This window comes from Erinaceus europaeus, chromosome 7 (assembly GCF_950295315.1).
Source record: "Erinaceus europaeus chromosome 7, mEriEur2.1, whole genome shotgun sequence".
NCBI classification, from domain to species: domain Eukaryota; kingdom Metazoa; phylum Chordata; class Mammalia; order Eulipotyphla; family Erinaceidae; genus Erinaceus; species Erinaceus europaeus.
The window spans coordinates 17,840,312-17,901,835 of NC_080168.1; the positions used below are offsets into that span (position 1 = coordinate 17,840,312).

A 61,524-nucleotide genomic window follows, 5' to 3' on the forward strand; every position below is an offset into this window, starting at 1 on the left:
AATGAATTGCTTTATGGTCCAGCAATCCCACTCTTAGAAATGAACGCTGAAACACTGATGACAAGGTTCACATGCACCCCTACGTTCATAGCTGCGTTATTCACAGTAGCCAGAGTGGAAGCAGCCTAAAGGCCCATCAACAGGTAACTGGCTAAAGAAGTTATGAGATATATACTCCATGGAATACTACTCTGCAATCCGAAAAGATGATACTGTGCCCTTTGGGACAAAAGGGATGGGGATTGTGCTTAGCAAAACAAGAGATTAAAAAAAAAAAACAAAAAAACGGCCAGGTGGTTTCACTCATATGTGGAATCTAGAGATCTGATTTACATGAACTTGCCAAAAAAAAAAAAAAAAAAACCTCCAAACAAATCAGAAGCAAGCAAACTGTCAGACTTGTGAGAACTATGGTGGTTATCTCTGGGAGGATTAAACATTGTAATCTTATAATATTGTAACATTATTAATAACAAATAAAAAATTTAAAAGAACTTTCAACATGAAAAAAAAAATAAGAAAAAGATAAAAAGCTAGGATGGTTTTCCTCTGAAACAATTGTTTTTACACTGAAGTTATATTCTTCAACTATTATACCAACCACCTTCCTGGTCATTTTTTAAGCTCAAGTTTCATTTCATGTCTCTAAATTACTCTATCCAAATTATCTTTCCTTCCATTCCTTATTCCTCTGGTCTCAATTTAAAATCTAGAAGAAACGAGTAAAATAAACATTCAAATGTTAAAATATACATCTCAATGTTTTAAAAGTGGGAATATTTTCACATTATTTGTCATGACCTGATTGAGAAGCATTTTCATTTTTGCTGTTGTGATTGTCACATCAGTCCTGTGAAATCAGTAGGGCTGGCACTGCTTCTCTTCAAAGCTAAGAAGTAACAGAGTAGCAGGCAAGGATGTTGGATGAAGTGTTGAACTCTCAAACACAAGGTCCTGAGTTCCATCCCTGGTGGTGCATATGCTAGAGTTGATGTTCTAATCCTCTTTCTCTCTCTCTCTCTCTCTCCCCCTCCCTCCCTCTCTTTCCCCTCTCCTCTCTCATTAATAAAAAAAAATTAAAGGAAGTGTCAAAGTAATGGAGAAATAAAGATACATGTTTAAATGACATAACTGCTGAGGACCAAAAGTAGAGAAGTGAGTCTCTAGTTTCTGTTTCCCCCCCCTTCTTCTTTTTCTTACTGTTGGAAACATCTGTTATACACCTGTGTTTATATACCATTTACAGATTTTCAGTGTGGGAGTCACATTCATTCACTGAAATAACTCCAGTCTTATATCTGCATGCCAGACTGAGCTTTGGCTTCTACCCTTGTTAAAATATGATTGACAACAAAAAAATTCCATAAGATAAATTTAAGGTATGAATTGCAGTGTTTTAATATATATTATGTTATAATGGACCACAATCAAGCTAATCCGACTACCTATCCCTTCACATAGTTACATCCCTTCATGATTAAAACACTGGGGGAAAAAATGAGAATGGATGAGAAATCCCTTCACCTAATGGAGTCCATATACAGAAACCTACAGCCAATATCATATATAATAGTGAGAAGCTGAAAGCATTCACACTTAGATCAGGCACTAGATATGGCTTCCCAGTATCACCATTACTCTTCAACATAGTGCTAGAAGTTCTTGCCATAGCAATCAGGCAGGGGAAAGAAATTAAAGTGATACAGAATGGCAGAGAAATCAAACTGTCACTGTTTGCAAATGATATGGTAATATACATAGAAAAGCCTAAAGAATCTAGCAGGAAGTTCCTGGAAATTATCAAGTAATTTTGTACCAGGCTACAAAATTAATATAGTTTCTGTAACTTTCAACTACATCCTACCCATGCAATGTGAAAGGACTAGTGTTAATGCAATAACTTAGATACTTAGAGGCATACCTACAGAGAAAACAGAAATTACATTTTCTACCTCACCTATATATTCTGCGTCTAGCCCCATCTTCTCCTTGAAATATGTCTGGTCCATTAACTCCAGCGTTAAGGGTTAACCCTCTTCAATGCTCCCAAGACAATGTGATCAAATTGATTCGCATTTGTTGACCACATGGTGTAGGATGGGCTTAGCACTAAGTTGGGACCAAATCACTCATGCACCCAAAAATATCTGCTTACACAAGAGGCATCAAAGCAGTCAACTCGAGCTGTGGAGAACCTAGAGACACAAAGTCCAAAAATACCACATCTTCCAGATGGAAACAAACAAAATCTGTCTGGAAGAAGAAAAATGAAAAAGAAAAAAGAAAAAAAAAAAAAAAAAAAAAAAGCTTGTCTGAGAACTTACAACAAGCACATCAGAGGCTGGTCCAAGTCTCCAGTTCCATCTCCTACTTTCCCATACTCTCCCTTGAGACCCATCCAGGTGTTTCTACATGTAAGTTGAAAGATTTATGGAGAAGGTCCATTGGTTGGTGGTGCTGTCATCCTGCAAGAGTAAATAAAAGGGAGCCGGGTGGTAGCACAGCAGGTTAAGTGCACATGGCGCACAGTGCAAGGACCTGTGTAAGGATCCTGGTTCGAGCCCCCAACTCCCCACCTGCAGGGGGTTTGCTTCATGAGCAGTGAAGCAGGTCTGCACGTGTCTGCCTCCTCTCCCTTTCTCTGTCTTCTCCTCTTCTCTCAACTTCTCTCTGTCCTATCCAACAACAACAATAATAAGAGCAACAATAATAAACAAGTGCAACAAAAGGGGAAAGATTTAAAAAAAAAAGTAAATAAAAGCAGTGTGGTCCTAGGACTGAGGCCTCTGGTATTCTAATAGGAGAGGTTTGGGAGATGTGAGGAATGGCCAAAAGTTAGAATAGAAACTAGTCAGGATGATGTCTTGGGATGCAAATGAAAAAAAGGAAAAGCAGTCTGAGAGAGAATCATCCACTGTGTCAAATGCTGCAGATAAATTGAATAAGATGAGGACAGCGGACTGTTGAAATCAGCAGAGGTGGTAGCAGATACCATTATAAGGGCCATCGCAACTCAGCTCAAAAGCATCTCTGAGTGATAGCATCTTGGTGCATCCAGCCAGGAGCACCGCCAGAAAGACACAAGAACACCTCCACCTGAGAGCATTACTTTGGAGAGAGTCTCAGAGAAGTTGGGGTTTAGTCATGGGATATAGAAGTCCCTATGGAGACATATCATTCATATCTAGATTATATATTTGCAATGGAAGGAGCCACAGATTACAAGTGGTTGAAGGAAGGCAATGAGATTTGGGCTGTTAACAGTGAAACTCTAGAAAGTCTTACCAGCAAACAGTGGCTGTTCTAAAACACCCAGAAGGGACTGTAAACTTGACTATCATAATGAGCCCCAAGTCCTGGTCACAAGATAGATACGTTGTAGAACATCCACAGGAAGATGAAGTTTTGAGTGATCGTGAAAAGCCACCTCAACTGAAATTCCCCTTCCTTCCTTCTTACTTCTTCTAAGGAGAGATGCCTGAATGGTGCAAACCAACAGCAACTTCACGAGCATTTCCTAGCTCCTGTCTCCTGTCACAGCTGTTACTTACTAAACCTTGAATGAGTCTACTCTACTCTGGACTCTAGCCCTCCACCTTGACCAGCTGAATGCAAGAATCTCTCCTACAATGACTTTAGAAAGATCTCATTCTCAGGGGACTGGCAGTGGCGCACCTGGTTGAGCACACATTATAATATACAAGGACTCAGGTTTGAGCCCCTGGTCCCCACCTGCAGGAAGCAAGCTGCACAAGTGGTGAAGCAGATCTGCAGGTGTCTCTCTGCCTCTCTCCCTCTCAATTTCTGGCTGTCTCTATCCAATAATAAATAAAGATAATTTTTAAAATTTTTATATTTATTTATTTATTCCCTTTTGTTGCCCTCATTTTATTGTTGTAGTTATTGATGTCATCGTTGTTGGATAGGACAGAGAGAAATGGCGAGAGGAGGGGAAGACAGAGAGAGGGAGAGAAAGACAGACACCTGCAGACCTGCTTCACCGCCCGTGAAGCGACTCCCCTGCAGGTGGGGAGCTGGGGGCTCGAACCGGGATCCTTACACCGGTCCTTGTGCTTTGCGCCACATGTGCATAACCCACTGTGCTACCACCTGACTCCCAAAATAAAGATAATTTTAAAAATTAAAAAAAGAAAAAGAACTCGTTCTCTTGTGTACAAAATGAAGTATCCACACAATGAATTTTTTTAAAGATCACTTTATCAGGGAAATGTTGACTTACCAGAATCTTACCAAGTGGACAATCTCATATCTCACCATGACAGGTGTCAGCATATCACACTGTCCACCAACTTGTCATCTTCATCCCCCATAAGGAACTAGGCTCCAACCCCTTTCTGACCCCCAACTCATCTTCCTCCTTTGGAATCCTTGGGTCTCCCTCAATGAACTATAGATCATTAAATTTCTGCCCGGTAGCTTCACTTTTCTTATTTGTTTATTTATTTATTTACTTATTACCACTAGGGTTATCATTGCAACTCAGTGCCTGCACAGCTTCACCACTTTCAGTAGCCTTTTTTTTTTTTTCAGAGAGAAAGAGAGAGGCTCAGACTTGGTTCCTCCATGTGGTAATATGTGTGCTTTTACCAGGTGAGTCACCTGTAACCCTCTTCCATTGTCACTTAAGTCCCACCTATGATCATCCAGTATTCATCCTTCTTTTCCAGGCTGACTTCACTTAACAAATTTATTTCAAGTTACATCCAAGTTGCAGCAAAAGAGAACATTTCATAATTTTTTCCAGCAAAGTAGTATACCATCAAACAATGAATTCAAAAACAGAATTTGAAAGGTAATGTAATGACTTTACAAAAGGCTTTTAGGTATGAAAGAGTCTGGTTACCATATTCAATCCCTGGCATCACCATAAACCAGAGCTGAGCAGTAGTACTGAGTTGTTAAGAAAAGTTTCCAGGGGCTTCTTGAAATGGTGAAGACAAGATAACTAACTACTGCTTGTTTATTTGTTCAGTTGAGTTAGGCAGGCCCTTACACATGAGACATTTCACAGCTTCTGGGCTAACTCTTTCACTCAGATAGAGGATGAAATTCGGGGGTAGATAGCATAATTTTTATGCAAAGAGTCTCTCGTGCCTGAGGCTCCAAAGTCCCAGGTTCAATCCTCCATACCACCATCAGCCAAAACTGAGCAGTGCTCTGGTAAAAAAGAAAGAAAGAAAGAAAGAAAGAAAGAAAGAAAGAAAGAAAGAAAGAAAGAAAGGAAGGAAGGAAGGAAGGAAGAAAGAAGAAAAAGAAAGAAAGAAAAAGGAAAGGAAAAAGAAAGAAAGAAAGAGAAAGGAAAAGAGAAGAAATGAAAAGAAGAGAAAAGAAAGAAAAGAAAAGAAAAGAAAAGAAAAGAAAAGAAAAGAAAAGAAAAGAAAAGAAAAGAAGAGACAGAGAATAAGATACCACAGCACCAGAACTTCCCCCAGAGTCATGGCATTTCACTATGATGCTGGGTTCAAACCTGGGTTGTGGGTATAGCAAGGCCTGTGCCCTGCCTGACAGACTATCTCTCTCCAGTCAAGATACCTGTTCTTCATGCCAATTATAGACAAGATCTAAGAGAATGGTGTTCCCATACATAGGAAGATATTGGAGTCAAGTATGAGGATCAACTTCCTCACTCTACTTGGTCCCAAAATACTTTAAAGAAGGTTCAAGTGCTTTCTTTTCTGGAGAAGTTGAAGAGAGGCAGACACCATTTCTTTGTAGTGTGGCTGGCCTGAAGTGTTCATAGTGGACTGGGGGCAAAAGTCTCATGTTCTTTTGCAGGTCTAGGGCAGATGGCAAGCATAGACAGCTGGTGCTTGGGGCCAGGATTCTGGGATCCATAGCATCCACTTCCCAAAGATTGAACTAGAGCTCTGTCCTGGTCACAGACACCATGTCCCAGGCCACCTCCTGTCCAGGTTTTGCCAGAGGAGAATGGAAGCAGGGTAGGCAGGGATGCAGTTGTGAGCATTAGGGATGTAATTACTCTGGTGCTATCTGAGCTCCTTGGGAGAAAGGTGTGGTATAAATACCAGCTATTATTAATTATTATGAAGCAGAATTTCTTCTTTCTAAATCCCCTTCTTCACTTAAGACTCTTAATGATGAACCATTTCTAGGAAACAGGAATAGGAGACTGAGGTGGTTTTCCAACTGAGTGGAGCATTTTGGATCCTTTCAACCAAACTCTTCAACCTCAACCTTTTTTTTAATCCCTCCTCAAGATCAAATGTCTCTGACTTAACCAGACACCATTCTGTCTAAACAGGAAATTCCCTCTCTCTGACTCTGACCTTCTCCCCCTACTTTACTGAGCCTTTGACCTGAATATAATATAAATATTTAATCTTGTTTATTACCTGAAAATTATCTGTATTTATTCTGTTTACTTAGAGACAGTTACTTAAAAACAAAACAAAAAGTACAGGATTAGGTCAAACAACTAAATTGTCTGATTTTTCCACTGAGGAAATACCTTCATGGTATTTAATTTAGATAATTGACTGGTAGCTCCACAAAGAGACTATGGATTTTTCCAGGTCCTTTTGCTTCTGGCCCTTCCTCAGCTCCCCACAGCCATCCCTAGCCCATTTCTTCTCAAAGTCCTGCTCACCTTTCAAAACCTATGTTAAACATCCCCCTGCCCTGTGAAGATGCCCTGAAAGCCCTCCCACTTGCAGCTGGGTGAGTGCCATCTTCTCAGTTCCCAGAGTGCTCCAGCTATCTCTGCAGCCTTAGTCTTATCACAGCATGACATCCTCTGGGTCCTACCAGGAGGCCATAAAACAGAGACACATTAGTAGGACTCTTGAGTCATTCTACCTGCATATAATTTACCTTCGTGCTACCTGACATCAAATACTCTACAACTTTAATTTAGATGTTATGCAATCCTTGGACAGAAAGGATAAAAGAATAACACAACAGAAGAATAAAATGAGATGAGGAGGGAGGAAGTTAGAAAGAAGAGGGGAGAAGTTAGACATGCACTCTATCTAGGTTTGAGCCTGGCCCCGAATGTACTGAAGGAAACTTTGGTGTTGTGATTTCTTTCCCTCTCCCTCTGTCTTTCTCCTTCCCCATCTAAAAACAAAGTCAGTCTGGGAGTGTAGAAACTGAAGTAGCAACAATGTAATGGAGAGGATAGGAGGAAGGAAGGAAGGAAGGAAGGAAGGAAGGAAGGAAGGAAGGAAGGAAAGAAGGAAGGGAGGGAGGGAGGGAGGGAGGGAGGTGTTGGAAGAAGTGAGAAAGAAAATAAGGAAGGGAGAAAGGGAAGAAGAGAAAAAGAAGGGAGGAAGGAATGGAAGGGAAAGGAGGGGAAGGGAAGGGAGGAGAGAGGGAGGAGAGGGGAGGGGGAGGGGAAGAAAAGGGAAGGGAAGGGAAGGGAAGAAAAGGGAAGGGAGGGGAAGGGAGGGGAGAGGAGGGGAGGGGAAGGGAAGAGAGGGGAGGGGAGGGAGGGGAAGGGGGTAGGGGAGGGGAAGGGAAGGGAAGGGAAGGGAGGGGATGGGAGGGGGGAGGGGAGGGAAAGGGAAGGGAAGGGAGGGGAGGGAAGGGGAGGGGAGGGAGGGGAGGGGAAGGGGGTAGGGGAGGGGAAGGGAAGGGAATGGAGGGGAGGGAGGGGAGGGGAAGGGGGTAGGGGAGGGGAAGGGAAGGGAATGGAGGGGAGGGGTGGGGAAGGAAGGGAATGGAGGGGAGGGGTGAGGGGAAGGGGGTAGGGGAGGGGAGGGGAAGGGAAGGGAGGGGAGGGGAGGGGGAGGGGAGGGGAAGGGAAGGGAGGGTAGGGGAGGGTAGGGAAGGGAAGGGAAGGGAAGGGAGGGGAGGCAAGGGAAGGGGAGGGGAGAGGAAGGGGGTAGGGGAGGGGAAGGGAAGGGAAGGGAGGGGAGGCAAGGGAAGGGGAGGGGTGGGGAAGGGGGTAGGGGAGGGGAAGGGAAGGGAAGGGATGGGAAGGGAAGTCAAGGGGAGGGGAGGGGAGGGGAAGGAGGGGAGGGGAGGGGAGGGGAAGGGGTGTAGGGGAGGGGAAGGGAAGGGAAGGGAGGGGGAGGGGAGGGGAGGGGAGGGGAGGGGAGGGGAGGGGAGGGGAGGGGAGGGGAGGGGAAGGGAAGGGAAGGGTAGGGAAGGGAAGGGAAGGGAAGGGAAGGGAAGGGAAGGGAAGGGAAGGGGTAGGGAAGGGAAGGGAAGAGGTAGGGGAGGGGAAGGGAAGGCACTTAACCCACTGTGCTACTACCCAACTCCCACTTTTACCTCTTTCAATCTGTGTCCCTTTCATTCCTTTCTCTGGCCTAATTGTTATGACAAGGACGTAGAAGGAAAAAGACAGAAGTTGGGAGTAAGAGGATTTTACAGATACCTGACAGAGGGAGATGAGACATTATACCCATGTGTCAACAACTGTACTGTAATCTATTAACCCAGTAAAGAAAAATAAATACATAATCAGTGTTTTCAAGGGCCTAAGCAAGGCTGAGTTACTCTGAAGTCTTCACCAGTGTGCTTTACACTGCCAACGTTTTTTCTCTGTAGTCAGACTAGCTTTCTTGCTAAATATACCCTCACACCATCTTGTTCACTTTATTAAGTTACTTTCTAGAGTTATCAGTCTATTGTCATTGATAATTCTTCAGATATTAGGTCCTCTTTTGCACCATTTATTCAGAATGCATGTAAACATTAGTCATCCAATGAGTCTGCATTAGGCATCAGTTATATGCAAAAATCTAGACTTAAGGAGAGGTATTAAGAGAAGGAAAAAGAAAGTGAGTCTAAAAAAAAAATTAAGTTTGGGATTACAATGCTCTCATTCCTCTGAAGGGCGAAGGCCCAAAGCCTCTTCTTCATGCTGGGTTTATCATCTATGAAATGGAGTAAACTCTCTTAACTCCAACTATCACACTGAGTTGTGAGGCACAATAAAATTTATGATAAGCAAGGGCTTTATAAACTGTAAACTTCCATCAAAATGTGAGTCAGATGTAGCATAGTGAAGTGGAAAAACACTGAACTTATATCCACAGGGTCAGACAGGATCTGACTCCATCAGTACTGATTCTATCACTCACTTCCTCTGAGACTTGGGGAAGGTCATTTGACCATTATTGCCTTATCTATAAAAATGACTTGTGCATGTAGAAGCATTATTGGCTCCTAGTTCCTAGCAGACCTTCTGTCTGCATTTGTGAATTTATTTACAGCAGTTGAAATGAAGTAGTGCAGAAAAGTAGTCCAAGAAGAGATTGTAACAATAGTGAACAACCCAGTTCAAGCAGGCTTGAAGGGTCTGACTGAAGGGCAATGACAAATGAGTGAAGAAAGGCTATGGAATGAGGGAGAGTCAGGATGTCAGGATAAAGGCTTTGGGCTTCAGAGAATAAGGGAGTTACAGATAACAAGTTATTTCTGCTCTTTGTGAAATGTGGTCCAGGCACAGAAAACATTTTATTAGTCTTATACAGCATCATAAAAAAATTGCTTCAGGAAGTAAGACTAAAGCAAAAAAAAAAAAAAAAAAGTGCTTAATATACTATAGTTTCTGTGGATTAGAAATCTGGAATTAATCCTTGTTGGGTAGTTTGAAGTCTAGGCACAGACTTTCAAAATGGAGCCCTGACAGGAACTAGGGAGGTGCTTTCAAAATGGCACCTTGACAGGAAGTAGGGAGGTATGTTATATTTGGGAGCTGGTGGGCATAGTACAGAACTATATCCTGTAATCTTACAACTTTGTGAACCACAATTAATCACAAATTTTAAAATAGCCTATAAAACTAAAAATAGAAAAATTAACAAGTATATAGAGACCCACTGACAGGGGCTGGAGATTCAAAATGGTGCCTTAGGTTGTGTTGGTTATATAGTGGTGAGTATAGCTGCCTTTCAAAATGACACCTACACATAGCAGGTAGGTTGGTGCCAATTGATGACAGGAGGCCTCCATGACTCACCACATAGTGTCTTTCTTGACTCAGTGTCTAGTTCTCCAGAGTACCGTCTTGGGCACACTGGCCTATCCTGAAACAATGTGGGAGGGTCTATATGAAAGACTAGTCAGGGATCACTGGGCTTCACAGGGCTGGCCGCCATGACAGTGACAGTGTGATGTCAAAGAAAATGATCTGGGAACTGAACAGACCTGAGTTCAGTTCTCAGATCCTTCACTTATTCTCTGTGTGATCTTAAGCAAGTCATTTCACACACAGACTTGAGTTTACAATTTGAAAAATGAGAATAAAATTGATAGAATCAGTATCACAAAAAATACCTGTGAGGAGGAAAGAGAAAGGTGCTACAACAGACCACAGGCTCACTCTAAGCAGAGTCCATGTTAAGGAGAAAGAAGAACTAGTAACTGATACAAAACATCTCTGTGGTGTGCTGGGAAATTGTGCAGATACAGTCACATCTGCCATGTTGTCCCCTCAGGCTACTGCTAGTTCCCGCAAGAGTTGGGATAGTCTCAGAGTGCCTGTTCCGCCATGTTGTGCCCTCAGGGCATTGTCTATTTCCCTGCCATAGTTGAAGTGCTTTAGTTACTCCTCCCCTTCCCATTCTCACGAGAGTTATTATCCTATCCTGGAGTGTTATGGTTACTCCTCCCCCTTCCCATTCTCGTGAAAGCTGCTCCTATAAAAGCCCTTCTTCTTCCGCACCTCACTCTCTTGCCAGCACTTCGGTGTTTAGATGCAGGAAAGGTTCCTGCGTGAGGCGGCCATTTTCGCTACCTCCACGTGGCCCAAACCTGTTTCTCTCGCACCCAACTCTGAGGTGCCAGCGCAAATAAAGATTTGTGTTTCCTCTTCGCTCCAGACCTCCTCTCTCCCTTCTCCGCGGCACAGAACGACAGTGGTGGGTTGAATGCTACTCCCTTACATGTCTGAGTCCTAATCTCTGAAACCAATGCATATGTAACTTCATATGGCAAAAAGGAATTTTAATTTTTATTTATGTATTTTAATGAGATACACACACATAGAGAGAGAGAGAGAGAAAGAGATGAAGGGAGACCAAAGCACTGCTCAGCTCTGGCTATGGTGCTCTGAGGACTGAATCTGGGACTCGGGAGCCTCAAGAATGAGTCTTTTACAGAACCAAAATGCTCTCTCCTCAGCCCAGCAAAAGGATTTGTATAGTTGTAAACTAAGCATTTTGAGATGAAGAGATGGCCCTGGATTCCCTTACAGATCCAGTGATACACCACAAGAGTTCTTACATGAAGTAGGCAAGTGAGACGTGAGGGGAGACAGCAAATGTGATGATAGAAACAGAAGCTGCCATGATCAGTCAGGAGCCAGGAGGTCTCACCAAACAAACAGCTTGAAAATTCAAAGAGGCCAGAAAACAGTCAAGCCCATCCACCAGGCACTGTCTTACAAGTGGAGTGACAATGGACATTAGTGTTTCATCAGCTCTTCGTGTGCCAGGAACCATTTTGAACTGAAGAAGATGTATTACCAGTGCACCCATCTGACAGGTGAAGAAACTGAGGCAACAAAAAAATAAGTACCCTTGCTATAGATGGCCCAGTTGATGAGTGGAGAATCGGGACCATATCCTGACTAGAAGGCTCTGGTATCCCCCTCCAGGCCATGCAATCATGGTGCTGACGTGGCAGTTCTGGTATTAAAGCAGTTCCCTGCCTGGGGAACCAACCAGACTGCACTTGCTCCTACTGGAGCCTGATCCCCTCCTTCCTCTTTCAGCACCTTCTGTACTGCTTCCCCAAAGGCTCCCCTGCGATCATTGCTCAGCACTGGTACAAGGAAAAACCGGCTTCAACCAAGTTCTTTTCAGCCTTGGGGGAAAGGCTTCATGATCAGAGTGCTAGAAAGCTTCCAAGCCTCCATTCAGCCCCTCTGGGCAGAGAAGTAAAATTAAAAGGAGAGAGAGAGACAGAGACAGAGAGAGAGAGAGAGAGAAGGCAAGGCGCCCTTTGAAAACCAAGCTTTCCCCTAAACACCCAGCCAGGCTTATTTGCCTGGGGATTGTAGCCCAAGTCACAAGTCAACAGCCAGCCTCCTGCAGCCAAAGCAGCTCATCAGAGAGGCGTGGTTGAAAGGGACATTTCCAGCTTTGGGTGACAGTGAGGTTTTCTCTCTCCTTTTGCTCTCCTCCTTCCCCCCTCTTCCTCATTCTCTCTCTCCTTCTCTTCCTCCTTCGAAGCAATCTGCACTCCAGATAGGTGTCAGCCGGCTGTGTGCTGCTCAGAGCATGGGACTACATTCTCACGTGAGGAGGTCGTGGGATCATACCCCTGCCTCTTCACATAAACCCACCCATCAGTGCTTGAGAAGGAGCTTAGCAGATGACCCACACCCTCTCCAGGCAGCCTTTAACAGTAATGTTTATGTCTCATTGCGTAAAGCTGCGTAGGCGTGTAAAAGGTACCAAGAAGACACTGAGAACCATCCGTTATCCCAGCAGCCAGAGGAAACACACTACCACTATTCTGATATACAGCAAGTTCTTGACATTCCTGAGAATTACATCTTGAGATCTTCGTAAATCACCAAAGTTAAGAAAATGGAAGAAAGAATAAAGGAGGGGGCAGGTGGTAAAGCATGCAGATACCATGAGTGAGAACCAGACCTCAAGCCCCCAGTCCCCACCCACCTGTAGGGGAAGCTTCATAAGCAATGGAACAGTGCTGCAGGTCCCCGCCTCCTCTTCCTCCTTCTTCCTCTCTCTCTCTCTCTCTCTCTCTCTCTCCCTCTCTCCCTCTCTCTCTCATTCACTCCCCTCATTTTCTATCAGGAAAACAGAAATAAAAGGGGAAAAGCAGCCAACGGGAATGGTAGAGCCATGCAGGCACCAAGCTCCAGAGATAACCCTAGAGGCAAAAGGAAAGAAGGAAGGAAGGAAGGAAGGAAGGAAGGAAGGAAGGAAGGAAGGAAGGATAGAAGGAAGGATGAATGGATGAAAGGGGAAATATTAGGGGGAAATACCAAAAGACTTTACAGAAAGATTTTCAAGTCTGATTCTCCTTACTGTAGGTTTAAAGAAGGGAGGTCCTAGTTTGAGACTGGTAGCTAAATGAACTGTTACCCACTTTATAGATGGGGAAACTGAGGCCAAAGGAACATAACCACTTGTCTGTGGCCCTGTGCTAAGTGAGAGTCAAAGACATGAGTGACTGAGAAGGTAAGTGGCCTGGCTGGTGCCTTCATGAGCCAGGGAGCCCAAGGAGCAAGAACTGCGTCATATTGCCTCACTTGGACTACTGGACTCATCCTCCAGCCTGACCCACACCAGCTGTTCCGGAATCTCCAGCCAGGCAGGAAATGAGTTGCTGTTGGAGCTTAACGTCCTCCTCCCCAGGCCCACGCGCTCTCTGCTGAGATAGGCTGTGTGCTCCTAGACCAATGTATCCCCAGAGGAGGGGCCTGGCAGAGCAGTGGACACTCACCCTGCACACTGCAGGAGCTCTTGGCTCCAGAGTACACCTCTTACCTGAGGACAGGAGAGAACTTGCCAGACTGTAAACCTGGGGTCAGCCTGCCTCTTCACCCCTGCCCTTTATTTAAGGGACCTGAACCCCTAGTCTGATGACAAGCACAGAGCACCACATCTGCCTTGAGCAGAGAGACATGGACACACATGACTGGCAGTTGGGTTTACACCTCTTTCTGGGCAACCAACTGCCCTTGGGGCAATCCTTGGAAGTAGTTACAACCTGCAAAGGCTGCTAGACCTTCTGTTTCCTCCTCCGGGATTTAACCTGGAGCTATAAGCCCTGGCTTGCCACTCCCTTGGTGTAACCTTGAGCCAGAGTGGAGTCTCATTCCCCGGACTGAACCTCTAGGGGCTGCCAGATTCTCAGGATCTCTTCTCACTGCACACACAAGACCTGCCCTGGATGGCCTGGTCATGCTGGAACTTCTAAGAATCCATCTTCTTTTCCTTCCTGTACCTAAGCTCTTATGGCTTCTGACTCCATGCTTTATTCTCTCAGTGGCTCTTCAAATAGAAGATAAAGGGAGGGCGGTGTGTTCTGGGCAGTAGCACAGTGGGTTAAGCACACATGGCACAAAGCACAAGGAGCAGTGTGTAAATGTCCTGATTCAAGCCCCCGACTCCCCACCTGCAAGGGGCTCTCTTCACAGGCGGTGAAGCAGGTCTGCAGGTGTCTATCTTTCTCTCCCCCTCTCTGTCTTCCCCTCCTCTCTCCATTTGTCTCTGTCCTATCCAACAACAACAGCAACAGCAATGGTAACAATAACATTAACAACAAGGGTAACAAAATGGAAAAAAAATGGCCTCCAGGAGCAGTGGATTCGTAGTGCAGGCACCGAGACCCAGCAATAGCCCTGGAGGCAAAAAATAAAATAAGAAGGCAAAAGAGGAGTCTGATGAGAACAATCTTGCGTAATGATAATAATAAGAAGGAGATGAAGGAAGAGTAGGAGGAGGAGAATGAGGAGGATAAGGAGAATGAGGAAGAAGAGAAAAGGAGAGAGAGGAGAGGAGAAGGGAGGGGAGGGGAGAGAACAGAGGCCTGGTGATACCGGTGATGATCCACTAGGTAGAGGATACACTAGAGGACTTGGATTCAAGCCACCCCCCTTCTGCCTGAGCAAGGAAGAGCTTCATTAGTTGTGGAGCAATGATGCAGGTTGTCTCCCCTTCTCTCTTTCTCTCCTTTTTCGTGTGTGTGTGTGTGTGTGCGTGTGTGTGTGTGTGTGTGCGTGTGAGACCCTCTACCAAACAAGAAGATGGTAACTGGAAGTAGCAAATTTGTGTAGACATGAAGCTCCAGCAATAACCCCAGTGGCAAAAGATAAATAAGTAAAGGCATGAAGAAGGCATGAAATGATGTCTGACCCAGATATTATTTTCCCCCAAGACACAAATATTCTTCCTATCTGCTTTGGTTCCATGCCTCCTACATGCACACACAGACATGGAAATACCAGGAATTGTTGTCCACTCCAGGGAGAATTATCAGAACGAACTAATGCTCCAGGATATCCCACTGAAGCTGAGTTTCAAATAACAAATAAATATGAATATAAGATTGCCTCACATGTCACATGGGATAGACTTTAATAAATGGCTTGACTGTTCTTCTGGCATTCCCAATGAACTAGCCACCCCCATTCTACTTGGTACCCCAAACCCTAAGGTTTCTGTCTCAGGGTCCTCCTCTACTGAAGTATTTTCACTTATTTCCACATCAACATTCCACTGTGAACAAAACCTTAGATACATTGCAAATCACCCACCCACTGCAATTTTCATTCAATCAACTGAAAACTGCCTGGGCTGAGGCCTGGGATGTAGCAGGTTCTATTTCAGGCCCCTCATCATCTGACCATCTAGATCTCACTCAGGAATATGGTCAGTGAATTCAAGGCTGGGGGGTCAGGGGTGCCAAAGATCTTTGGTGTCCCCCAAGGTATAGCTTATTCATTCTACACTGCCTCTCAACATCAGTGCCAAGGTAGACTAAGAAAAGGCTGAAAGTATTGATTCTTAGGAAGAGCTTTGTTACCAAATACTAGAGATCATCTACGAGAGTCCATGGTATCTATATACACCCACCAAGATATCCATGACAATGGAAGTGCTGTCTAGCAGATGTGTTGGTCAAGGGTCAGAGGTGTGTCTTCTGTCTATTAAGATGGGCCCCCAACTACTCTACCCAACCCTATCCTTGACTATGGCAAAGGAGACAGGGTCTCAGAGTACCTCTAAATCCTTTCCCTGCTCACAGTTCTTATGTTTGCAAATACTATACAAGCTCTTTTGGTTGCAAAGAAAAGAAACTTCCTCAGGGGCCAGGTGACAGTTCACCCACATGTTACCATGAGCAAGGGCCTGGGCTTGATCTCCCACTCCCCACTTGCAGGGGGGGGGGGATGTTTTACAGCAGTGAAGCAAGTCTGCAAGTGTCTATCTTTCTCTCCATCACTATATCCTCCTCCTCTCTCAAATTCTCTCTGTCCTGTCTAACAAAAGGAAAAAAAGAGAGAAAATGAGAAAGAGCAAAAGAAAGAGAGAAAGGCAGGAAAGAAGGAAGACAGGTAGATAGATAGATAGATAGATAGATAGATAGATAGATAGATAGATAGACAGACAGGCAGGCAGGGATGGAAGGTGGCATACAGTTAAGAGCACATAATACTACGTGCAATGACCTGAGTTTGAGCCCCAGCTTCCCACCTATAGTGGGGACACTTCACTAGTAGTGAAGCAGGTCTGCAGGTGTCTTTCTCTCCCTCTATCTCCCCATCCCCTCTCAGTTTCTCTGTCTTATCAAATGAAAAATAAATAAATAAGTAGCCACCAGAAGTGGTAGATTCATAGTGCTGGCTCCAAGCTCCAGTAACTGGAAGTAAAAGAGGAAGAGGAGGAGGAAAGGAAGAAGACTTCTGGAAGCAGTGGGCTCGTAGTGCTGGACTCATAGAGCCCCAGCAATAACCCTATTGACAATTTTAAAAAAGGAAGTAAAGAAACCCTTTCCAACCAGCCCTCTCCAGTGAAGGTTAGTGCTTCCCCCCCAGCCCCAGAGGCAATGAGCAAAGCTCTCCCAAGTTATTGCTAGAGCTCCTTGGGACCTCTTCACTGGGGGCTTTCCTCTTTCTGGGCACGTGTGAACACGTGTTTTTGTCTCTAATTGGCAGCTTGGCAGAGAGCCTGGCGTAGTAGGGGAAGGTGGCATTCTCCCCAGGCTTCCCAAGCTGACTTGCCTCAGAGCTCCATCCCTCCAGCCAGCCTTCCTCTGAACTTCCATGTTCAGGATGGTAGAATGAGTTCACTGAGCCAGCGACCTATTATCCAGAAGACCAAAGGAATGGTGTCTGGAGATGCATGATGGCTTCGCAAAAAGGTAGGGTTGAGGTCTGAAGCATTAGTCATCTTCCAAGGAGAGGATACTGTCAACAATTTCAAAACAGATTTTGTAGCTTTAGGATTTTTCCCCTGAGAAATGTCCTGTATTTAGGAGACAGGAAGAAAAGACCTTCAGTTTGGCGGCCAAATGATGATGCATCTGGTTGAGGGCACTTTTTGCCATGTTTAAAGACCTGAGTTCAAGCTCCTAGTCCCCACCTGCAGGGGGAAAGCTTCATGAAAGAGGAAGTCATGCTGCAGGTATCTCTCTTTCTCACTCCCTCTATATCTCCCTTTTTCTTCTTCTTAGTTTCTCTCTGTCTCTATACAGTAAAATAAAAACAAAGGAGGAGGAGGAAAGAAAGGAAAGAGAGGAAGGCAGAAAGAAAGAAAGAAAGAAAGAAAGAAAGAAAGAAAGAAAGAAAGAAAGAAAGAGAAAGAAAGAGAGGGAGAAAGGAAGGAAGGAAGGAAGGAAGGAAGGAAGGAAGGAAGGAAGGAAGGAAAGAAAGGGGAGAGGAAGGAAGGAAGGAAGAAGGAAAGAAAGGGGAGAGGAAGGAAGGAAGGAAGGAAGGAAGGAAGGAAGGAAGGAAGGAAGGAAGGAAGGAAGGACTCATGGGTGAGACCTGGTGTGGGTCAAATATCTTACCCTGAGCTGATCACTGTGATGAAGCAAGTCCACACTTGCTCAAAACACTGAGCCATGAGCACAGGTAGGACATGCACCACTACATTTGATCTGGGAGGAAAACGAAGAATGCACTGAGAGAAGAAACCAAGGCTATCCTTGAATCAAGACATATCCTTCAGGGGCTGGGTGGTGGTGCACCTGGTTGAGCACACCTGTTACAATGTGCAAGGACCCAGGTTCAAGCCCCCACTCCCCACCTGATGAAGGAAAGCTTCACAAGTGACTAAGTAGTGCTACAGGTGTCCCTCTGCCTCTCTCTATCTCCCCCTCCCTGGTTGAGTGCACGTTACAGTGCACAAGGACCCGGGTTTGAGCCACCAGTCCCTACCTGCAGGGGGAAAGCTTCATGAATGGTGAAGCAGTGCTACAGGTGTCTCTCTGTCTCTCTACCTCTCTATCACCCCTCTTCCTCCTTGATTTCTGGCTGTCTCTAACCAATAAAATAATTAAAGACAATAAAAAATTTAAAGAGATTTCACCTCACATCAGTGAGAATGGCCTACATCAACAAAACAAGTATTGGTGAGGAGATGTGGAGAAAGAGTAGCTTCATTACACTGCTGGTGGGAATGCAAGTTGGTACAGCCCCTGTGGAGACCAGTATGGAGAATCCTAAAACTAATGCAAATGGAGATGCTTTATGACCCAGCAGCACCACTCTTGTGTGTTTATCCAGAGACATGCACCCATAGCTCCATTACTCACAGTAAATAAAATATGAAAGTAGCCTAACTGTCCACTGACTGTGACAAGCTGAAGAAGTTAGGGGGTCATAGACTCAAAAGAGTACTGCTCAGCAACTGAAAAAGACCTTTTAGAACAAAATGGATGGAACTTGAGGTGATTATGTTTAGAAGGAAGGAAGGAAAGAAGAAAGGAAGGAAGGAAGGAAGGAAGGAAGGAAGGAAGGAAGGAAGGAAGGAAGGGAGGGAGGGAGGAAGGAAGGAAGAAAGGAAGGAAGGGAGGGAAAAACAACTACCAGATGGTTTCACTCAAATGTGGGCCATAGAGAACTGAAGCCCATGAACTTGCAATACAAAAATAGCCAACCTGTCTCTCAGACCTGAGTAGAACACTGGTGGTTATCCTCGTAGGTGTGGGGTACAGAACCTGGTAGTGGGAGTGGTGTGGAGCTATACCTCTATTATCTTATAAGGTTTTGCATTTCTATCAAATCACTAATAGAAAAGATGTTAAGGGGGCTGGGAAGTGGTGCACGCGGCTAAGCACACATGGTATGAAGTACAAGGACCTACACAAGGATCCTGTTTCAAGCCTCCCACTCCCCACCTGCAGGGAGAAAGCTTCACAATTGGTGAAGCAGCTCTGTAGGTGCCCGTCTTTCTCTCTCCCTCTCAATCTCCCCCTTCTCTCTCAGTTTCTCTGTCCTATCCAATAAAATGGAAAAAATGGCCACCAAGAGTCACAGATTCACAGTGCCAGCACTGAGCTCCAGCGATTACCTTGGAAGCAAAAAAAAAAAAAAAGTTAAGAGTAATGTGCTAGGAATTTTACATGTGTGGTATTCCCATCAAGCCTGCATGAAGGGCCAGTCCATTTTTATGTGACAGGTAAGGAAAGCAGTAGTTTGGAAAGGTACCTTACTAAGATGACTCAACTTATTGGTGGAGACAGTGTAGTCCAGCTCAAGGCTATGTGATTTCTGCCCAGGATTTCTTGGCCAAGCCAGCTATTGCACACCATTCCTGCTCTGTGAATAGAGTCAAAGGAAATGCAAACCACAAAAGGCAATCTACTCCCAAAATCACCTAGATGAGAAAGAAAAAAACTGGATGGTTTTCCTGAGTAATGGGAAGGACAAAATGAAAGAAAGGTAGAATCAGCCTGACCTGTCTGGAGCCCCTGGGAAGGAGGCAGAGGGAGGCAGAGAAAATTAAATCCAAGGCCACAGAAAAGTACTCCCTTAAAGGAGTAATTTTTTTTTTTTTGTAATCTTTGTTCCTATACCAGAAGTGCCTATGAGAGAGTGAGAGAGTGAGAGGGAGAGAGAGAGAGAGAGAGAGAGAGAGAGAGAGAGAGAAGAGAGAAGAGAGAAGAGAGAAGAGAAGAAGAAGAGAAGAGAAGAGAAGAGAAGAGAAGAGAAGAGAAGAGAAGAGAAGAGAAGAGAAGGAAAAAAAAATCCTAGCTGTTGCTCTAGCAACAAACAAAACCAGAGTCCTATGAGGCCTTTGCCAGGTCAAGAGCTTTTCTCACTCTGTTGACCCCCCAAGTTTCCCATTGTCAAGGCCAGGGGTAAAAGGCTTGCTGAGACACACCACTCACAAGATGCAGCAGAAAGCCAGCCTTGGTTTGAAGCAGACTGGGGTGGGAGGGGATACTGTTCTGTGGGCTCTGTGCAGTGCAGAAGACTGTGACAGAGTTGAGAGTAAAACCAAGTCCTGAAGCCGATCTACAGAAAGTAACTGGAATACAGATGGAGAGAAATGCTCAACACACACACACACACACACACACCTGAAGACCAGCAACAAATGTGTGCAGATACACAAATACCCCAGAAGACCCATAAATAGATACAAACACCCCTCAAGACCCAGGATAAACACACACAAATGTCCCTGCAAGCCCCAAAACAGACACACACACCTAAAAAGCCAGAAACACATGTACACATATACACACCCCCTAAAGACTCAGAAAAGGCAGGAGGGAGGAAAGGGAGAGAGAGAGAGAGAAAGAAAGAGAGAGAGAGAGAGAAATGATTTCTTGTTTATTCTTGTGAACTGCATCTGGAATTCTCAGTGGGATCCTGACTTGGGCCTTTTCTTCATTTTCCAACAGGGCCCGGAAGGCGAAATGCCTGGCAGGAGAGGAGCTGTGAATCAGCGGCAGACTCAAGTTCGGTCCCTCGGCCCCTCTGTTCTGCTCTCTGCCAGACCACACAGCCTCCCTCCTCTCCTGCCAAGCATGGCTGAGCTCACTGTCCAGGTAACACCCTTCAAAGGCTTGTGGGTGAGACGGGCTGGGCTGAGTTGGCCTGGCCTCAGGAGGGGAGCAGAGTTCGCTCCCAGCCCAAACACTTCTGGACTGTGTTCCCCTCTTCTCACTGACACTGTGAATAACCCCTGGAAAATGAGAACTGGAAAACGCAATTTTTCACTTGAGGCTGTCAGTCCCTTCTGCGCTGTGTGCCTGTGTGGCTTCACTTGAGTGGGGTTGACCAGATGTCAGCCAAAGCTGAAGCCCAGCCTGGCAATAACAGAATTTGTATGTTCTTTCCTGGAGCTGGTTGCACTTCCTAAGGCAATCAGAAGGACAAAGGGATGCTTGAGGGACCAGAAAGGGCAGGCTGTCTATCAAGCAGTAGCTCCTGATGCCTCTGGTGGTGGGTCCAGGCTGGCTCCACCCAAGTGCTTCTGCTAGTTGCCTTCTCTCACTGTTGTTTTTTTTTTTTAATCACCACTGAACTTGAAAAGCATGAAAGTATCTGATATTTCTCCCTCTAATGAGTCCTTTCTCTCTTGACAGTTGCATCTGCATAGGAAGGTTAGTACAGGTGCAAGAACTTGTAGTCTGGGAGGGGAAACCAACAAATAAAATGAAAGCATCATAGCAAAGAGAATGCTACAGTGGAATGGCCCGTTCTTGTGCAATCCTCCCCTGTAAGTATTGGCGGTGTATGTGTGTGTGTGTGTGTGTGTGTGTGTGTGTGTGTGTGTGTGTGTGCGTGTGCGTGTGCGCGCGCGCGCGCACACCTTGCTGTGAAGCACTGGGACATGGAAGTGATGGAATCACACTCCTGGGGTGTCACTGTACGTGGCGAACAGGGTAGGGTGCTTGCAGATATGATTAATTTGCAGTTGAGTTTGAGTCAATCAAAAGGTGGATTCAGCTGGATGAGACTGACCTTACCATATGAGCACTTTTAAGAGAGGTTCTAATTTTCCCCTGAAGTTAGAATGCAATGAAGTTAGAACTCCTTCTCCCTCTCCCGCTCCTTTTCCCTCTCCCTCTCTCTTTCTCTGTAGAGGAGCAATTTCTGGGTAGTCTAGCAACCACCTTCCAGAAGACCCCCTCAATCCCCCTATATAGTCCATCACAGCTATTCCCAAATGCTCCTTTCTCTCCAAACAGCGCAGTCTCTTCCCATCTGGACTTGATGACCAACTCCTGACCTCCTTCACCAAGATCAAATCCCAGTGGGCATCTTCCCTCCCCAGCACCATCTGTGCCTCCCGGAGAAACTCGGCTTGGTTACTGGCAATGAGTGGATTCAGTTCCCCCTCAGACAGCAGTGTTCCTCCCTGCATGAAACTCTGCTTGTATTGTCTCATCTTCCTGGACAATCCCAGATCACTACTCCCTCTGCACTCAGGGTAGCACCCCATCCCACCCCACCCTCCAGATATCTTCCCAATTCCTCCTCACCATCTTCTCCATATACATATGTGGAGAGCCTTACAGAAAACCAGAAACTTCTAATTTTTTAGCCTCTATTCACCCCCCTCCCCTTACATTTTCTCTCTTTTCTTGGTCACCTAGCTTTTCCTCCACAATATACAATGAAGTTATCATCTAACTCCCCAATTGTTACTCAAGAATGTGCTGGTCAGTTTCCAGGATGTAAGAAGAAATTGTGCCAACATGAAAGTGTGATGGAATCTGAAGGATTATGTTTCTATCCTGTTTTGAGAACTCCATTGGTGGAGATGGAGGAAGGAGACCCTTACGTAGATGGATCAAGATGGCCATGGAGTAAGAAGGGGTCGCTGAGGCTGAGGGATGGGCTCATGAGCTTGGGACTCTACTTGGTCTCCTTGTGTGTGTCCGAGATTCTTCAAAATTAAAAATACATATATATTCTTACTAAAAAAAAAAAGTCAGTGGATGTCCTTACCTTCATGGTGACAACAGATAAGAAGTGACTTGTAGCTGCCCCTCAAGTCCCTGTGTCTCCCCAAGCACCACCCTGTGATAGGTAGACAGATCTCTGCACAAAGATGAAGCCAGCTGATGGTTAAATGGTGGATGTGTTTTCAGTCATTTATCTTTGGGGAGGTGGGGAACTGGGTCCAGAAACTGGCCCAGAGCTACTTGAGCTGTGACAAGGCATCTCTGTGTCTCTAGAGTACAGAGCATTGTCAGCCTGCATTTCACACTTCACTTCCTGAGTCCACGATTTATGCAGTCCGACATGCTTTCAGAACAGGAGCTTCCTAGTGCAGGTTAGCACATCTTTGGGGTGTCTGTGCTCATGGTTCATGGACCAGGGAGCTATTGTCCCCTCTGCTTGATTTTTTTATTCTTTTTTATTTTTAATATTTTTTTAAAAGGAGACATTAATAAAAACATAGGATAAGAGGGGTACAACTCCACACAATTCCCACCACCAACTCTCCATATCCCATCCCCTCCCCTGATAGTTTTCCTGTTCTTTATCCCTCTGGGAGTATGGACCCAAGGTCATTGTGGGATGTAGAAGGTGGAAAGTCTGGCTTCTGTAATTGCTTCCCCGCTGAACATGGGCGTTGACTGGTCATTCCATACTCTCAGCCTGCCTCTCTCTTTCCCTAGTAGGGTGGGTCTCTGGGGAAGCGGAGTTCCAGGACACATTGGTGGGGTCATCTGTCCAGGGAAGTCTGGTCAGCATCCTGCTAGCATCTGGAACCTGGTGGCTGAAAAGAGAGTTAACATACAAAGCCAAACAAGTTGTTGAACAATCATGGACCTAAAGGCTGGAAAAGTGAAGATGAAGTGTTGGGGGGGGGTATTCCCTGCAGACTATTTTAATTCCTTTTAAAGAGTTTCTTTTATTTTTATTTATTTATTTATTGCCTCCAGGGTTATCACTGGGGCTCGGTACCTGCACTAGGAACTCACTGCTCCTGGAGGTAAATTTTTCTTTTTTTTTTTTTTTTAATAGGATGGGATGGAGAAATTGAGAGAAGAAGGGAAGACAGAGAAAGAGAAGGATAGACATCTGCAGACCTGCTTCACCACTTGTAAAGCGACCCCCCTGCAGGTGGGAAGCTGGGGCCTCCAACCAAGATCCTTGCCCAGGTCCTTGAATTTCACACTATGTGTGCTTAACCTGGTGCACTACCATCCAGCCCCCTTGAGTTTCTTTTATTTGTTAATTTATTTGACAGAGACAGAGAGAAACTGAGATGGAAGGAGTAGATGGAAAAGGAGAGAAAAAGAGAGACACCTACAGCAGTGCTTCACCACTCGTAAAGATTTCCCCCTCAGGTGAGGACCATGGCCTTGAACCTGGGTCCTTGAGCATGACAGCATGTGCACTCAACCAGGTGTGCCATCACCTGGTCCCTTCCTTGATTTTAATTGGTCTCCAACAACAAATCATTGGGAAGGATTGAATAATTAGCCAGAGAGAAAATTAATAAAAGCCAGAGAGAAAATTAATATTGGAGAAATGAACCAGGACAAGAGTCCAGCTAAAAGCCCCCCAAAAGTTTAAGCACAAAATAATGAGGTCAACATCCAAATGCTTGTTAAAGAAATAGTCATTCTTCTGCATGTTACAACCCAGTTTTCACAGCACCATTTATTGAAGAGAGCCTCCTTTTTCCATTTAATCCTTTGGGCCCCCTTATCAAAGATTAGATGCCCATAGGTGTTGGGATTTATTTCTGGGCTTTCAATTCTGTTCCACTGGTCTGTGTGCCTATTTTTGTTCCAGTACCATGCTGTTTTGATGATGATGGCTTTATAATATAGTTTAAGGTCTGGGAGTGTGATGCCTCCATTTCTGTTTCTTTTCCTCAAGAGGATTAGGGTCAGAAGAATGAAATTGAACCACTTTATCTCACCAGAAACAAAAATCAACTCCAAATGGATCAAAGACCTAGATGTCAGACCAGAAACAATCAAATACTTAGAGGAAAACATTGGTAAAACACTTTCCCACCTACACCTCAAGGACATCTTTGATGAATCAAACCCAATTGCAAGGAAGACTAAAGCAGAAACAAACCAATGGGACTACATCAAATTGAAAAGCTTCTGCACATCCAAAGAAACTATTAAACAAACAGAGAGACCCCTCACAGAATGGGAGAAGATCTTCACATGCCAGACATCAGACAAGAAACTAATCACCAAAATATATAAAGAGCTCAGCAAACTTAGCACCAAAAAAGCAAATGACCCCATCCAAAAATGGGCAGAGGATATAAACAAAATATTCACTACAGAGGAGATCCAAAAGGCTAACAAACATATGAAAAACTGCTCTAGGTCACTGATTGTCAGAGAAAGGCAAATTAAGACAACACTAAGATACCACCTCACTCCTGTAAGAATGGCATACATCAAAAAGGACAGCAGCAACAAATGCTGGAGAGGTTGTGGGGACAGAGGAACCTTTTTACATTGCTGGTGGGAATGTTCCCCAAATGGAAAGGAATAAGGATAAAGAAAGGATCCTGAAGGCTGCAAGAGAAAAGCAAAAAGTCACCTACAGAGGAAAACCCATAAGATTAGCAGCAGACTTCTCCACACAAACACTACAGGCCAGAAGAGAATGGCAAAATATCTATCGAGTGCTCAATGAGACAGGCTTTCAGCCAAGACTACTGTATCCTTCTAGACTGTCATGCAGACTAGATGGAGTCATAAAAAAACCTTCTCAGACAAGCAACAGTTAAAAGAATCAACTATCACCAAGCCTGCCCTGAAAGAAGTTCTGAAAGGTCTCCTATAAACAGTCAGACCACCATAAATATGCCATATATCGGAGCACTCTAAATATCTACAAGAGCGGCATTAAAATATCTTCAATCGATAATATCAATAAATGTCAATGGCCTGAATTCACCTATTAAGAGGCACAAAGTAGGAAGATGGATCAGAAAACACAACCCAACAATATGCTGTCTACAGGAAACCCACCTAACTCAACAAGACACAAACAGACTCAAAGTGAAAGGGTGAAAGACTATATACAAGCCAATGGCCCATGAAAAAGGGCAGCAACAGCTATTCTCATATGTGACATGATAGACATTAAAATAAATAAAATTTAAAAAATAGGGATGAACATTACTTGATGCTCAGAGGATCATTCAACCTAGAGGACTTAACAATTATTAACACATATGCACCCAATGAGAAGCCATCTAAATACATCAAACAGCTACTGAAAGAGCTACAACAATATATTAACAGCAACACAGTCATAGTAGGAGACTTCAACACCCCACTCTCTCAACTTGACAGGTTATTCAGGCAGAAAATCAATAAAGAAATGAGGGATCTAAATGAGGAGATAAACCAGGACTATTGGACATTTTCAGAATCACCCCAAGAAACTGGAATACACATTTTACTCAAGTCCACTTGGGTCATTCTCAAGGATAGACCATATGTTAGGCCACAAAGACAGCATCAGCAAATTCAAGAGCACTGAAATCATCCTAAGCATCTTCTCAGATCACAGTGGAATTAAACTAACACTTACCAATCAACAAAAGATGAGTAGTCCCAAAATGTGGAAGCTCAACAGCACACTACTTAACAACTACTGTGTCAAAGATGAAATCAAGGAAGAAATCAAAATGTTTCAAGAGTTTAATGAAAATGAAGACACAAGCTATCAAAGTATTTGGGACACAGCTAAGGCAGTACTGAGAGGGAAGTTCACAGTCATACAAGCACACATTAGGAAACAAGAAAAAGTACAAATAAACAGCACATCTTAAAGACCTAGAAGAAGAAGAACAAAGGAACCCTAAAGCAAACAGAAGGACAAAAATCACTAAAGTTAGGGCAGAAATCAGTAATATTGAAAATAAGAAAACCCTGCAAAAGATCAACGAAAGTAAATGTTGATTCTTCAAGAGTCTACAAAATCAACAAACCTTTAGCCAGACTCACAAAACAAAAAAGAGAGAAGACTCAAATAAATCAGATCATAAATGAAAGAGGAGATATCACAACAGACACCGCAGAAATTCATCATATCATGCAAGACTTCTATGAACAACTATATCCCACCAAGCTAGAGAACCTGAAAGAAATGGACAATTTCCTAGATACCTACGAACTTCCAAAATAAAGTTAAGAGCAACTAGATAACATGAACAGGCCCATCACAGCTAATGAAATTGAAACAGTTATCAAAAATCTTCCCAAGAATAAAAGTCCTGCACCAGATGGTTTTACAAATGAATTCTACAAAACCTTCAAAGAAGAACTAATACCTCTACTTTTAAAAGTCTTCCAGAAGATTGAAGACACTGGAATACTCCCTGCCAGCTTCTTTGAAGCCAACATCACTTTGATACCAAAAGCAGACAGGGACACAACCCAAAAAGAAAACTATAGACCTATATCTCTGATGAACATAGATGCTAAAATATTGAACAAAATTCTAGCCAGCTGGATACAGCAGTATAGTTAAAAAGATTGTTCATCATGACCAAGGGGGGTTTATCCCAGGGATGCAAGTTTGGTTTAATATATGTAAATCAATCAATGTGATCCACCACATCAATAAAACCAAGACCAAAACCCATATGGTCATATCAATAGATGCAGAGAAAGCCTTTGACAAAATCCAACATCACTTTATGATCAAAACGCTACAAAAAAATGGGAATAGGGAGTCAGGCGGTAGTGCAGCAGGTTAAGCGCAGGTGGCGTAAAGTGCAAGGACCAGCAGAAGGATCCCGGTTAGAGCCCCCGGCTCCCCACCTGCAGGAGAGTCGCTTCACAGATGGTGAATCAGGTCTGCAGGTGTCTATCTTTCTCTCCCCCTCTCTGTCTTCCCCTCCTCTCTCCATTTCTCTCTATCCTATCCAACAATGATGACATCAACAGCAATAATAACTACAACAATAAAAACAACAAGGGCAACAAAAAGGAAATAAATAAATATTTTTAAAAAATGGGAATAGATGGAAAATTCCTCAGGATAGTGAAGTCTATATATAGCAAACCTACAGCCAACATCATACTCAATAGTGAAAACTGGAAGCATTTCCCCTCAGATCAGGTACTAGACAGGGCTGCCCACTATCACCATTACTATTCAACATAGTGTTGGAAATTCTTGACATAGAAATCAGGCAGGAGCAAGGAATTAAAGGGATACAGATTGGAAGAGAAGAAGTCAAACTCTCCCTATGTGCAGATGACATGATAGCATACATAAAGAAACCTAAAGAGGGAGTCGGGCAGTAGCACAGCGGGTTAAGTGCATGTGGCACAAAGCTCAAGGACCAGCGTAAGGATCCTGGTTCGAGCCCCCAGCTCCCCACTTGCAGGGGAGTCACTTCACAGGCGGTGAAGCAGGTCTGCAGGTGTCTATCTTTCTCTCTCCCTCTCTGTCTTCCTCTCCTCTCTCCATTTCTCTCTGTCCTATGCAATAATGGCATCATCAATAACAACAACAATAATAACTGTAACAATAAAACGAGGGTAACAAAAGGGAATAAGTAAATATTTTAAAAGATAAGAAAAACCTAAAGAATCCAGCCAGAAGCTTTTGGAAATCATCAGGCAATACAGTAAGGTGTCAGGCTACAAAATCAACATTCAAAAGTCAGTGGCATTCCTCTATGCAAACACTAAGTTAGAAGAAGATGAAATCCAGAAATCAATTCCTTTTACTATAGCAACCGAAACAATAAAATGTCTAGGAATTAACCTAACCAAAGAAGTGAAAGACTTGTATACTGAAAAGTATTACTCAAGGAAATTGAAAACGACACATGGAAGTGGAAAGATATTCCATGTTCATGGGTTGGAAGAATTAACATCATTAAAATGAATATACTACCCAGAGCCACATACAGATTTAATGCTATCCCCATCAAGATCCCAACCACAATTTTTAGGAGAATAGAACAAATGATGCAAATGTTTATCTGGAACCAGAAAAGACCTAGAATTGCCAAAACAATCTTGAGAAGAAAGAACATAACTGGAGGCATCACACTCCCAGATCTCAAATCGTATTATAGGACCATTGTCATCAAAACTGCTTGGTACTGAACATGAATAGACACACTGACCAGTGGAATAGAATTGAGAGCCCAGAAGTAAGCCCCCACACCTCTGGACATCTAATCTTTGACAAAGGTGCCCAGACTATTAAATGGGGGGAAAGCAGAGTCCCTTCAACAAATGGTGTTGGAGAAAAATGGGTTGAAACATGCAGAAGAATGAAACTGAACCACTATATTTCACCAAACACAAAAGTAAATTCCAAGTGGATCAAGGACTTGAATGTTTGACCAGAAACTATCAGATACTTAGAGGAAAATATTGGCAGAACTCTTTTCCGCATAAATGTTAAAGACATCTTCAGTGAAATGAATCCAATTACAAAAGACTAAGGCAAGTATAAACCTACATCAAATTAAGAAGCTTCTGCACAGCAAAAGAAACCACTAACCAAACCACGAGACCCCTCACAGAATGAGAGAAGATATTTACATGCCATACATCAGACAAGAGTTTAATAACCAACATATATAAAGAGCTTGCCAAACTCAACAGCAAGAAAACAAATAACCCCATCCAAGAATGGGGAGAGAACATGGACAAAATATTCACCACATAAGAGATCCAAAGGACCGAGAAACACATGAAAAAATTCTCCAAGTCTTTGATTGTCAGAGGAATGCAAATAAAGACAATTATGAGATACCACTTCTCTCCTGTGAAAATGTCATACATCAGAAAAGGTAGCAGCAACAAATGCTGGAGAGGTTGTGAGGTCAAAGGAACCCTCCTACACTGCTGGTGGGAATGTAAATTGGTCCAACCTCTGTGGAGCACAGTCTGGAGAACTCTCAGAAAGCTAGAAATGGACCTACCCTATGATCCTGCAATTCCTCTCCTGGGGATATATCCTATGGAACCCAACACACCCATCCAAAATGATTTGTGTGTACCTATGTTCTCAGCAGCACAATTTGTAATAGGCAATACCTGGAAGCAACCCAGGTGTCCAACAACAGATGAGTGGCTGAGCAAGTTGTGGTCTATATACACAATGGAATACTACTCAGATATTAAAAATAGTGACTTCAACATTTTCAGCCGGTCTTGGATGGAGCTTGAAGAAATCATGTTAAGTGAAATAAGTCAGAAACAGAAGGATGAATATGGAAATATCTCACTCTCAGGCAAAAGTTGAAAAACAAGATCAGAAGAGAAAACACAAGTAGAACCTGAACTGGAGTTGGTGTATTTCACCAAATTAAAAGACTCTGGGGTGGGCGGGAGGGAGAGCACAGGTCCAAAAAAGATGACAGAGGACCTAGTGGGGGTTGTGTTGTTATGTGGAAAACTGAGAAATGTTATGCATGTACAAACTGTTGTATTTACTGTAGAATGTAAAACGTTAATCCCCCAATAAAGAAATTTTTTAAAATTAAATTATTCACTTTTAATACAGAAAGAGTTCATCAGGCTAATAACTAAAAGGTAGAAACCTATCAACAAAGATATTACCAACAGTCAAAATCATGCAAAGATGAAACTAGATATTTAGAAAGATGCTGGAATGATCAGGGAATGGTAGGTGTTTTTCACTCAAAGTTAATGTAAAAACCAGGAAAATAATTCAACGGCAACATCCTGGTCTTGTATATAAGATGTCCCAGGTTCAGTCCTCAGTACTACCAATAGTCAGAACTTATATGCTCTGGTAAGCAAATAAATAAAGCTTTCTGTGCTAGGGACTGTGCTCAAGATGGAGAAGCAGGGAAAGTAGGGAAACCTAAAAATATAGATACTGAGATCATTATGAACTTGGATCTTTGAAGCATTCAGCTTCATGAGGAAGCTAGAATTACTGGTTAAGAGCTAAGGAGTTCAAGGCTTGCCCCAGCCCTGCAGGGTTGGAATAGTGTACTCCATGTTACAGAGGGGACACAGCTGGATAAATGCTTTTATCTAGCGAAGAGCCCTTCAGTTATCACAGGAGAGTCAGGGAAACTTTCCAAATGAGGTGAGATTTCATTGGGGCCTTTCAGGGTAAGTAGGAATTTACTAGCTGACGAGGGGAGAAGGCATTCCTGTCAGAATGAACAATCTGCACAAAGACTGAGGGCATGAAAAAGTGTGATTTCTCACTGCCAGCACAGACATGTAGGAACCCAGTGAGCTGCTTTAAAGGGATTCGGAATATCCTGCAACCTAGGTAACAAATCAGACCATACCCCGGGACTTAGGCCTATTTTTCTTTGGTTTTTTCTTGTTTTTTAAATTATTTTTATTGGTGATTTAATAGTCAGGAACCTAAAGGTAAGAATAGAGCCTATGGAACTAAGGGTCTTTGTGTGGGAAGAAGCTAGAAGTCTATTTTAGGTATATTCCAAGGGGCTTCTTTATCCTTTTTGATATGTCAGGAAGAAATTGAGAGGGCAAGGGGAGACAGACAGGGACAGGGACAGAATGCTTGCTTGCAATACTTGCATCACCACCTGTGAAGCATCCCCCTTGCAGATGGGGAGCAGGGGCTGGAACCCTGATCCCTGCACATAGCAACTTGAACTTAACCAAGTGAGCCACCAGCCAGCCCCTACAAATGTATGAATTACAGGTCTGTACCAGTCAGCCAGTTCTGGCTCTTTTCCCTCTGGGTCTGTGATGAACAAACACTCCAGCCACTCACTGTGACCCTGTGACTAGTCACAGATCAGACTTACATTAAATTCACTTCAAACAGTTCATACATGCTCTCCTCCAGGGAGCCCGACCGTAGCACAGCGGGTTAGCACAGTGGGTTAAGCACAGGTGACACATGCTCTCCTCCAGTCCCCTGTGATTTTATCTTCCCTCTCTACCCCACCTCACCTCTCTCCCTTCTCCATCGGGTACTACCATCTAAGTCACTGCATCTCACTTTTCCTAACTAGTCTGTTTTCCAAAATCCACATACAGCTTTGGAACATGCCTGATTCTATGACCCAGAAGAAGAAAGGAGACCTCCCACCAGAAACTGTTGATGAGTCCTTCCTCGTCTGCCACGCCTGTGTGGAACATTCCAGACACTTCCTAAACATCGAATCTTAAAACTGTTCACTTGTACATTGCTTGCAAAGAAGTCATTCTGACTCAGAGTTGGTTCCTTCAAAAGTCATCCCGGGAGCTGGGCAGTGGTGCACCCAAGAGTGCATGCATTACCAAGCACAAGGTCCTAAGTTCAATCCCCCAGTCCCCACCTACAAAGGGCAAGCTTCATGAGCAGTGAAGAAGCAGTGCTGTAGCTGTCTGTCTCTCTGTCCCTCCACCTCTCCATCTCCCTCTCTCCTCTCAATTTCTCTCTGTCCTATGAAATAAAATTGATTAATTAATTGTTTTTAAAAACCCAGCCTGAGTTAAGCCCGGTAGTGGCTTACCCCTGAAGGGAACACACGTTGGTTTGAGCCCCTGGTCCCCACCAGTGGGGGTGGAGGAGGGTTCACAGGTAAAGGAGCAAGAAGAAAGGAAGAAAGAAAAGGATGGAAGGAAGGAAGGAAGGAAGGAAGGAAAGAAAGAAGGAAGGAAAGAAGGGAAGAAAAATGGCTGCCAGGAGCAGTGGAGTGGTACAGACTCTGAGCCCTAGCAATGATCCTGGCGACAAAACCTTCAGCCCAAGGAAGGTAGCACAGGCTATGATTTGATGGTCACACAGCATGTTCTCCATGTATGGAGGCCCACAGGTTCCATTCCTTGCTCCACACGAGAGCACCAAGGCTAGAAATGGGTGGAAGCGTGTGGATGGTGGAGCAGTGCTCTGGTGTCCTCTAACCTTCTCTTGCTCTAACAAGTACACAAAAAGAAAGACGATTCAGAGGACCTAGTGGGGGTTGTATTGTTATATGGGAAAATGGGGAATGTTATGCATGTACAAACTATTGTACTTACTGTTGAATGTAAAACATTAATTCCCCAATTTAAAAAAAAGTGAAAAAAAAAAAAGAAAGACGAAAGAGAGACAGGTTGGGAGTATGGATCGACCTGTTAGCGTCCATATTCAGAGGAGAAGCAATTACAGAAGCCAGACCTTCCACCTTCTGCCTCCCACAATGATCTTGGGTCCATACTCCCAGAGGGTTAAAGAATAGGAAAGCTATCAGGGGAGGGGATGGAATACGGAGATCTGGTGGTGGGAATTGTGCCAAGTTGTACCCCTCTTATCCTATGGTTTTGTCAATGTTTCCTTTTTATAAATAAAATTATTAAAAAAAAAAAAAAAAAAAGACAAGGCAGTCAGGGAGGTGGTGTAGCACAAGAGGATGGAGCTTGCACCTGCACCCACCACCCCCACCACCCCCACCACCCCCAGCTCAGAGTGGTGACCTCACAAACGCTTGCTCATGAAATGAAGAGATCTTAAAAAAAAATAAACTCATGTTTATCTTTAAATATTTAGATAAGAACAGTAATAAATCCAGACTGGCCTGGGGATAGAGCTCAGTGACATCGAGCACACAGGCAGGAGTAGCTACCTTGGGATTTCATCCACAATCACATTTTTTCTTAAGTCAGTGAGTTGCCACCATGGCAAAGCCTCACTAACAGAACATATGGTGCCTCCTCCCCCCAAAAAAATCCCCCTTTATTTTATGAGGAGAGAGGACAGAGGTAGACAGACACAAGAGGGGAACAGTAGATGAGTTCTATTGTCTGTCTCTCTGTCACAGTGGAGTAAGATGTCACAAAAACTGCTCCATCACCTTCAGCTTTGGGGATGTCTGAGGGGCTCTGATTGGAGACCATTTTCTAATTTCTCATTAGTGAAGCCTCTGTGGTGAAGCCAACGTCATCAAGACCCTGCAACCAAGCTCCTCTCTAAGGGAAAACCATCAGGACAGAAAGGTTGCTGACTCGTGGAGGTGGGGCTGGGGGGCTCCCACCTCCAGCTGGATTGGAATTGTCAGCAAAGGACAAAGGTGCTGCGAGCAGGGCAGCACACAGAAGGAGTGGACCCTCGACCAAGCTGCCCACCACCTTACCTTATGGAGATGTGCACCAGCTTTGGTCTCCTCGGCAGAGCGGTGTTTTCAACAGTGTATCTATTCTGCCACCTAGCTTTTTGCCGCGTTACTGCAACCAAGCCGCCCTAGATGACTGGCGCCCAGACCACAAAGCTTGTGATTTCTCTTACCTGGGGAGGAACCTTAGGGAGCTGGGTACTTTATTTCCTGAAGGCCACACAGTACCGTAGCTTTGGACTAAGGCCAGGCAGCAGCACTGGTAGGTCTGCTACTTCTGTGTCTGGGAAAATAACTGAAATCAAACTCCTATGCTCCCCTTGAAAAAGAATTACTCTGTGGTTTGGGACGACCTGTTTGAGAGTAATGAGAACAGTGCAGAGGAGTGAAGAAAAAAAAGTTAATACCCTTAGCTGAGTTTTCTTCACTTTCAAACAGAAGAATCCATGAACACTACATATCTGATTAAAAGTGTAGCTTTCCCAAACTGTTCTCAGACATTATGAGCCTTGCTTCAGAAACCTAGAGAAAATTATCAGAGAACTCCACCTTTTCTAGGCAAAAATTCAACACTCTCTGAAAAGCTGCCCAGAGGGAAGTTGGGTGGTGGTGCCTCTGGCTGAGCGCACATGTTACAATGCACAAGGACCCAGGTTCAAGCCCCTGGTCCCCACCTGCAGGGGGAGAAAGCTTTGCAAGTAGTGAAGCAGTGCTGCAGGTGTCTCTCTGTCTTTCTTCCTATCCCCCCTTCCCTCTCGATTTCTGACAGTCTCTATTGAATAAATAGATAATAAAGAAAAAATCAGTTACCCAGAGGAAAGCAAAAATCTTTGGTCATACTACTCTGAGCTCGGACATGGTTTGGATACGTACTCTGTCTTTTTAAAGAAATAGTGGGGGAGGCAGAGGATGATGACTGGGGTTGGGAATATTTACTTCTCCAAGAAAGAGTGGTTCACAGGCACCCAAAGAAGCAGGTGCCAGGACTGGGGAAGTTGGTGGCAGTGGCAGTAAGAGGAAGGAGCTGTCTCTGCTGGCTGCAGCTGGCAGGAATAAGTGAGCCCCTCCCTGCTAGACTGGCCTTTTCCAGAAGCTGTCTGAGAAAGGTCATGTGAAGAGATCTAGCTCGGTCTCGGAATGGAGAGGAGGGGGAAACAGACTCAGAAGGGCACTGACGCACCCTGTCTGCCTGACAGCTCCCCCCACTCTCTCCCTCATACATTAACCACACACAGCAGAGGCAAAACCCATGTCACAGATTCATCTTTGCTCAGTGCCCAGGGCCCCCCACTGAGGTGGCCCCCTCCGTTCTTTCTCCCTGCAGCTTTTTCCTCTTCTTTATGAATCATCCTTCCTTTTACCTGTCCTCACACATTTTATTTTCCAGACACTGTGCATCGACTAGACAAAAAGACCTGTCACCAAGGGCCGAGTGTCTGAGGACAGAGGATGGCTGAGACTAGTCTCTGGAAAGAGCCCCACAATTTCTCTATTCATCTGCAGAGCTACCAGGGTGGCTGGACTTGGCCTTCCTGGTGTGTGTGGGTAGGGGGGGGGGGATGCAGAAATAGAAGCAGAGACTAGAATGCACAAGGCACACTCTTTTTAGACTCTTCTAGTCTGAACTTGACACCAAAGTGAACCTAGTGCATGCTCTCCCTGAATCCTCAAATGTCCCCCTCCCATTTTTCCAAAAAAAAAAGTAAGAAAGAAAGAAAGAAAGAAAGAAAGCCCCAGACAAAGACAAAAAGAAAGGCTGTTAGACTTTGATGGGTATTTTATCATCATCATCATCACCGTTATTTTTTTAATATCATTACACATAATCATCACCATTATTTTTTTAATATCATTACACATAACTTCTTCTTCATCCACCTAACCCCTTCCCTTTTGACACCTAAGGGGGGGGAGCACATCTTTTTCAACCCTAGCTCTGGCTTGAAAATGTGCTTTTCAACAAAGAGATGGGCAAGAAGAGAGATGGGGATCGGGGAATATATGCACAGCCCTAGAGCCAGATGCTCCCATGTCAGCAGGAGCAACATTTTCCTACAGGCGGTCCTGCCGAAAGAATTCTTATCATAGATAAGGGTGCAGTCTAGTGGCAAGCTTCATGAAATGCAGCCCCTTCTCCAAAGGCAACATAGAACACTTTCAAAGGCAGGAAAGGGAGCCTAAGCAGGGTGATGCATGCACACACGCACACCCAAAAAAAAAAAAAAAAAAGCTCAAAAAATGGGCAGTGCTGACTGACCACTTGTCTCTGACTCAGTTGTGAAATCCACAGGCCATCCATGTCAACTTCAGGAGAAGCCTGCCATCCCCACCCTCTTACTTCTGAGACTGTAGCTTAGCTTTTTCTACCCAGGAAAGAGTCCAGAGTGTCTGAATAGGTTGTCTGAAGTGCAGATGGGATAAGCCTGGTTGTGAGAACCTCTTGAGGGTGAGACCCTTGGCCCTGGTATGGACCTGTCTGTGGCAGTCAACTCCAGAGCAGGGTGCACCTGTGCCCTGTCACCCACTCCCTCCAGATCTGACCCTGCCAGAGAGAGAGAGAGAGAGAGAGGTGTCCCCTTCCCAAGAACATATAGGGGAAAATACCACTGCAGTCTGCCTGCCTCTCTGCAGAAATATCCAAAGCAGGAGGAGAAACGAGTAGTGGCCAAGTCAGATTTTCAGACTTTGTACTGCCTCCCTCCCAAGTACCTGGCATTTCACTGCACCCTAACACACACACACACACACACACACACACACACACACACACACACTGTGGTATGAATGCTTCAATGTTTCTCCCTCTACCAGTACAAACGGGTGGGGCGAGATTAAGATTCCCTGTGTCACCAAAGCAGCTGAAATTGATCACAAACTCAGTCACAGAAAGACCTGATTAAATCCCTTTCCCCTGCCTTGTAGGTGGTGGTGGGGGGTAATCTCCTTTTTTCCTTTTGAATTCTGTTCACCAACCTCCTACACACACAGAGACAAACACATACATGACACACCTGTCATGGCAACTTGTCAGACCCCAGCCATTGTCCAAAGCTTAGGAAGAATGTCTCCGTCGTAGCTCTGTATCTGTAGTTGGTTAATTCGAAATTCTGCTTCTCCCTCCAGCCCCACTAGTGAAGGGGTGAGAGGGAGGGGGAGACTGAGTAACTCTTCATTGTGTTAGCGGTTCTCCAAGGCGGGACTCTCTCATCCACACACCATCTAGCCCCCACCACTCCCCCACCACCTACCCCCACCCCCACCCCTTTCTTACCTAGGGTGGGGGGCACTGGCTTTTGGGCACGGGGACCCTGTGTCTAGAAGGCCTGTCCCCACCCACACCCCGTGTGAGTTTGCACGGCACAGCTCCCTGGCATCTTCGCCGGGGTTGGGTGTTGGGGAGCTCAAATTGCAGCTACAAACTGGCTGGCAGCCAGGACCGGCTGTTTAAAAGCAGCAGCTCGACCTGAGCCCACAGTCTCTTCGGAAACTTCTACCCGAGGACAAGAGCTAGCCAAGAGCTGCTAAGCCGTGTTGGGGCTTTATTCCTTCTTTTCTTTTTTTTTTTCTTTTTCTTTTATCTTTTCCCCTTTTTCATCACCTCTCCCTCTCCTCCACTTGCACCTTCTTCCAGCTTTAACCTGCGAGAATTTCCAAGAGGTGGTGGGAGAAAAAGAGGTGTTTAGGGTTTGGGGTTGGTTCTTTTTTTTTTTTTTTTTTATCTCAATCTCTCTTTGCTTTCAACATTATCCCCACCACTACCAGCTGCAAAAGGCTGCTCTTCTCTGTTCTGCGGCTGCCGCTAGTGGCTGAGGGTTTAAAAAAAATTTTGGAGACAGATCCTCTCTCTCTCTCTCTCTCTCTCCCCCTCCCTCCGACCACCCTCCTCCCACCACCACTACCACCACCTTCCTGTCCTCCGCAGCCTGAGTGCCCTTGATTCCGGTGTTTGCTGTTGGGGGTGTTTTGGGGAGACTCTGACCAGGCCGGGTTGGGGGGGCTGGCATTCCCCCTCGCTCTGCTCTGCGTGCACCTGGCGCTGCCCGCTTTCGCCCAACCTGTTGCAAGTCTTTAATCCCCGCGCTTGGGACTTGCACGCAGGCATCCCAGCCCTCCACCTCTCCCCACGTTTTGCAATTGTCTGGCGGAAGGCAGACACTTTAAGAAAGCAGTTTCTCGCCCCCCCCCCCCCGCCCTCCTCCTGGCACTCTCCTGCCCCGCCCCAAGGTAAAAGGGGAGCCTTTTGGAGAAGATGGTGCTCACCGCGGTGCTCCTGCTGCTGGCCGCCTGTGCGGGGCCGGCCCAGGGCCTGGGCTCCTTCGTGCACTGCGAGCCCTGCGACGAGAAAGCCCTGTCCATGTGCCCCCCCAGCCCCCTGGGCTGTGAGCTGGTCAAGGAGCCGGGCTGCGGCTGCTGCATGACCTGCGCCCTGGCCGAGGGGCAGTCGTGCGGCGTCTACACCGAGCGCTGCGCCCAGGGGCTGCGCTGCCTCCCCCGGCAGGACGAGGAGAAGCCGCTGCACGCCCTGCTGCACGGCCGCGGGGTTTGCCTCAACGAAAAGAGCTACCGCGAGCAAACCAAGATCGGTGAGCGCGTCCCAGGCGCACTGGCGGGGGTGGGAGGCTCGGCGCCCCGCTGTAGCGCGGGAGGAGGGCGTGGGGAGGTGGACCTGGGAATTGGAACCTTGGGGGGGGAAGGTTCCGGCTCCCCCAGGTCTCCCAGCTTATCCAGCCTAGACCGATTTTCCGCTCCTTCTTCCTCCCCGCCCCTCCCCCACCCCACCCCTCCCCCCCTACTCCGCTTAGGTCTCAGGGTCCAGACCCCCGGGTACTCAGTCTCCTGAAAGTCTCAAAGGGTGCAGTATGCAAAAGCAACGCCCCTCTGCACCACCACCAACCCCCCATCCCTATTCCCATCCCCAGGATAGGGTTGGTTTTTTTTTTTTTTTCCTGAACTTGGAGAAAGAAAATCTTTTGTTAAAATGTTGCTCTCACTGGGGGACCTGGAAAGAGAGAGGGAGAGAGAGGTGTTGTCTGTCTTTAGTGCTCATACCTCCTGTACCCCTCCCAGCCCCAAACACACTCACACACCTTGGTAGCTAAGATCTCGGTGGTGCAGGGAGGGGGTCTGCTGCCCCTCCCAGGTGCACACCCCCTGCCTTGGACTTGCCGCGATTGCCTGTGGTAGGTAGTAAAACAACATTAAAATGCAAAACGCCTGCCATGTCGTCTACCGGGCGCGCTTGGAGACTGCTGGGGGGGTGTAGTTGGGGTGAGGTGGAGCGTTGGGAGGAGAGCCGTAGGAAGGAAGGAGGGGAGTGGCGTCGCGTCCCTTGCTGGGTTCAGATTTTGACCGAGGGAGAAAGCTGACTAGAGAGCTTTGAGGCCAGAGGGGAATACAGGCATCACCACTTGGCCGCCTGCACTAACCCTAGTACCGCCCTACCCTACTCCCCGTGGGTGTGGTGAAAATGTGGGAGGGGTCGTGCAAATGCAAAGTAAGGGGGCAGGGTGGCTAGCCAATCCACCCCCACCCCAGTAACCCCGCCCCCAGACTCTTGGTGTCCGGAGTCTCGGGTTTGAAGGATTAACGAAGGCTACTGGTTTAGACTGGATTTCTTTTTGTAGTTATCTAACTTCAAAATTTTAAGGAATCATACACAAAAATCCAAGAAAAGGTTCATGATGACTAAATGATGATTCTTCTGTGCACCTTCCGACCGAGACAATGCCTCCTCCCTTCCCTTCAGAGTACCCGGACGAGAACTTTCTTAATTACAAACTGGGGGTGCTCTCCTGTAGGGATGGAGAGGCGGGGCTCTTGGAAAGATGCAGGAGAACTAGCCTGGATCTCAGCGAACCTCGAGGATTTTACTTTCCCAGGAAGACACCCCTCCAGTTTTGCAAGAGAAAACCTTTCACCAAACTGCAACCTGCCAAAAAAAAGGGGGAGGCGGGTATGGAGACAGAGTGCAGTGTGCAGGTCCGGGGCGCCCTAGAGGCTAGTCTGTGGAATTATCTTTTTATTATGGGCCACATTTCAAAGGCGGTCTTCATCTTGGGGGGAGGACGCGGGGGTTGAATCGATTTTCTAGCCTCACTTTTATTTGCCTAGCTGTGTGGTTGGTGTGAGCGCAGGCTGCATGCTCGTGTAATTAGCTCTCATCAAAGCATGTAACTCTCCAGATCATCAGCCCAACACACACACACACACACCATTGTCCGCAGGGGTTCAAGAAAGCATACAACTTTTCAAATAGCCCTCTCTCTCTCCCTCCCTGTCTCTCTCTCTCTCTCTCTCTCTCTCTCTCTCACACACACACACACACACACACACACACCATCATTTGCAAGGGTTCAAAAAAAGCATACAACTTTCCAGATAGCTAGTACTCTTTCTCTCTCTCTCTCGCTCTCTCTCTCTCTCCCTCTCTCTCTCTCCCATGGCTTACCTCCCAAGCAAGATCCTCTTTAAACTCATCCTCAGCCCCACCCTCAGCCCCCTCCCACAAGGTACCTCTGGGCCAACACATAGCAGCAGCCTACACCGAGCGCTGCGCCCAGGGGCTGCGCTGCCTCCCCCGGCAGAACGAGGAGAAGCCGCAGCCTCGGCGCCCCCCAACTCCAGCACCGCCCCCCCCTTGGGCAGGTGTTTGACCACGCCACCACCCCCCTCTGCTGAGAGCTACTCCAGACTGTGGTTAACGCCTTCCCCCAGCTCGCCCCCCAACAGATGGGACTGGAGTGGGGGGCTTCAGGTTTGAGCCTCTCAGTTATGTGGGGTCCCTCCCCTCTTCCCACCCAGCATCCAAAAGTTGGAGACGGCTCAGAGACAATTCTTAGGGAGAGAAAACCCGGGGGGAGGGGGGTGAGAGTCAGGAATGGCGATTCCTTTGACTAAAATTCCATATCGCCACTCCCCCCCCCACCCGCCCCACTACCCTCGTTTGCGGTTGCCATACAAAGAGAAATACAGATCTAGATCACAGACAGGCATCACACCTGCATTTGCATAGCCTACACATGCATATGGATGTCGATATCTATGTATTTTATTCCAACCAGGAAAAAAAATAGGTGCATTTCTAGAACCTGAAATGGGGAGCCGTGGAGAGCGAGGTGGCAGGCAGCCAAGCTGGGAGGAAGCGCGGAGGGCGGGCGGACACGCGTGTTTTGCAGGGCGTTGCTGCGCAACCGGAAGGGGAGTCGGTGGCCGTGAGCCTGGAGCGGGGAGCGCACAGGACCTTGCGTTTTGTTTTGGCCAGAGACAGATCTAGAAACAGAGGGGCCCATGTGTGCGCGACCGCAGGGGGACAGTGGGAAGGTGTTACTTACTGGGCTAAGCTCAATAAGTCTCAGTGACCTGGGTCGAGCTAAGGAAGGGCCAGGCTCGGCTTTGGGCAACGTTGGTGAAATGATTGCTTGATAAGTTCTTGTCCTGCTTTTAGAGGTTTCTCTGCACCCTGGAGACATTACTTTTGAGGCATAGGAAGAAGTCAGTTCTGGGTTTCGATTCTTGTTACTGAGGCAGAAGAACAGGAAATAGACTGGAGGTGGGCGGATGGAAATAGTCCAAGATAAAATGAGTGTTTGAGGAGACTGGCTTCCTTGCCCAGCCTGGCCCTCAAGCTATGATAAAACGCAGCCCAGAGCAAAGTTTATTGGCCAAGGTTCTATCTGGGTTGAATAGGATCATGGAAAACTGAAGGGACCAGATTCTTTACCCTTTGAAGCAAGTCTTTTGAGGGGTGCTGTGAGCCAGTCACCCCCATTACACACACACACACACACACAGTCACCCCCATTACACACACACACAGTCACCCCCATTACACACACACAGTCACCCCCATTACACACACACACATACACACACACTCACCCCCATTACACACACACACATACACACAGTCACACCCATTACACACACACAATCACCCCCATTACACACACACACAGTCACCCCCATTACACACACACACATACACACACACTCACCCCCATTACACACACACACAAACACACAGTCAACCCCATTACACACACACATACACACACAGTCACCCCCATTACACACACACACAGTCACCCCCATTACACACACACAAACACACAGTCACCCCATTACACACACACACAGTCACCCCCATTACACACACACACACAGTCACCCCCATTACACACACACAAACACACAGTCACCCCATTACACACACACACACACAGTCACCCCCATTACATACCCACATGCACATGCATGGCAGCTGGGAGGACACATCTGGCCTGCACCCCAGCTTTCTCTCCCCTCTTTCTGCTGTGTCAGCTCAGGCTGAAAGAGCCAAGGACGTTGGCCACCACCAAAAGAATTCATTTTCTTTCCATCTCCCTCTTCTTACCCCTCCAGCAGCCCAGCCTCTCCCCTTCCCTGCTCAACCCCCTCCCCTTCCTCTCCCCCTCCCCAGGATACCCCCCCTCAGTTTTGAATCTGAGCAGCTGCAAGTTAGTCCTGGGATTTGGGTTGGATTTGAGGGTTGGAGCAGGGGCAGGTGGACCAGCAGCTGCCTAAGGAGGACCCAGCTGACCTCAGGCCCCAGGGGTCACCCAGAGGGTCATTGCAAAGGGCATGGGAGCAGGAATCCCAGAAGAAACCCTGCTCCCCCAAATGGGAAGGTGCGTGAGAGAGGGAAGGGGAAAACTCCAAGGAAGGGAAAGTGTTTTGTTTTGATTTTTTTACTTTGCACTTGCCTATAAAACTCTGAGTTATTTAATATGTGGGAAATAAGACACTGGGGAAGGGCTCCCCTATACACATCCCGGGTTTCCTACACCCAAAAAACTCAGGGAAAACATCGCCAGTGGGCCATGGACCAGCCAGGATCCCTGCCCAACACAAGCAAGAAGCAACTTGGCTGGATTTTGTTGGTGTTTTTTGTTATTACTGGGTTGTTTTTTTTGTTTTTTATCTTTTTGTTTAGAAAGTTGCAGTTCCCAGAGACCACCCTTACATTGCAATCTGTCTGGGACAACAAAAGGATAAGGCTGACCACCAATTTGTAGATATTACTAGACAAAGTAACCAAGAAGGCAGTTGTAGGCTTCTATTCCCTTACCCCCCTCCATATCTAAAGATTCCTCATTTTGATTTTTAGTTTAATCGCTCCATAATCTTTTTTCTTTTTTTTTTTTTTTGCCACCAGGGTTATCACTGGGGAGCTGTGCATGATGCCTCTACTTCTTTTTTTTTTTAAATATTTATTTTATTTATTTATTTATTCCCTTTTGTTGCCCTTGTTATTTTATTGTTGTAGTTATTATTGTTGTTGTCGTTGTTGGATAGGACAGAGAGAAATGGAGAGAGGAGGGGAAGACAGAGAGGAGAGAAAGTTAGACACCTGCAGACCTGCTTCACCGCCTGTGAAGCGACTCCCCTGCAGGTGGGGAGCCGGGGTTTGAACCGGGATCCTTATGCCGGTCCTTGTGCTTTGCGCCACCTGCGCTTAACCCGCTGTGCTACAGCCCGACTCCCCTGATGCCTCTACTTCTGGCAGATATATATATATATATATATATATATATATATATATATATATATGAGAGAAAAAGACAGAGAGAGAAAAAGAGAGACTACAGGGGCCACGAGGTGATGTACCTGGTTAAGATCACACATTACAGTGCCTAAGGACCTGGGTTCAAGCCCCTGGCCCCCACCTGTAGGGGACAGCTTCACGAGTGGCAAGCAGGCTGCAGGTGTCTCTCTTTCTTTCCCCATTGCCTCCCCCTTACCTCTCAGTTTCACTTTGTCTCTATCCAGTAATAAATAAATAAATAATTTTTTAAACTTTTTAAAAGAAAAAAACAAGAGAGACTACAGCATTGTTCTACCTCTCCTGAAGCCTCCTCAGTGCAGGTGTTCCTTGTGGCTTGAACCCATTCCCTCCCTCACAGTAAAGTGAGCTCTCTACCTGGTGAACTATCTCCTAGCCCATCTATTATGATATTATGATGTCTTTTTTTTTCTTTTTTAATTTGAATCCAATGGAGTGGCTGGCAATCTCCTTGAAAGGCAACATGGGTGTTAGGAGGGGGGCAGCACTTACCCCCCACGCTAGTGTCTCTTCAGGAATTGTCTGAGTGTTGGCCCAAAATGTCAGAGCTGGGAGGACCCCACAGTGACCACCCCCTATAGTGTGGGGGAGGCCTCACTTTTACAACTGAGGGTGTGGGGTCCAAGGCTGCAGAGTCACTTGCCCAAAATTCATGAAGTGTTGCTATTTTTGTTTGTTTGTTTTCCAAACTACTGCTCAACTCTGGTTTAAGGTAGTGCAGAGGACTGAACCTGGGACTTTGGAGCCTCAGGCATGAAAGTCTTTTTGCAGAACCATTATTTTACTCCCTCAGCCTATGCAAAATTAGATACCGGCTTGGCAGCAGGGTTGTCCTGAGAGCTCAGCTCTCTCTGTGTCCCTCTCGCTGTCTTTCTTCACTTGTCACAGGGACTCCAATGCAGGTTTGATCTCACCAGCAATGACAGCATCTGCAGAAACACACACACACACCCTTCATGCTATCATCCTCTCTTGGGGAGCCCGTGAAGATCAAATAGGAGCTCAGAACTCCTTTCCTTAGGGAAAGGAGTGAAGTAGCCTGTCTTTCCTTCTCAGTCACACTTAGTTCCATCTCTTGAGCTGCATGGTTTTGCAACAAGACTGGCTTAGGCTCTTCACTTGGAGAGAGTGAGGTCAGAGAAGGTGGGAAGGAGAAGTATTCCGCCCAGATTTGAGGTTTGTATCAAACTTCATTTCCTGGATGACAGGGCTTTCTCTTGTTGGGGACAGACAGGAGGACAGCTATCTTTATTCTCTAAGGAAGCCAGGGGTGCAGAAGTGATTGTTCCCCGATAGCTGACCCCCACAGGACAAGGCTAGGAGGGGGATGGTTGAGAGCTGAGGGGTAGTGGTGGTGGACAGGGTGAGAAGTGATTAAAGGAAAGAGCAAAAATCCCACAAAGTTGACAAGGAAGATAGCAAGAGGCTCATGGGAGAAATATGCAAATGTATTGGCCCGGGATCTTTCTAGACCAGAGAGCTGGAGCTCCAGAGCCCAGCTGATGTGGGAGGAAGGGAGTGCCCTCCTAGCATATCTGAAGGCTAGGCAGCTGCTTTAGGGGCATTCTTCAAAAGGAGGCCTGTGAAGTTAAAGCTCTTTTTACTGCAAGGTTAGAAACCAGGGGAACCCAAGGAAAGCTTGAAACCAGGCAGGATGTCTCACCCTCACCCCCTCCACCTAAAACATAATACTAAGCCCCTTTCCCTGGCCACATCCTAAAGCAAGATGTAGGCTTGGCTTCACACTCGCATCCGACCTCAGGGGACCCCTGCTGGCTTGCAAGGGAATAACCATACTTCTCCAAAACCACTTTGTGCCACCACAGCTGGGACAACTGTGTCACCCCAGTGAGGGTGAGTCCCATTCTGGGGCCTTTGGAACAGTCCTACTAAGACAGGATACAAGCCACCGCTGTGGTTTCAATTATCTCTAGTAGTCACATTCTAAAAAGGCAGAGGCAGGAAATACTGATTTGACTCATTGAGTCCTTCTGAAACATTCTCCTTTTCACACACACGCACATAAAATAAACTCTTAGCATGAGACATGCTTTGACATGCTTCCATAGTAAGCCTTTGAAACCCCAGCGTATTTTGCAGTGGGAGAGCATCTCAGCTGGTCGCCAATTTTTCACAGGAAACAGACAACCTATGCTTTCAGGCTGCTTAAATGTGAGCTGAGTGCTGGGAAAAGCAGATCCCAGTGTTCCCTGATAGGCGGCAGACACACTCAAAATGTCTCCCCATCAGTAGGTTTCTAGACTTCATTTAAATGAGATACATTTAAAATCCACTTCCACACACTGCGTGTCAGGTGCCAGGAGCCCCGCAGGGCTTGTGGCCACCTAGCTGGTCAGCCTGGTAGACCATTTGGCCCTTCCTCACTGAGAAGAGGACCCCTATTTTCACCTTCTCCTGCCCCCAGAAAGTTGAAAGCAGAGTAAGAATTTTAACTGCTGGACAGAACACCACTCCCTTATTGGAGCCCTGGCAAAGCCTCCCAGAGGGGCCAGGGGAGATGAGGCAAGTAAAAAAAAAAGATAAAAGATAATTAATATCATGATGATGAGCGAGGAAAAAGCTTCTAGCTTCTTGCTCAGTGCTGCCCCCTCCTGATCAACTCAAACTTTTCCTAGCAAAGCTGTGCCTAGTTATAAAGTTCCCAACTAGCCCAGATAATCGCTAAAGATGTAACTGTAGCCAGGTCAGAGAAACAGCCTTCCTCCACCGCCTCAGGGTCCCCCTCCCTGCAGAAGCTGCCCCCTACCCAGCCCTTTTGCACCCTGTAGGGTCACAGGAATGTGGAAGCCAGAGGAGCTGTTCCCACAGCGCATGCTCCGCTTCAGCACCTCGGAGGCCCCTGGGCAGGAGGTGCTCGCTCACCTGGGAGCTATGCTTCGGGGTGTATTTCTTAGGTATCAAGGTGTCACCGGATGCCCCCCAACCCCAACAAGAAAAGTTTGCTGAGTCAGTCCGAATCCTGGTTTAGACCTATAGAGAAGGAGGAGGCTCGTCGTTTCGTGCTCCTTCATACTGGGAGGGGATGTGTGAACCCAGGGGCAGTGGGGGGTGGGCGGGTTCAGTGCCACCTTGGCATCTGCATTATCTGTGCTGTGCAGCCCTGACTCGCCACCCCACCTCTGCCACTTCCTTCCACCTGACCCCAGTCTGTAGGACCCCCTCCAGAGTCTTTTTGTGTTTCTCAGGGTGATACAAAAGAGCCGGATGGGGGTGGGGGTGGGGAGTGGCGCGTGGGCAGTGGCACACCTGGTAGAGCGCACATGTTACCATGCAGAAGGACCCGTGTTCAAGCCCCCGCCCCCACCTGCAGAGGGAAAGCTTCACCAGCAGTGAAGCTGTGCTGCAGGTGTCTCTCTGTCTCTCTCCCTCTCTGTCCCCTTCCCTCTCTCTCCACTTCCTTCACGATTTCTCTGTGTCTCTGTCAGAAGAAAGGAAAGAGAGAGAGAGAAGAGAAAGCTAGCCTGGTGTGTGCATGTCTGTGACTGACCACAGAGAAAGAGCAGATAGCAGTGCCTTCCCAGACAGATGGGGGCAGGCCAGCCCAGGATCCCAGGAGTGGGGGCTGGAGGATGGTAGCAGCTGACACTGTGCTCCCCCCAGCACTCCCTCCCTGCTGCCCTGCCCCGTTCGTGCACACATAACCGAGTCACTCTGCGTCTACAGCTGGGGGACCCTCGGCCAGCAGGAGACAGAGACACAGCTTCTAGTTTTTTAAACAGAGAGCAGCTGGCCCGTCATTATCCTCAAGCCTTGTGTTGGAGTAGAGAGCAGGCAGCTGCGAGCTGGTGGGAGAGGGGGGTGGGATCTGGGCTGGCCTTCACCTTCTTCCCCAGGTCCAGCGTGGCTCAGCACCCTCCGGTCTCTGTGATGGGGAGGGGATAGGGAATGTTCTAGAACCTGAGCTACTGGCACCTATGGTAGCCACTAGCTAGGTGCCTTAGACCAAAGAGCAGCTCAGTGAGCCCAGGGAAGCCAACTTCTTCCCACGCCCATAAGACTGGGCTCTCTGTTCCCTCACTCCTGTGGCAGTTGTCATACTTAAATTGGAGGAGGGGTCAGCACAAGGTCAGCACAGTGACCTCGAACTCTCGAGTCTGTTCTGGAAATGGCATCTGCCTCACCTCTCTGTGTCTCTCCAGTTGACCCAGGCATCTATTTAAACAGTGTTTATGAACTCCCACAAGACAAAGAGAGACAGCACTGAACTGGCTGTTTTTATTGATTTATTACCAGAGCATTGCTCAGCTCTGGTTTATGGTGGTGCTAGGGATTAAACCTGAGACCTTTGGTGCTTCTGGCATGACAGGCTTTTTGCACAACCATTATGTTATCTCCCCAGCCCTAAGAAGCTGGCTGTTTTAATTCCATAAAGAGAGGAACTGTTAAGAACCAAAGGAGAAAAAAAAAAAAAAGCCTTTCCCCTCCCCTTCTCACTCCTTGGCAACAGATTCTGGATGGACCCTATCTTGTCTGCCAGCTAGGAAAAAAAGCTTTCTCATCTCCTGAGATCCGTGGCCCTCACAGTCAGTTTTGAATTCAGAGTATGCCTCAATTTCTCCCGTTTCTGGATGCAAAGTCACAAAGTCAAGGCCACCTGGTGTTCTTAAGTTTATTTACAAGGCCACAGTAGAGTGGAGCTGTTGCCAGACCAGTACCAAACCATTAAGGCCAGAGTGTGAGTGAGAAGGGTGGAAAGTTAGGTAAAGGGCCAGGAGAAGGAGGAGGAAAGCCATGTTCTAACTCATGCTTCTCCTCCCCCTCCTCCCCCTCCTCCTCCTCTCCTCTAAAATTTATGTATTGGGTACAGACAGAAATCAATAGGGAAGGAGGTGGTAGAGAGGTAGGGAGAAAGACACCTGCAGCCATGCTTCACCTCTCTTGACGCTTCCCCAGTGCAGGTGAGGACCAGGGCCTTGAATCAGGGTCCTTGGGCATAGTAATGCATGCACTCAACCAGATGTGCCACCACCTGGCCCCCAGCCCCTGACTGTTTGAACGCATGTTGCAGGCACAGAGAAAACAAAAAAGGGATTGAAGCGGTTGTCAGAGAGGCAAGAGGTAAGACCACAAATTCTATTACAGTCCCTAGAAATTTAACGCCAAGAACCATGGCGTGAGCGTGTCTCTATCGCCACCTACTGGCCATGTGAGGTACTGACGTGATTGTCACTAAGAACCGCTTCCAGAATTGGTCTTTCCGTGAGTGCCTTCCACCCTGCACACCTGCTGAATCTCTTCAGCCAAAAGTCCTCCGTAAATCCCCACCTAAGCCCTTCTGCAGCCTTGACCCATTTGCTCTTGGCAAAACAGCTCAGGAGTAGTCCCACCTGCTTGTTCTGTCTTGTTTCATCCCAAACGTAAACCCATCCCAATTGAAAGCCTATTTAGGACTCAAAGCAGCTGTGTGGGTCTCTGGCAGCCCAGCCTTTAATCTTCGAGCCTCTGCCCTAGTTCCTGCTTCAAGTTTCCGCTGTGGCCCTGGAGCCTAGTTCGCATCTGCTGCCTAAGTAACAGGTCCCATAGGGTTTGGTGACACCAAATCCAAGAGGCTCCTCACAAGAGGAAAGCCAGTGTTTTAGAAACAGCCAGAGAGGGATGGGGGAATAGTATAGTGGTTCTGCAAAAGACTTTTTGCCTGAGGCTCTGAGGTCCCAGGTTCAATCACCAGAACCACCTTAAGCCAGAACTGAATAGTGCTCTGGCCTCAATAGCAACAGCCAGAGAGCCTTCCACTGGGGCTAGGGAGGTATGGTATGCCCTCAGAAGCCCCATCCTACCTGAGGCCAGGGGGTGGAGATTTTGCAAAAATGTGTTTGAGTTCCATAAAAAAGTTAGTGGAACCAGGGCTAGGTGGTGACGCACCTGGTTGAGCGCACATGTTACAGTGCACAAAGGCACAGTTTCGAGCCCCGGTCTCCATCTGCAGGAGGAAAGCTTTGCAAGTGTTGAATAAGCACTGCAGGTGTCTCTCTGCCTCTCTTCCTCTCTATCTCCCCCTTCCCTCTCCATTTCTAACTATCTCTATCCATTACATAAATAATAATAATAATAAAAGAAGCTACTGGATCCCACCCTTTGTCTTTGAGGTATCCCCATTTTTTTTTCTTTTTAAAATATTTATTCCTTTTTGTTGCTCTTGTTGTTGTAGTTATTATTGATGTCGTCATTGTTGGATAGGCCAGAGAGAAATGGGGAGAGGAGGAGAAGACAGAGAGGGGGAGAGAAAGGAAAACACCTGCAGACCTGCTTCACCGCCTGTGAAGTGATTCCCTTGCAGGTGGGGAGCCGGGGGCTTGAACCAGGATCCTGACGCAGGTCCTTGCGCTTTGCGCCACCTGCGCTTAACCCACTGCGCCACCGCCCGACTCCCTGAGGTATCCCCATTTTTTTTGGCCCCAGAGCAAATGCTCAAAGACAAGCGAGGTCAATTTAATTTTTTTTTTTTAGAAAGAAAGAACTTGAAATAACTCCACTGCCACAGTGGGCGGGTGTGTCTTTCACGGACACAGAGAGTGGACCAGATGGTCCATGAGCACAGCTAACCTCTGTAGGGGAATAGCTTCCTAGGTTCTGTCACTTTGAAGAGGTGATTCTAAAAGCCCAGTTCCTCAACTGCCCCTTAAGGATGATGTGCAGGCCTTCTAGACCAGCCTGGAGCCCCCCTTACACCCTCTTTTCTCTTCTGTGCATTGGCCAACATCTGCTGCCCTTGTCCTCCTCCTCCGTCCGTCCTCCATGATAATCTCAGCTGGGAAGGACTTTGTCCACGCGCCCCAGAATGTTCCCAGCCACTCAGTGGCTGCCGCCTTTGGCCTTCTCCCCCAACCCTGCATGGCCAAGTAGTTCTTAAGGACTAGACTGTTGGGGGCTGCCCAGAGTCCCTCAGCGAGCGAGGCGAGCCCTCCAGTGCCAGGGCAGCTTCCCCTGTTCTCACTCCTTCTCTTTCCCACCTAAAACCCAAGCCTCAGGTCTGAGACTGTGTCTGTACAGGGTCCCCCCAAATCACTCTGCTCCTCGTTTCCCACCCCCACTCCCAAGGCTTGTCCTGCAACAAGAGAAAAGTTGGTTCACCCCTGAGCTCAACCCTAGAAGGTGACATTGCACCCAGCAGGGATGTCAGCCTCTCATCACAGCGCAGAGCCAGGGCTGGGAAGAGGATGGGGAGAGGCCAGAAGAGAGAGACATTCAGACAGAGCCTGCTGCTGGCTCTCTTGTCACTTCCCCCCTCCAGAAATCACCTCTCCCCCCCACACACACAGCTCCCAGGGATAGATCCCCAAGTCCATTAACCTGCCAGAACACTGCGGCCCAGCTTTCCTGCCAGGGCTTTAACAACCGGGTGCCTTTCCTATTCGACTTGACAAACCTGCAGCCAAGAGGTTAACAGGTGCTCACTGCTTCCTGCCATGTGCCAACAACCCCCCCCCCGGGTTAAACCAGGGACCCCCCAAGGCCTCCCTGAACACACACGGACAACTTCCCCCAGAGCCCCCACCTCTAAAAATGGCTCAAACTATGCCCTGGGCACACACTGCAGTGCTTTCTCAGTGAGCTCCTCTCTCTCTGCACCTCCAGCACCATCCCTGTCCCCAATGTCCTCTGCCTTTCTGTCCCTTGTCACTAGGTAACTGAGTGATAGCAAAGTGGACGGGGAGAGGATACTCCTTCCACCCATTGCAATGGCGGGGGATGTCACTGAATGACTACAAAGTCTTTTTTCTAGAATTGGAAAAGTGCCTCCCTGTTCTGTCGCAGCTCAGCATTTGGTCTCCTTGGGGACATCCTGGTGCCATCCTTTCACCTGGAGAGAGCAATCCCAGACCTCTCCACTTGAGGTTGGCCAGAGTTGGTGGGGTCACGGGAGAGGAAATGTGGGGGGTGCATGGGGGGCAGGCCCAGAGGCAGGTGACTGAAGAGAAGAACTGAATGAAAATCCTAGCCTAAAGCAAAAGCAGAGGGGCAAGGGGCAGACCAAGGAACAGAGGAATGAATAACGTTCGTTCTACTTCTCTAAAGGTCACAAGTCAGCTAAGTATAGCTGGCACCCAAGCGACCCTATATATAACTGCCCAGGCCCAGCCAGCTGTTGGCCTGTCTTAGCCTGGAGCTGAGTTATGTTCAGGCCTCCTTGACCTGGAGCACAGAGCCAGCTCAGAGCTGGAGCACGGAGCCAGACCTGGGGGTCCCCTGTCCCACTGCCCCTAGTCTGTATTTCTGGCTCTTCTTGTTTTTTTGTTCTTTCAACTTGATAAGACAGAGATAAATTGAAGGAGGAAGGGAGATAGACAGACACCTGTAGCCCTGCTTCACCACTCAAGAAGCTTACATCCCGCCCCTGCAGGTGGGGACCAGGGGCTTGAACCTGGGTCCTTGAGCATGGCAATATGTGCTCTCAGCCAAGTGTGTCACCACCTAGCCCCATCTCCTCTTGTTCTTTATCACAGACCCTATCACCTTGTTGGTCCAGGCCCCCCTAGACCTCCTGCCTTAGGTTCCCCAACCCCAAATATGTTTCAGCCCTGGGCAGGGGTAGATAGCATAATGATTATGCAAAGAGATTTTCATGCCTAAGGCTTCAAAGTCCCAGGTTCATTTCCCAGCACCACCATAAGCTAGAGCTGAGCAGTGCTCGGCTAAAAAAGAAAGAAAGAAAGAAAGAAAGAAAGAAAGAAAGAAAGAAAGAAAGAAAGAAAGAAAGAAGGAAGGAAGGAAGGAAAAAGTAATTTAGTCCCAACAGTTTGGGAAGGACAAAGACCTCAGGAGAAGGCCCATCCTCCCCAAAACCACTGCCCCCGCTTTTCTCCTTCCTGCCACCATCATCTCTCCTATCAAACTTTTTTAAAAAATATTTTATTTATCTACTTTTGATAGAGGCAAAGAGAAATTGAGAAGGAAGAAGGATATAGAAAGGGAGAGAGAGATACCTCAGCACTTCACTGCTTGTGAAGCTTAGCCCCTGCAGGTAAAGACGGGGCCTTGAACCTGGGTCCTTACACACTGTGATGTGTATGTTCTAGCAAGTGCATCACTGCTGACCCCTCAAACTTTTGTCATGACTCTCCCACTCCAGGAAGTCTTTCTAACATGGCTTCTTCTCCCAGTTGCTGAATGCCCAGAGGGCAGAGACTGCCACTGCTTCACCCCACAGCTTAAAAGATTTCCCATTGTTCACTCCTGAGCAGATTGGAGGCTGACCCTCCACCTCCTTCCTCCCCTGCAGAGAAAGATTCCCGGGAGCAGGAGGAGCCCACTACCTCTGAGATGGCCGAGGAAACCTACCCCCCCAAGACCTTCCGGCCCAAGCACAGCCGCATCTCCGAGCTGAAGGCCGAGGCGGTGAAGAAGGACCGCAGGAAGAAGCTGACCCAGTCCAAGCTGGCTGGGGCCGCCGAGAACACCGCCCACCCCCGTGTCATCCCTGGGCCTGAGCTGAGACAGGACTCCGAGCAGGTGGGCATCTGGGTTCTCCCTCACTCCCCACCCTACCACCACCCTTGATGGCCCACTGCACTGGGCATCCCTGGGCACAAGAGAGGCCAAGGCTACTCCCAGCAAAGAGCCAGCTGCATAGGGTTCAGTAGGAATTTTCCTGGTTCATGTTGATCCAAAACTCTTTCATTCGTTTATTTATTTGCTAAAGGCAGGAAGAAATTGAGAGGGAAGGGGGAGGTAGAGAGGAAAAGAGACAGAGAGACACCTGCAGCCCTTGCAAAGTTTTTCCACTTGCAAAGTTTTTCCCCTGCAGGTGAGGACCAGGGCCATGAACTCAGGTCCTTGCTCATGGTAACATGTTCACTCAGCCAGGTGCTCTACAGCCCGGCCCCAGTCCAAATCCCTTCTGTGGGTCAGTGGGGGTAGAGGCAGCGTTCATTCAGGGCAAGTGCCAGCCAGCCACCAAGCGTGTGCGTGCCCTGTGTCTCATCAGTACAGGAGCAGAACATTCTAGAACATCCATAGGTGTGGATGGTATTTTCTCAGTTCTCCATTTATTTTTTCTTTTCTTTTCTTTTTTTTTTTTATAAAAAGGAAACATTGACAAAACCATAAGATAAGAGGGGGTCAACTCTGCACAATTATTCCCACCACCAGAACTCCGTATCCCCTCCCCTCCCCTGATAGCTTTCCTATTCTTTATCCCTCTGGGGATAAAGACTCAGGGTCACTATGAGGTACAGAAGGTGGAAGGTCTGGCTTCTGTAATTGCTTCCCCACTGAACCTGGGCATTGACAGGTTGATCCATACTCCCAGCCTGTCTCTCTCTTTCCCTCTTATTTGACAGGCTAGAAAGATTAAAATCATAAGGAGGAGTGGGAGGGGATAAAGAAGGAGAGAAAAAGAGATACCTGTAACTCTGCTCCCTTGCTTATGAAGCTTCCCCTCTGCAGGTGGGGGTTGGAGACTTGAACCTGGGTCCTCCAGGTGTGCCACCACCTGGCCCTGACACTTACTTATTCCTGGATAGCCAGAAAGACTACCTGGAGTGGGAGAGTCATGACAAAAGTTGGAGGGTTCAGCAGTGGTGTGCCTGGTGGAGCACACACATTACAGTGAACAAGGATCCAGATTCAAATCCCAGGTCCCCACCTGCTTCACAAGCAGTAGAGCTGTGCTGCAGCCATCTGTCTTTCTCTCTCCATCTCTAGCTCCTGGTTAACCCTAGAGCTCCATCATCCCTGGAGCCTTTTTTTTTTTATTATTTATTTATAATATGGAAATATCTACAAGACCATAGGATTAGAGGGATACAATTCAATACAATTCCTACCACCAGCTCTCCTTACCCCATCCCCTCCCCTGATAGCTTTCCTATTCTTTATCCCTCTTGGAGCATGCCCAGGGTCGTTGTGGGGTGCAGAAGGTGGAAGGTCTGGCTTCTGTAATTGCTTCCCCGCTAAACATGGGCGTTGACTGGTCAATCCATACTCCCAGCCTGCCTCTCTCTTTCCCTAGTGGGGCAGGAATCTGGGGAGGTGGTGCTCCAGGACACGTTGTTGAGGTCAGTGAGGTCATCTGTCCAGGGAAGTCAGGTTGGGGCGTCATGGTAGCATCTGGAACTTGATGGCTGAAAAGACATTAAGATATAAAGCAGAAAAAATTGTTAAATCATCAGGAATCTAAAGGCAAGAATATAGCAGATGAGATTTGGGGTCACTATTTTGGAAAAAGCTAGTAGGTCTATTTTAGGTATATTCCAGGGGGTCATGGATTTACTAGTTTTTGCCTGGGTCCAACAGTTAACATGCAAGTGGACCAAAGGTACTGTCTGGGGAGAGGGTGTCAGAGTTGGGGATAGGACTAGGAAGTTGGATCAGGGGAGAGAGTAGTTCCCAAATATAGGAAAGTGTATAAATATTGTTGACTGTAAACCCCCACAAAAGGAGAGACAGCTACCTGCAGGTGTCAGTGCTCCACAGTTAGTGAAGCTTCCCCCTTGCAGGTGAGGACCTGGGGTTTAAATCCAGGTCTTCACACATCGTAACATATATGCTCTCCTGGGGGAACCACCATCCCTCCCTGGCAACTCTTAATTATTCAGCAGAGTAGAGAAGTTGGATGCTTCAGGGGTTGAGGTGGCCAGGAGGATACATGGAGAGTTACACCCACACCCCCGCCAAATGCAGGTCTCACACCCTGTGACCCTGGGGAGCAGGTGGGGAGAGGGAGGAAAGATCTTCAGTTGCAACTAATTGGAACAAAAGGTGGTGACCCCCACCCCCAGTGGTGACCCCCACCCCCAGTGGCCCAGCCTGGATCCCACTTGGCTCATGTTTTCTGCCCCCACACAGGGCCCATGCCGCCGCCACATGGAGACATCGCTGCAGGAGCTCAAAGCCAGCCCCCGCATGGTGCCGCGTGCAGTGTACCTGCCCAACTGTGACCGCAAGGGCTTCTACAAGAGGAAGCAGGTACAAGCCCCTCCCCGTGGCAGCTCAGAGGCAGAGGCCAGGAAACCCCTACCACGCTGTGCACCATCCCTCTCACACATGGCTCCATTGTCCAGCAGCCCCAATCCCCTATGCATGTGCCTCAGGAGAGAGAGGCCCCAGGTTAAGTCCCTGGCATGCCCAGTCACCGCAGCTGAGTGATGCTCTGGTTTAAAAGGAAAAAAAAAAAAAGCCTCAATTGACAGAAACATGTATTGCTGGGAAATGGTAAGCAGCTGGAGAGAGAGCTCCTGGGGTCGGGCATGCAGTGCTTGCTGTGCTTGGGGTCCAGGTTTGAGTCCCAAGACCACATGAGAAGTGGTATGGTACCAGGGGAACCTCTAATGTTTTTTTCTCTCTCTCTTCTCTCTCTCTCTCTCTCTCTCTCTCTCCCATTCTGAGTGAAAAAGTGGCCCAGGAGTGGCCAAATCACACACAGTCAAGTCTACTGTTTTATCAGGGAAACAAACAAAAAATGTTAACCATCACCTAAGCCTTTAGTGATAATGTTTTGCTGGTGCAAAAATAATAATAATAATAATAAATAATACATCATAAAAGGCCAGGTGGTGACTCCTCCAGGAGAGGAGCACATACTACCATTGAGGACCTGGGCTCAAGCCCCCTGCCTCCATCTGCAGAACAGAAACTTCACAAGCAGTGGAAGAGTGCTGCAGGTGCCTCTCCTTCTTACTCTTTCTCTCCCTCTCTTTCTCTCTGATTCTAACTCTTTTTTTTTTTTTTTTTTACCAGAGCACTGCTCAGCTCTGGCTTATGGTGGTGCGGAGGATTGAACCTGGGACTTTGATGCCTCAGGCATGACAGTCCCTTTGCATAACCATTATGCTACATACCACCCCCCACTTTTTTTTTTCTGATTCTATCAAAAAATTAAAGAAAGAAAGGGAAAAAGGAAAAGGTAAAAAAAAAAACAAAGGCTTCTGGGAGCCATGGAGTCATGTAAGCACCAAGCCCCGGCAATAACCCTGATGGCAAAAGCAGTAAAAGAAAAAATTCACCATCTGTAGAGTACAATGAAGTCTAGTAATATAAGCTAGGCCCATAGAGTAAGAGCTAGTAAGTCTGGGACATGACACAGCTGTGCAACTGATGCCTATTATTATTATTATTGTTGTTGTTGTTGTTATTATTATCATTATGTCATCAGACCAGGTATGTGTTTTGAGAATCCCAGTTAGAGGGGGTCAGAAAAGCTAGCAAGGGCAGACTGTGCAGACTCTGGGTCACGGCAGGCATCTCCTGGGGGGTGAGGAGATGGCTCACCTGTGGCTCTCCCCCCCCCCAGTGCAAGCCTTCCCGTGGCCGCAAACGTGGCATCTGCTGGTGCGTGGACAAGTACGGCATGAAGCTGCCCGGCATGGAGTACGTGGATGGCGACTTTCAGTGCCACACCTTCGACAGCAGCAACGTTGAGTGAAGCATCCCCTCCCCATCCTTCTGTCCTCACCCCATCCCACAAGCTCCATCCAGCCCCTTCCCTCCCCACCCCACCCCCAACTCCAACCAGCACCTCCCTCCAACCCCAGGACGTCACTCATTTCATCTCATTTAAGGGAAAAAAAAAATATATATATATATATATCCACGCATATATATCTATCTATCTGAGGAAACAGAGGACCTCGGAATCTGTAGCAAGGTCTCCACTTTGGAAAAGAGAAACGGCAACAGCGGATATGCAGGGCGCTAAGGAGAGCCCCCACCACCACCACCACCACAAAAACAGAACGAGAAAAAGACGGTTTTCTTGACTATGTGGAGGCAAGTTGAATGAACAGGGAAGGGAAGAGAGGAAGAAGGAGAGAAAGTGCAGAGAGGAAAGATTGTAGAAGAGAGGGAAAGACGGAGAATGTTCAGGAAAAGAAGCCTGGACAGGAAAGAGGGGCCCTCAGGATGTGTCGACATCAGTCCTGTTCAGGGAGGCATTTGACACAGGAAGGCTTGGCCCCAGAGGTGGCATTAGGTGACACACTTAGAATTTCTCCCAGTCTGGAGTGGTCACATGGGGGAGAACAGACAGAGGGGGTCAGGGTCAGCAAATGAGGGCTTGACCCCTGACCTTCCTCACCTCTGACCCCCAGAGGCGTGTCCTCCTCCAAATTGAGTCCATGTGTCCTGCTCCAAGTGCACTCCATGTCCCCCCAAGCAGGCAGATGAATAGCCAAGCAAGGTTAGACAGAGGTTTTCCTAAGCAGACACACGGACACTAAGTGTGTGTGTTACACACTTACCAGCTGACTTTATGAATCCATACACACAACACAGCCCAATTATGGAAAGACTTGTTCTTCCAGAGTGATTGTATATCCACATCAAAATGTGAGGTGTCAGCCCCTCATGGCATTCAATTTGCAACCATCCTCTGTGGGAGAGAATGAGCTGGAAACAATCTGTGGGCTTGTATTTATCTTCAAGCCACCATACAGTCATGTGTAGGAATATAAGTCTCTTTTCTTTCTCTTTCCTTCCTTCCTTCCTTCCTTCCTTCCTTCCTTCCTTCCTTCCTTCTTTCCTTCCTTTCTTGTAAAGTTTTGCATTAGCTTTTCAGAGCTGCCCCTTTTCAGAGGCATGGAGGAGCTTCCTCATTCTGGGAAAACCAAGAAAAAACTTACTTCTTCTCATAGCCTATCTCCCTGAGCAAGTGCAACATTTGGTGGGACACAGAATGGGATTTCTTTCTTTCTTTTTTTTTTGTTTTTGTTTTTGTCCTGAGTCCTAGGGTGCACCTGTGTTCATACACTCCTCCAAACCAAGTAGAGGAGGACACTTAAGGGTGCCTGACTCCCCAAGACACCAGAATAGAGCCGGCATTTTCAAAGGCTGTGGTGGAGCAGGAGGGAGAGTGAAACAGTGAAGAGGGAGCTAGAGGGGAAGGACTTAACTACGGGGACAGAGTGCTTGCGACTGCTGAGGCCAGAGGGGCTGGAGCAGAAGGCATGGAGGGCAGAGCTTGGGGGCTGGCTGCCTCCAGGCTTTGCAGCAAAGCCATAGAAAAGGGGACAGAGGCCAGAGGAGTTCCTAGGACCCCCATCCCATAAGCCCTCTGAGACTCAGGAGGAAGGAGAGAGAAGAGGAATTGGTTTTTAGAGGAGAAATGAGCTGAATCCAAGCTACAAAGATGGGGCTGTGGGGCGCTTGACGAAAGTCTTAGACCATAGGGACTGGACAAGAACAGAGCACGAGAGAGGCTGCTCAGTGGCTCAACAGTGGCCCCCCAAAAAGAGGACAAGACCGTGTCCTCAGATGCCCATCTGCAGCCTGCAAGGAGGAACAGAGTGTTTCAAGCCCTTACTTCATCTGACCAGCCCATGCTTTTCTCCCTGGAATAGAGGAGAGAAGAAAGACTCCTCTGGCCCCCAGGACTAACAGGAAACATAGAGGGGCTGTTATTTGGTAGCAAGATTCTAAAACCAAGAAAAATCCCATTCCAGCATCTTCCTCCACGAACTTGGGGCTGTCCCCTGAGCTTGGACCAAGCTTCTGGGGACAGGGGACTTAGACTCTCTGATCAAGGAGAACCCACCCTACAGTGAACACAGACCCTGCATTCTCTCTTTATGACAAGCCACCGAGAGACGCCCCCTACAACATCCGCCTTAGGGCGGTGAAGAGGGACTCCAGAGAATCGGGTGTCTTTCTTTCAGCCAGTGCAAAACGTGCAGCTGTGGCGCTAGATGTCCCCCCACATTTCTGGATGGACAGTGACTGGGAATAGAAGGGACTTGATGGGGATGGTGGCCCTGGGCTACTGTCCCAAGCTTATAGACCTCAGTCCGAGGCCAGTATTGCCTCCCTCCCCCCCTCTCTCTCCCTCGCCATCTTTCTTTGGACCCTCAGCAGTCACCCAGGTGGGACCTGCCATGTGGATACTGGGGTGCCATTTCCCCCCCTTAAAGAGACTAAGCCGAGAACTGCATGTCCCATTCTTCACCCCTCCCAAGGCCTGGACCTGATTCTTAAGGCAGGTGGGGGTGGGAGGGAGTCTCCCCAACGCCACCCCCACCCCTGTCTACTGGATTTTGAATGGGCCTCTGTGGCTTTTGTTGGCTCTTTGCTGTCACCCATACATGGAGGTTCACGGCGGGCAGTTGCCTCAAGTTCTCACAGTCTGTACCCACTCACCCAACGCTGAGAGCCTCCAATTTGGGGCTTGGGGTGGAGGACTCTGGTGTCACTCCCTAAGTTGAGTCCAAAGTAGGGAGATCACAGGGAAGGGGTCCTTGGGGAAGATGGCGCCCCTAACAGGAGGAGGGGAGAATGGGGTGCTGCCAGCAACAATCTCCTTGTCTCTGGAGACCTGAGAATGAGGTCTCTGCTCACAGAGAGTTCAGACTCCAGATTGTCTAGATCCACCCATCTAGATGTTGTCTTCTTCCTAAATCGGGTGTCTTCCCACTCCCTGTCCCCCTTTGACTCATGCCTCACACCGGCAGGGAAGACCCCCTGAAGTCCCCCTCACACATACACAATGCTTCCAGATGATGGAGGGGGGGGGCAGCCAGGACAGATGCTTCTCCCCCTTCCCAGAGTCACCACACCCACCCCAGGGCAGATGGGGCATCTGGGACTGAAGAGACTCAAGTTTCTCGACAGCCAGGCCTGAACTCACAGGCGTGGAGACATTCAAACCCACACAGAGGGAGGAAGGGAGGCCCACGTAGTCAGCTGGGGACACCTCCTCTCCCCTCAGCCATATCTCACTCACCCTACGACCCCTGCCCCCCCCCCCCCCGCCTCCAGAGGAGGTGGCCCTGGACCCTGCAGTGCATCAGAAGAAGACAAGGCTGCATGCATGAGTCGCAGGGCAGCTGCCAAGCTCCCAACCACCCCCGACACTGGCCTCATTTCAGTGGCCAGGGAGACACCGGCTCTGGTCTGGGGAAGAATCCCTGAGCTTCCAAGAGAAAGGAGGCTGAGACTAGAGGAGCTGGGGGTGGGGTGGGATGGGGGGCACAGAGAGGGGGTTTTACCAGCCAGCCACCTGGGCATCGTACTGTCTTCATGTATGAAAAACCACTACAGTGCAGAAGTGTCTTTTGCACTCACCTCCCCCTTCAGTCTTGTTTGTTCATTTGTTGTTGTTGTTGTTGTTGTTGTTTTTTTGTAAACACGTTTCCTGGGTTTTCTCATGGAGAATCTAGTTTAGCCTTTCCACAAACTCTGGCCTCCTCTCAAACTCCTTTTGGATGGGGGAAGAGAAGGTGGGGGTCAGACCAGAGGACTTCCAGCCACCCCTGTGCCCCCTCACCTCACACTCTGGACCCTCCAGCCACCTGCCTGAGTTCCACCCTTCCGCCATCGTCTCCACACACACAGTAGCCCCCACGGATAGACAGTTCAGACAGGATTCCTTCAGATGCCGAGTTGCCTGCCAGTTTGTTTTGGTTTTTAAGAAAAGCAGTAACCACAGCACATGTTAACGGTAGTTCTTTATAGTTTTGCATACGTATGTACCATAGTTCTGTCCCTTTCTCTTGCTCTATTTTTTTTTGTTTTAGTTTTAACTTTTTTTTTATAAATGCACATAATCTTGACTGGTGAAAAGAATGAAAAAGATAATGACAATAAACCAGCAAACAAAATTGGTTTGCAGGGAATAAAAAAAAAAAAACCTGAATGCAAAAGAGTTCTGTCTCCTGTTTAGCATTTTGTACCTAAGAAATAACACACACACACACACGAAAAAGACACACAAAAAATTAAAAGCAGAGATCTCACGTTTTCTTACAAAAAGTGAAGATTGCTGTATCCTATTTATTCAACTTATAATTTATGTTACTCCCTGATCTTTGTCTCTTTTTTTTTGTCATGACAAAGCATTTATTTAATAAAGTTATCCATTCAGTTAACCCTGCCTCAGCTTCCTCTGAGGCTGGCATGGAACACTAGACACTGCAGAGAGGTGGGGAAAAGCAACCAGCAGGTGGGGGGGGGGTCTCTCTCCAGGGGGAGCCCCCAGTCCCACTTTACCATCCAGAGCTGGGGTTCCCTCTTCTCTGTCTGCAACAGTAATTGAATTTCTAGTAGAGTCCAAGTAGAAAATGCATGTTTGGCTGTGGTATCCCTATGATGGTTATTTCATTTCAGCCCCTGTTGGTGAGTCTGATGGCTTCCATTCACCCTTCAACAAATAATGGATCTCTCCTTCTTGGATGGGGCTTTTGAAGGAAAGTGTTTCTAGAATGTTTCATGGTCAGTTCAGAGACTCCTATTCCAGTGCTCTTGACCCTGGGAATCTGATCAAGGGGGCTGCCCCCACCCAGTTTTCAATGTGGTTGTTGCCTTTTCTCCACCCAGAAGAAAGTCAGGCACTGGTATTGCTCAGATACCTGGCAGTCTTCCAGGTCCCCACTTCTCGCTTTTGCCTGCAGCCATCCCTTTTTCCATCTTCTCGGTCTTTTGCTTTGCTGACACATGCATGCGCTCCCTGCCACCGCTTCCAAGGTCTCCCAGTGCACCAGCCCTGTGGGGAGCTGGAGCTGGTGGCATCTGCTTTTGCCCAAGTCCCAGTCTTGTGGC

General features: G+C 47.2%; 1 protein-coding gene across 1 annotated transcript; it reads left to right on the top strand.

Annotated features, from left to right (window-relative positions):
• The first annotated feature begins 36,910 nt into the window (after window positions 1-36,910).
• On the top strand, window positions 36,911-60,631 carry IGFBP5 (insulin like growth factor binding protein 5). The gene is made up of 4 exons (XM_007520022.3): window positions 36,911-38,020; window positions 52,280-52,509; window positions 54,847-54,966; window positions 56,291-60,631. The coding sequence occupies exons 1-4, from the start codon at window positions 37,687-37,689 to the stop codon at window positions 56,420-56,422; spliced, it is 816 nt and encodes a 271-aa protein (XP_007520084.1). The 5' UTR covers window positions 36,911-37,686; the 3' UTR covers window positions 56,423-60,631.
• Window positions 60,632-61,524: the final 893 nt, after the last annotated feature.

Excerpts from the sequence above, each read along its gene's own strand:
- IGFBP5 (XM_007520022.3), top strand. The coding sequence starts at position 37,687 with ATGGTGCTCACCGCGGTGCTCCTGCTGCTGGCCGCCTGTGCGGGGCCG. Across the intron at positions 52,510-54,846 it reads TGAGACAGGACTCCGAGCAG|GGCCCATGCCGCCGCCACAT; the intron begins GTGGGCATCTGG and ends GCCCCCACACAG. Across the intron at positions 54,967-56,290 it reads GCTTCTACAAGAGGAAGCAG|TGCAAGCCTTCCCGTGGCCG; the intron begins GTACAAGCCCCT and ends CCCCCCCCCCAG.